A 71,401-nucleotide genomic window follows, 5' to 3' on the forward strand; every position below is an offset into this window, starting at 1 on the left:
AAGAGTCTGCAGCCACGTTAGCATGCTAATGTTTGCTAGTTAGCAGTAAACTCAAAGTACAGCTGAGGCTGATGGGAATGTCATTTTTATGTCTTTGACATATTAGGTGCGTTTGACTTTGCAGCGCTGTCTTAGCGTGTCTGACTTTCGCTGTAAAACATGACATTAAAACCTCACAGGAGCAAAGCGGCTGCAGGCCGGCAGCCACAGTTGCTTTTCATTGGCTGCGCAAAGTTGGAACCTCCTTTTGCCTGATCAGTCATTGATCTCAGCTCACAGTAGGCTCACGCAGGTAGAATGTGTCTGACTTGACGGCGCTGTTTATTCCCCGCCCCTGCAGTCACTTGCAGCTCACGTTAGACTATGAAGTCGGCGAAAGTCAGCCGCAGTCATCTCGAACGCACCTATGTTGACCAGATGGTGGCGCTAGGTGAAAAGGCAGAGGATCAAAGTTGTTACAGTTCATCCTGAGGGGAACATGAAGGTCTGAAATAGTGATGGACCGATTAATCAGGTCGATATCTGGCATTTTGAGGTAATTGGCCTTGCACTCAGGGGGCGGATATATTATTCTGAAGGACAGCAGGTCTAATCTAACAGCATAACTGGCTGGCGTTAAATATGTAGTTGTTCTGTAGAGAATAAAGCAGCTGAATGACCTAAGACAAACTGAACCACGCTCTCCTTTAAACACCAGCCACGCTCTGCAATCTACAGCAGAAAACAACGTATGTTTCCTTCATTCATTAATAAAGCTTCATCTGAAACAACACAATTCATCTTAGCGCACTGGATGAACCGATGTGTTTTGCTGGCATGACTGAAGAGGCAGAATTTACCCGTGAGAAGCAAAATACCCAAAATGTTTAGTGACATTCTAGTTTAACAGGCTCACCTAGAGGTTTTTAATCAATCACGTTCATCCAGACGACCTGTATAGGAGCCCTGCTTCAGAGAGGCTGTGTTTCTTAGATCCACAGCATGTAGACGATGTGATGAATGTTTTAGAGAATGTTTCTTGGTTATTTGGGGAGTTTTTCCACACTCCAGCAGTCTAATAAATCTGGCACCGTTCTTCATTTTGTTTGGAATAATTATTCTCACCTAACGCGAGACCCAACTTTACCAATTTTGCAATGAAACTGAAAGCTGAACGTATATATATATATTTTTTAATATGCACATTAGACATTTCCTAATTAAATAGACACTGATTTGCATATCACATAATTCCATTTTCATCAAGTCTGATGGATTTTTTTGGTTTTATTGTGATTATATTATATCAAATGGCCAGACATTTACTTTACGGTTTATCAAAAAATGGTTCCTTAATTGATTTATTGAAAACTATATCACTCATATGGACCCTTTAATCCACATATTTACATATAAAATGCCACGTAAAATAAGAATGATAAAAGATATTTTCTTAAAAACCTCTGTAAATGTCTCTCTGTAAGACTTAAGAAACAGTTAACGGTTAACGGACTTTGTATAAAAGAGACAAATAATAGTGTTTATATATATTATCAAAGATTGATTTGTACATTTTACTAAAGTGTGGTAATAATAGTTAGGGAAAAAATTCTGAAAATTGACAGATTGAAGCCAAATCATCATTTTGGACTGTGGTGTCCTGCAAAGACTCAACATTTCACTTATTTGATGCATTTTGTAAAGGAGCCCTGGTGAGACAATCTGACAGCTTAGTAAAAGGTCCAGCTTGTGAACAACTTGTACATTTGAGGAGGACAATCTGCAATTTCATTTCATTTCCCCAAATAATCCTGGAAAAACTCCTTGAGTCATTTGTCTTTTTTAGGTTTTTGAATGTGAGACAAAACCTCAACTGTCGAAGCTTGTAAAACTAAATACATATACGCACGGTTTGTTGATTTAACTGAATCAATATCCTGTAAATACCAATAACCTGTGTTGTTTTGATGTTCACCTCAAAATATCCACGTATTTAAAAGTGATTTAATGTTGGGTTGAGTTTTAATTTGACTTATTTTTAAATAAATACAAATATTTGAGCTTTGTTGTTTTACATATAACTTAAAACTCTGACAAGTAATCAAAAAGGAAAAATCTGAAGAAATAATGACAATCCAGACTTTAAGACTTGACCGATCATTAAACACTACAATATGTAACAATACTGAGAAAAAAATCTTAAAGTCTATATTTCTAACAGACGAAGGTTTTGTAAGTTATTTGTACAGCTGTGGAGTCTCTCTGACATCATGTGTTTTGTTGTTGAGCTCTTGTTGTGTTTGCGACATGTCGACTAAAAAATAAAAGTGACCTTCTGGTCGTCATCACAACAAACGTGCATTAATTTTTTTGATCGCTTTAATAAATAATCTATTCAATTCAATTTTATTTATCTAGCGCCAAATCACAACAACAGTTATTTCACAGTGCTTTTCATAAAAGAGCAGGTCTAGACCGTACTCTATGATGCTATTTACAGAAGCCCAACAGTTCCCACCAAGAGCAGCACTAGGCGACAGAGGCAAGGAAAAACTTCCTTTAAGAGGCAGAAACCTCGAGCAGAACCATGGCTCAGGGTGGGCGGCCATCTGCCTCGACCGGTTGGGGGTGAAGGGGGTAGAGAGAGAGAGAGAGAGAGAGCGAGAGGGAGAGGGAGAGGGAGAGGGATGGAAGGAGAAAGAGGGGGAGGGAGGCAGCCTACACAATATACACACAGAGGTACAGACAGTAAAGGTGATGTTGCTATAGACTAAATGAATAATAGTACAGATATTTACAATAGTTTTAATGATTATAATAACAACAATAATAACAATAGTCGTTGCAGCAGAGGGTTTCGAGCAGGAACACAGGGGCAGCAGGTGACTCGCAACCACAGTTCCAGACTCCACAGCTCCAGAGCCAGAAACACCTGCAGGAAGTGATAGGAGGAGAAAGGAGAGGGACGAGAAAGCACAAGACTACCGGAAAGGGGAGAAGTCGAGTTAGTAACATGCATTAATGGGATGACGTTGCATAGAGAGGGAGAGAAAGTGCATCATGGGAAGTCCCCCGGCAGTCTAGGCCTATAGCAGCATAACTAAGGGATGGTTCAGGACTCACCTGAGCCAGCCCTAACTATAAGCTTTATCAAAGAGGAAAGTCTTAAGCCTACTCTTAAATGTGGAGATGGTGTCTGCCTCCTGAACCCAAACTGGAACCTGGTTCCACAGGAGAGGAGCTTGATAGCTGAACGCTCTGGCTCCTAGTCTACTTTTGGAGACTCTAGGAACCACAAGTAACCCTGCATTCTGGGAGCGCAGTGCTCTGGTGGGGTAGTAAGGTACTATGAGCTCTTTAAGATAAGATGGTGCCTGACCATTAAGAGCTTTGTAGGTAAGAAGAAGGATTTTAAATTCTATTCTGGATTTTACTGGAAGCCAATGCAGAGAAGCTATAACAGGAGAAATATGATCTCTTTTCCTTTTTCCTGTCAGGACACGAGCTGCAGCATTCTGGATCAGCTGAAGAGTCTTAATGGACTTGAGCAGCCTGATAATAAGGAATTGCAGTAATTCCTCCTAGAAGTAACAAATGCATGGACTAGTTTTTCTGCATCATTTTTAGACAGGATGTTCCTGATTTTCACAATATTACGTAGGTGAAAAAAGGCGGTCCTTGAAATTTGCTTAATGTGAGACTTAAACGACATGTCCTGATCAAGATAACTCCAAGATTCCTCACAGTGGTGCTGGATGCCAGTGCGATGCCATCAAGGGAAACTATATCTTTAGATAATGCGTCACGGAGGTGCTTGGGCCACAGAACAATAACTTGTTTTATCTGAGTTTAACATTAAAAAATTACAGGTCATCCAGGTTTTAACATCCTGAAGGCACATTTGAAGTTTAGCTAACTGATGAGTTTCATCTGGTTTGATCGATAGATATAACTGAGTATCATCTGCATAACAATGAAAGTTTATGGAATGTTTCCTGATAATATTGCCTAAAGGAAGCATATATAAAGTGAACAGGATTGGTCCAAGGACAGATCCTTGTGTAACTCCATGACTAACTTTGGCGTGCATGGAGGACTCATCGTTAATATGTACAAATTGAAATCGATCTGATAAATAGGACATAAACCAGCTTAGAGTGGTTCCTTTAATGCCAATGAAATGTTCCAGTATCTGCAATAGGATCTGATGGTCAGTGGTATCAAATGCAGCACTATGATCTAATAAAACTAGTACAGAGACAAGTCCTTTGTCTGATGCAATTAGGAGGTCGTTAGTAATTTTCACCAGTGCTGTCTCTGTGCTATGATGAGCTCTAAATCCTGACTGAAAATCCTTAAATAAACTACTAGTCACAAAGCTGTTTAGCAACTGCTTTCTCCAGGATCTTAGAGAGAAATGGAAGGTTAGATATAGGTCTATAGTTTGCTAAAACATATGGATCAAGTTTGGGCTTTTTCAGAAGAGGTTTAATTACAGCTACTTTAAAGTACTGTGGTACTTAGCGCTGCTTTTGACACCATTGATCACAACATTATGTTAGACAGACTGAGGCACTGGGTGGGGATCTCTGGTACTGCCCTAGAATGGTTTTCATCCTACCTGTCAAATAGGAAGTTTTGCGTGTCTGTAAACAACTATGTCTCTTCGTTCTGTCCAGTTAAATATGGTGTGCCTCAGGGGTCGGTCTTTGCACCCATTTTGTTTTCATTGTATCTCCTTCCCCTTGCACGTATTATCCATAAACATGGCATTTCTTTTCCTATTTATGCTGATGACACACAAATATACTTGCCCGTCAGATCCACAGACCCTGGAATGCTGAGTTCACTTAACAACTGCCTTTGTGAAGTTAAAAAATGGATGTCAAATAATTTCCTCCAGCTGAACTCAGACAAAACAGAAATCCTGGTCATTGGGTCCCAGCAGATGGCACAAATACAAACAAACAAACAAATACTGCCATCTGCTGGCTCCCTAGTAAATCACATTAAGCCTGTGGCAAAGAACCTTGGTGTTTGGTTTGATAGTAATTTAAATTTCGAGCAGCACACCACAAAGCTTGTTCAATCATGTTTTTATCAACTTAGAAACTTAGACTGCGACTCTGCGTAGGGTTTTGGGTGGGTAACTGCTGAAATAGAAGGGCAGAGAAGTGTGTTAGACTGCGACTTTGCCTCCTGGTCTCAACTCTGGGTTGTCATGGATTTAGTCCACTCATAAACTTGGCCAGATTTCTAGAAATGAGAGCTGCTCCTTCCCAAGTGGGATGGATGCCGTCTGTCCGAATCAGATCAGGTCTTCCCCAGAAAGTCTGCCAATGATCTACAAAGCCCACATCATTTGTTGGACACCACCTCGACAACCAGCGGCAGAATGACATCATGCGGCTATACATGTCATCACTGGTCAGATTTGGCAGGGGTCCAGAGAAAACTACGGTGTCCAACATTGTTTTTGCATATGTACACACCGACTCAACATTAATCTTAGTGACCTCCGATTGGCGTAACCGGGAGTCATTACCGCCGACGTGAATAACAACCTTACTGTATTTACGTTTATCCTTAGCCATCAGTTTCAAATAAGACTCAGTGTCGCCCGCTCTGGCCCCAGGGATGCACTTAACTATGGCCGCTGGCTTCGCTAACTTCACGTTTCTCAAAATGGAGCTGCCAATGATCACAGTTGGTTTTTCAGCGTGTGTCGCTGAGTGGGGAAAATTTGTCCCGTGGGCATTGAATGCTTACGACTATTCCTCCTTCGGACAGTCACCCAGCCACCCCTTCCTGGCTGCACAGATCTACCAAGGTGCGGAGCCGGACTTCTAAATCACTGAGCCTCGCCTCCATTTCTACAAATAAACTACACTTATTACACGTACCATTACCGCTAAAGGAGGCAGAGGAGTAACTGAACATCTGACACACCGAGCAGGAGAAAGTAGGAGAGCGAGAGGGAGAAGGAGAAGCCATCGCTAGCTAAAGTCGCTAACGGCTAAGCTAAGTTACTGTAGCGTTAGCTACCAAAACTTTTGAAAACAACTATGAGATTGATCAGCAGTCACTAAAAGATGGAAAGACGTGTGAGTGATTAGGCAAAATTACTGTAAGTATAAGTGTTTAGCGGACAGATGGCCGCTGTAATGACAAATTAACAAATTTAACTGGTATTTAGCGAGAGCAGCACAACACGCTACCAACACACAAGCACCGGAAGCGGAAATGAGTCAAAACACTTACCGCAGTACGTCAGCAATCAGCCTGAGGAAGGTTCAGGATTTGTCTGTGGGAAGCTTGCAAGTAATTTCACATGAGAAGGCTCATGGGGAGCACCAAGTGCCCTTTGGTTGACCCAAGTACCATAAGTACCTAAGTATCTATGAAATCCACGATTAAACTCTTCTTCTGGTTTTGTTTTATCCTTTTGGATACAAATTAAAACAAACCAGATCAGCCCGTTCTCATGACCATAGCATCATATCTACGCTTTTCCACGTCCTTCGGTGTCTGGTACCAACACATGGCAGGCATTAGCGCCATAGATCAACACACTGGGGGGAAGCTCTTTAGCACCACTGTTCAAAGCTAAAAGTACTGCTATTGCTATACTAAAAATAACCGAGAAGTCCAAGTAAAGGGGTGGTTGGGGTGGATGGGTGGGCCAAAGACCGGACAACCGGTCAACATTGATTCCTGTTAGTGATGTAACGTAAATTACATAACTTACGTTACTTAACTTAGGTAATTGAAGTCAAGAAAGTAACATGAAATTTTAACACAAATCATGATCCTTTCATAAACCTAACCAAGTAAATTTGTTGCCTAAACCTAACCAAACTGCAATGTTTTATATTTTACAACATTGTACAACGTTAACCACTAGTTTTATTTTGAAAGTCTAACTGGCCGTTGCATAGTTACTAACTTGACCGCAGTGCCCTACACGTACAAAAATGACGCTTAAGGGTACCTAGGGGATTAAAAACGATGCCATGGGGTCTTGACCAAGCATCTATATGTGACGCCCTGGGATGAGAATGGGTTGTTTGGTACCAAGGCACAATGTAGACTTTAGCGTCATGGTTTAACGCTACAAGTAGGCCTGGTATAAATAACAGTCCAAGTAAGGAGGAGACTGCGGTGGATGGGTGGGTCAGAAACTGGAGTTTGAACGCAAAGAACAGGGTTTGTTTCCCGCATGAAACAAAGACTCAATAGTGATTCTTTTGATTCTTTTGAACCCAAACCATGATCTTTTCCTAAACAAGTACTTTTGTTGCCTAAACCTAACCAAACTGCTAAGTTTCACAATGTTAACCAATAGTTTTATTTTAAAACGTCTAACCAGACGTTGCATATTTATTCATACTAACTTGACCGCGTAGCTCTACATGTATTGAGTATGTTTGCATGCTGTTGTTTGCATTTAACATAGCCTCACAGAGCCACTAGCTGTTTACCCAGCTTCCATTCTTTATGCTACACTAAGCTAACCCAGTGCTGTAAACTTCAGATGCCCTGTGGAGTTTTATTGTAAACAAAGATTTTTTTTACATTCAGTGTTTCTCACCAGGCCTCACAAACATGTTGAGTGACAGTTTTAAATAATGTTCACCAGTGTGCAGTCTTCTTCACTGCCTTTCTTGCCGCATTATCATCACACTAGATGGACAAAAGTATTGTGACGCCACTGTCCTAATACTTTTGGTAGGGCTTTTTATTCATGGTGTTGTCTTTGTTAAAGGAAATCTTAAAGCTCTAGCGTAGAAATTTAGACAATAGTTCTTTCAACAGTTTCTGTTTGGCCTTTTCCCCGTGCACAAAGCCAGCTCCATGAAGACAAGGTTTTCCCAGTTTGGTGTGAAAGAACTGGACCGGCCCGCTCAGAGCCCTAACCTCAACCCTATCCAACACCTTCAGGATGAACTTGAACGGAGATCACAAACGCTCTTCATAATGAACGGGCAAAAACATAGACAAACTCCAACATCTTGTAGAACGCATTTCCCAGAAGAGTGGAAGCTGTTAGAGCTGCAAAGAGGGACCAACTCCATATTAATGCCTCTTGATTTACAATGGGCGTCTACTCTCTGAGTGTCTTCAACCAACCTGCCTTGGATAACTATGACCTGGATGACTGAGAATGTCACAGAGATGCATTTCCCAAATAAAAGCTCTAATAACAACAAAAAAAGTTTTTCTGGATCAGTTTGAAACTTGCAGGAGATTGTAACCAAAAACCAAACAGAGTCAGTGATGTCCAGAAATATTTATTCCAATGTGCAAATAAATATACTCAACAGGTACACACATTGACATGGTGCAACTATATATATATTCTTAGAGATCAGAAAGCAAAAGAAAGAAAACGTCAACGTGTGCTGCCTTTTACAAACTGCAGGGCGTGAAAATCTGAAGCAGACCATTTTTTTTCTTCTCTTTTTCCAAAAAAAGCAAATTAGTTTTAAGGCTGCCGAGCGGGACGTCCAGCTGCTGGAAGGCATGCAAGGCTCGGAGGAAGGCATGCACCCACATTCTCACACATACACACATTCTGCTACACATCCACACAAAGAAACAAAGCCAGACTCTCTTACGGAGGCTGGAAGACGAATTTATAATAACCTGATAATGATGGAGGCAACAAAAAAGGTCATAATGGTTTAAAATGTTTAAGCAACAGAATCCATACTTGTGCAACGTAAAAACTACTGAGTACTATTTTAAATTTTAATTTCACTGAAAGGAAAAAATTTACTTCCATCTATCTGACTCTTCATGTTTCAGTTCACAAAAAAATTATTCCGGGTTTCCAGCTTCTGATTTTAAAGGATTATTTACTTAAACTTTTAGTTTTTGTTTCATTCACATTTCATGTCTTATTTATTTTTTACGCACACTTTATGTTTTGCACCCAGAAACACAAACTCTCACACGTCTCGTTGGCACAAACCTTATTTCTCACAAAAAACAAAACAAGTTTAAATAGCATTAATGAACCCCCACCTCAAACAAACAAAGGCTCCAATATTGTGTTAAAGCACACGGCAGGGCCAAGCAGGAGTACTGATATTTTCAATATCCTATTTTTAGATTTAGAACAAGACACATCAGCCAAATCTGCATTTATAATGTATGGCCAGAAAAAACAAAAGCTTAAACATCTGAAAAGCCAGGACTTATTGTAACATCATGTCTGCAAACTATCATAGAATCAATCAAGTAAAAGATAAAAAACACTTCCTGGGTATCACAAACACAAACAAATGTAGTTAACTTAAAACTCTTTGGTCCACTTCACATTTTACTGCTGAACAAAAGAAACAGTCGAAATGTGACTAAATGTGTGGAAACGCCTCATCCAGCGTCATCTTTTAACGCACGCCAAAGCAGCGACCGCCACCGCGAAAATATCCCAATATGCAGTTCTCCTAACAGCCACTAGGTGCCCACTACGACAATATTAGTAATAGTATGGAGTCCTCCCCCTTCCCTCTCAAGGGACCTTATTTCAGAAAAAATATGTACGGTAGTTAGCGAGACAACTAATGCTTAGATCCCTTTTGAATTGTGTCCTGAATTACACACGATGTTTTTCAGTTTAAAGATTATTTAAGTCAAGAAAGTCGCAGTTTGTCGTAAAGCAATAAAGCAACATTTACATTTGTGTAAAACCGTTTAATGATCTCCATCTCTTGTCTCACAATATACGTGACTAATGTGTTAGCGCTGTAATGCTAAGCTAACGTTCATTGCTTACTTGCTACTAGCTAGGTAGCTTAGCTATGTTCCACGCACAGATTTATTTCACCTGATGCGTTTAATCCAACAACTCCTGGTCCTTTCATCACATCATCTACACATGACTCTTTGACATTAGTTTCAGCGACGTTAGCTTCAGAAACGTGAAATTCACTTAGCTTCAGTAACAGAAGCTTCAGGCACCTTAGCTTCAGTGATGTTAGCTTCAGTAAACTTAGCTTAGATTTTTTGGTTTGTGATCTTTGTAATTACAAATTTACAGTTTTAAAACAAACTGCGACTTTATTGACTTCAATCATCTTTTAAACACAGACAAACGTGTGTAATTCAGAACAATATTCAAACGGGATATAAACATTAGTTGTCTCTTTTTTTGCAAAATAAGGTCCCATGGTGGTCCACCAGAAGGGGAGGGACTTAGGCTTTCTATTAAGGCTGACAAAAGGGTGATTTTTGTTTGTTTGATTGACGAATGTCTTAGCCCATCACATTCAGCTGTGGTTGCAGCTCTTCTCAGGCGTCAGAAACCTACAGGTGATGTCACGAATGCAGCATGCAGTCTAATGACGTCAACGTAAGATGGACGGGCTCCGCGTCCTTTGCTTGTTTGACGTTGCAGGCTCTCTTTGTTATCACCTGTCATTTTCTCTCATACGCCGTGGTAAATTTAAAGTCTGGTGATATTCTATATTTTATTCTGTCAAACCCACATTGGCTCAGTCCCACATACACCGTCCTGCTGCCTCAAATACTCACTATAGAGCGCCACATGTGGATTCATCCGCCACTGAAACTTTTTTTTTTTTTAAACATTAAACTATATATTTGAGAGGTGGATTTATATCTTCAGTAGGAACCAATGGACTTGGAGCCGAGAATCACAGACAGAAATGAGGTACAAAGATATATAGAATAACACCAGACTGACCATTTAAGGAGAATATTTTTTCCCCTCTGCCGTTGCACCTCCGCTTTGCTCACATTTGAAATATAAACACTGAGAAAACTTACAAATCCTAGCTTTTCCATTTGAATAAATCTAATAAATCTGTCTTGAACAAACTTGTGTCTTGAGAAGACGACATGGCCGAAGCAGCAACTAGACAGACAGGCAGCAACATTAATCCAGAAACTCGAAAAGCATCACTAGTTATCGCAAGAGCAAAAATCTGCTACTGAATCAAGTTTATGGTTATTTTACTATTGAATCAAGTCGTAGTCCATTATTTTATAGCTGCAACTGTTGATCTACACACACACACACACACACACACACACACACACACACACGTGCAAACACCACCAACGTGTTCAGCTTCTTCAGCTTAGAATGAAATCGGTTGCTTCATGTTGATATATCAGACGAATCACAGAGCTAATTAAAGGTGTGTGTTTGGTTTAATCTGCCAGACAAATGTTCAACTTATTTTTAATATCAAGTGTTAGAACCAGAGTCCCCAGATACAGAGACGTATATACTATCTTGTATTGCGCTGATAGAAAAAGTAAACCACTGAACACTTGTGTGACAATAACATAATTAACGGCGCTGAGATAAGATATTCAGACACAGTCCTGGTCTCTGGTCTGCTGGATTCTGTCCAGTCCAGGAGCCTGGATGAGTTAAATATTTTCAAACATAAATCTTCAAAATTGGCACTTATTTTTCTCACACCTCAGAAATCCAGTATCGGTGGGATGACAGCATTGGTTTGTAGGGGGAGTTGGTGGATCCAGAGTTTCCAAATTTTTTTTTTTATGTAAAAACTTGATTTTCTAGATGTTTTACATTTTACACACTGTGCAAAATAAAACGTTCGAATTCATAAAGTTAATCTGAATCACCTCGTCACTGCGGAGATATTTCACACGTTTAATGTCTGAAGACGCCTTCAAAAAATGTCCACAAGCTTCTGATCAGCTGTGTCAAAAACCCAGCAGCATGTGGGGCCAGCGGAAACTTCTCACATATGTCTGCACACACACACACACACACACACAAACCTTCTAGCAAGCGGACATTACATAGGCCTGAGATGGTTAACATGAGCAGATTGGTCCAGATCCTCAGGCTTTGAGCAACAAACTTCTCTAAAAACAACAGAAGAGGAAGAGAGAGGAGAGGAAGAAAGGAAAATATATAAAACAAACTGGCGGCAGCAGCAGCATCCTGACGTTTTAATCTGGACAAATCGAGTCATTTTTCTACATCTTCACAGGACAGCCGTGAAGGTCGGCCTCAGGTACACGAGTCCAACAGGATGTGATATCAGCAGAGGGCGGGGTCAGCCAGAAACAGACAAATGAACGAGGAAGTGATTTAAGACATGTTTTTCCCCTCGTTGCTTCCCGTCCCAATTATTCCCTTCAGATTGTCGAACATCTGCTGATTTCACAGCTCAACTTCTCAAAACAGACCAAAAGAAATAATATTTAAATGAAAAAGAAAAAAGGTCAGAGTTCATCACCGACACGTTTTACTGCAGAGAAAAAAGATGTCAGGTGAAGTTTTCAGAGACTTTTCTGACGTAGGCAAGAGGAGGCAGAAGAGTTAACATTCATGATCTATCTGACAGAGGAGGAGGGACAGAAGAGAGGGAGAAGTGGTTTAGGAATGTTGTTTGTAGGGTTCGCTGCTGATCCTGATGTCCATGAGAAAGGGCTTCTTCAGGGCGAGGATTAGACTATTGCAGTTCTCCGAGGCACCACCTACTGGCCGGGTGAAACATCACCGTCTGTTACCTTTTCTCCTTCAAAAGCAGGCGGAAATTGTGCAGTTGATGTATACTGGTGGACAACCTGAGACAGAGAGAGAGACAACTTTCTAACCTCACACCCTAAATATAAAACATTGAGAAAAACACTTCAAATTTCTATCAGACACACAGAAACTCCCCTATTTACTGGGAGAAATGCCAGAATGCCAAATCATTGCAGCGATATATACATCTCCCCATGCCACAAACTGAGGACAACAATTGGAAACTCAGACTAGACTGATGAATATATTAAATAATTGTACTTTTTTTTTAAGAAAACACACTTTTAATGTTTTATTTACTTTATTTTTATATATATTATAAAAAACACACACCTTTACTGTGTATTTACTTTGCTTTGAACTATATGAAATGAATTGTTCTTTATTTATCCGTATCCTAATTTATTTGTAGCTTTGGCAATATTGTTGTTTGACATTCATGCCAATAAAGCTGAATTGAATTGAGATAGAGAATGTCAGCAAGCGGAACAAATTATTATTAAATGAGTCATTCTATAATTAGGGGTCCATTTCATTTCAACAAAAAGTTAAGAAATCCGTTTGTCTTTACCTAATTACTCTAGTTGTTTCCATAATATACCATTTTATTGTTCAAAATTACATAGTTGCAAAGTTTAAGCTTGAAATACTTTTTAAATCTTTGAATGAAAAAAACCAGCCTTACAGACAAATGTGTCATTGAAGACTACAAGTACTACACATTTGACAAAACATTAGCTTAAAAGGTTCTTGAGTCAATTCACCAGGGGTTTTGAGTTTGTGTAAGTGATTAAACACATGAATTTTGAGCTGGATAACATTCTGTGGGACTGGGGCGGCTGTAGAGCGGGTTGGCCGTTAATCTGAAGGTCGGCGGTTCAATCCCGGCTCCCCCAGGCTGAATGTCGAAGTGTCCTTGGGCAAGATACTGAACCCCGAATTGCCCCTATGTGTGAACGTTAGTTTCAGTTTGAGCACTTTTCAGTGAATGAATGCAGATGTAGTGTAAAAGCGCTTTGAGTGGTCGAAAAGACTAGAAAGGCGTAAAAGTACGGAACATTTACGCTATCGTCAAGGCTGAATATTTTTTCAACATAAATCCCTAATACACCGAATTTAGTTATTCAACGTCATTATGTAGAAATGTCCACCATCACCATCAATATCTTCAAGATATTACTTCAAATGGATTAAGCTAAGAACAGTATGAACGTACCTGCCGAAGCCATTCAGTAAGGCCACGATCTCCTGTCGGGTCAGCTGGAAACCTTTAGAGGGACTGTGTTCAGGCAGGTTCTGGATCTCCTTCTCAGAGAAGAGGATCTTCAGAGCTGTCCCCAGACCCTGAGTCTGGACACGACACACAGAAGGGGTGCAAACTGTAAGCTTTTAAAAATGTACTTACATGATTCCCCAGCAAAGAGAAATCACTACACTGAAACTTCACTTCAATTAGGGGTTTGATGAGATCGCGCGTCACAAGATCTTGTGAGATTGAATCGAGATATTTCTCGTCAGGTAAAAAGCTATCTTGTGAGACTCACGCAAATTACATTTTTCACAAACTGTCAAGCCACACATTAATTTTTTCACGCAGTGAAATACAAATGTTTAACTGATAACTGCATCGGTCAAACGGTCTGAGGGGGATAACGTTACTAACAGCAGATCAATAACGTAATGCACAGCAGAGTAAAGGGCAGCTCGACTTCTTATCATATGATGACAGTCTGGTAATATTCTGCCTTTTCTATGAACATGTCAGAGAACACTTATGTGAGAGAGATTCTGAATGTGCAGAAAGTTTTGAACATGAGCAGAAAACCTGCTGAAACACAGGAGTTATTAAAGTCCAGGAGTTTATGACTAAATTAAAATTCAATAATTTATGATTATGGTGAAAAGGTGCCACAGTCACATTTAAAGAGGTTACTTCCCCAAACAAAGACACTAAAGCCCCTTTTCCACTGCACGGTACCAGCTGGACTCTACTTTTTTTTGGTTTTCCATTGTGAAAAGTTGTACCTGTACCTGCTTCCAGGTACTTTTTTTGTATCACCTCCATCATGGTTCCAAGTGAGCTGAGGCAAAACTGAAATGTGACATGAAAACACAGCAGACTGCTGATTGGTCAAAGAGAATAGTCACTATTGACTGCGTCATCTTTGCGTGCACCAGAAAGAGGCCGGCAACAGAAAGTTTTAAATTTTACAATTTTCATACATAATTTCATCTCTAAATCCACTTCTGAGAAGTTTTGAGGTGAGAAATCAACTGTGGAGTTTTCGAATATTGACAGTTTTACGAAAAGTGATGGCGGAACAAAAATGTGCTTGAAAGTTTTCGGAGTTGAGGAGCTCCTCAAGTTGCGGTGGGGGAAGCCTGCGCGAACTCGCGGGAGGAGGCCGGCCAGCCGCCCGCTCACAGAGCCCTCTGCTCCCGTCGTCACAAAGACCGCTGCAGCAACAACGGCGGAGGAAAACACAGCTGGAAGACCGCTCATCTGTCTTTACATTCTGAGGAATGTTGAAACGCTTTAACTTGAATCAAGAGACAGCTGTTGTGGGTCGCTGGTGTGTGTGTCACATTGAAGATTACGTCGCGACAGTTGTGTGTGACGTTACTATGACGACCAGCTACATGACAGGTACCATCTCTGGGTAATATCTGCAATGGAAAACGGAGCACGGCCAAACCAAGGCGAGGCGAGTTGAGCTGGTACTGGTAATGGAAAAACGGCAAAAGAGGAGGGAAGACTAAATCATGACTCAGCTGGGGGGATGTTAAATAAGTTGATCTACAAGAGAAACTGATCTGAGAGCAGCACAGAATGACTGAGAGCTGCACTGACTTAGATTCTGTTATAGTTATAAATTGAATCATCACCTGCCACCAGAATTTTGTTCCACTTTACATAAATAAAATTAAAAAAATCACCATAAACTGGTGCAGAAAAATTCATCAGAATGCAGGAAATTAAGTGTTTAATACTGAATTTTTTAAATATAATTCAGCACTAAAGATTTCTTAAAAACAGTGTTAAAATCTCTTTATCGTGGGTTAAGTGTCTTGTCACACCCCTATTCACAATAGGGAATAAATTTTGGGAAATATGCTACAGCCAGAAGCTGATTAGCTTAGCTTAGCACAAACACTGGAAACAGGGGGAAACAGCTTGCCTGGCCCTGTTCAAAGGTAAAAAACCACCTGCTAGCACCTTTAAATCTCATTAATTAACATGTTATTTACAATAGAGCGCTCAATTCCCTTCCCGCTCCTTGTTTTAGAAAAATATGTACGGTAACAGTATGTAACAGTAAGCGACAACTAAGATCATTTTTGTCAAGAAAGTCGCAGTTGTTTGTAAAACATGTAAATGTAAATGCTCCTTACTTGTACAGCGCCACTTTCATTCACTGTTTCAAACAGAAACTAACATTCACACACATTCATACACTGATGGAACAGCCACCAGAGGCAATTCAGGGTTCTGTATCTTGCCCAAGGGCAGCCTGGAGGATCCGAGGATTGGACCGTCGACCTTCTGATTAACGGGCAACCCGCTCTACCTCCTGAGTCACAGCCGCGCAGTAAAGTAGCATTTAGTCTTGTGTGAAACCACTCTATGAACTACATCTCTTGTCTCGCACAACGTATGTCACCAACATGTTAGTGCTGTAATGCTAAGCTAACGGCTTTCTTGCTACAAGCGAGGTAGCTTAGCAATGTTCCACGCACAGATGTAATCCTACCAACCCTTGACCCTCTCAGCTAATCATCATCATCATCATCATCATCTACACATGTTAGCTTCGACTCTCAGCTTTGTGGTCTTTGTAGTTACATATTTTCAGTCTTGCAATTAAACAGCAACACAAACTGTGACTTTCTTGACTTAAATGATATTTTAAACAGATAAACATGGTGTGTGTAATTCAGGACGCAATTCAAACAGGATCTAAACATTAGTTGTTTCTCGCAGTTGGCTACCGTACATATAATATACCTGTTTCCCATTCAGCAAAAATATGTTTAAAAAGGAGTCTTAATGCTGTTCTTTTAGCACGCCCATTGACAGCCTCATTAGCTCAAGTTTACAGATTCATGTTGCTAAATGTGTTTAAATTCTGGAAATGTTATATGTAAATGAAATTTGTATTTTATTGGTGTTAATAAGAATAAATAAATAACAATTGAACATATTTCAGTGAAAACCTGTGACAGCAAACACCCAGCAGAGAGAAGTGGCTCACCTGTAGTTTTCCCCACAGTCGACATTTGCTGCAGCCGACACAGTCCATGATCCTAGAGATGTTTTTAAAATGGAGGCGGAATTCCTCCTGAAGAGTAAAAGAGAGCAGACGAATATGTGAAAACACAAAAGCACTTTGGATCAAACGTGTACCAAGCAGCACTCATTGATAAAGTGTCAGAAACTGTGATGATAAGTGGTGCTAATTGGCAGAGTTTCAGGAGCGGGACCACACATCAAGCGCGTCATCGCCAGCATTTCCATAAATACCCACACATCCTAAGTCCTCCCCTTCTCCCTCGTATCCTGCATCCCTCTCTCCCACCCCTTTCTCTGTCCTGCCTCCTGATCTCCTTCCTCCTCTCCATAGGTTTATAGGGGGCCCGTCGTGCCCGGGTGCTACGGCGGATTTCCCTACTGTAGCTTCCCCACAACGCTTTCTAATGTCTATTCAGCTACTGCAAGCTTAATACATCTTCTGTTCGTTACTCAATAAATCATTTAATCATACCCGTTGATTATGGTCCTTGCTAGTGAAGATGGAATATAGTGTTGCTGATCTGCTGAATCATCTAAAATTAACAATTAAATGAAGTTTTGTTCATTATTTCACTGTAGGATCAACCAATGCTGCTCTCTCTTCCTTCATCAATATTATATATAATAAATATAATTAGGGATGCAGCTAGCGATGATTTTAGTACTCGAAGCTTTTATAGATTATTTCAATGATTCATTGATGCGTCGTTTAAGAAGTACTTTTGCTTGGCGGCGGATCAGCTGTGTACACTGATAGACGATAGATATTTATTCCTCCTTTCGGAAATTCATTGTGTGTCAAGTATCAGACCAACAACATCAACAGACGAACAACCAGACTGCTTTACCAACACAAACATCACACGAGTGCTACAAGTTATACTGAGGTGCAGCTCCCGACACCCAGTTAACTCATGACTATGACGTTACACAAGAGGGTCCAACTGCAGACCTCCACTGCCAGGCCGGTCAGGACAGGAAATACACGCAAAAACTACAAAATATAAGCGTGCGATTTGACAGGAAACGCATTCAAAAATTATAAAGTTTAATCAGATAGACATAGGGGGAGGGTTTTTGTGATTGATTTATATTTAATTATTTAGTCAACATTGTAATGGGAAACTAGCAGTCTATTTGAGCCTATTCTACTTAGCTCTTAACGTGCCAACAAACCCCACTGTATATCGCTTCAATCATTCAACTAGTAACAGCATCTTTTTACAGGCACTATTTATTTATTCTGTCAAAATATGACGTTAATTCCGTCCACACAGCCACATCCATTCACAGAAAAACATTGTCGTTGATTAAGAGTGTAACTCTCTTCCAGTCATCTTAAAAGAAACACACACACACACACACACACTTCTCATTCATAATTTACCTTTGAAGAGTAATATACTATGGCATTGTACTGCTATCAGCTGAATTTAATAGGAAAAAAAAACTGTGGAAACTGGCCTACAATTTGAGCTTCGAGGGGTGTGTAGTATAACGGACATTACCGGCGCCCAACTTCGAGGGCGTTATCTCTTAACTTCTGAGCATGAGAAATACAAGGTGTGGCGTGTGAGCATGTGAACTGGCTGAAATGCGTGTCTCACAGTGAATGCGTGAGACTTGAGAGCCCTGTGCTGTAACTGGTACCTTGTCTGTGGTCCGCTGGCAGAACACCGGCTGCTTTCTGATCAGGTGCCGTCGTGTTGTTGCTCAGGCGACATAAGTTTCGTTTTATTTACAGTGGATGGACTGTGACAGTTGTTTTCTTGTAGCTTGAAATACTCCCAGACTTTGGACACTTTCTTCTTTGTCCCTCGCTATTTTCTGTCTCTTCCTCCACTTTACAAACAGCGCCAGCACAATCACGTCGTGTTCACAGCGTAAGCACGATGTGCGACAGTAATTAATGTCCGTGCTAAACAATGTGATGTATAGTTATATGCAATAAACAATGCCTCGATGCAAAGAATTTGCGTTGATGCATTTTAGATATCGATTTAATCGATGAATTGTTTCAGCCCTATTTTTAAGATAGTCCAAATAAAGTTTCTGAGGGTGTATTAACAGGCTGTTCCAAGGTGTTTACTGTAGAAATGTCTTTCATTTCCTTCCACTGCTGAAGAATAACTTGAAGTTGTAAACTCGTTATTGATCCCTGCTTGATCCCCTTGCTTACCTAAACTTTGTCTTTACCTTCTCTGGTTATTCTGCAGCAGTGGAAGGAAATGAATACACTGCTGTTTTGTAAAAACTGGGTTGCACAAACATACAGATAAATCAAACTCATTAAAAAGAGGGCAGAATAAAAAGGCACTGCTCAAACATCACACACAGAAAGAAAGAGACTCGCCTCTCTCCATGTTGGATGAGTCACTGTGAGACTTTACCTTTAATGTTTTGGCTTCTATTTTGTGTCCGGCGAACATGGACTTCTCATCAAAGTGCATTGGGAAAGCTCTGGAAGACAAAAGCAGATGTTAGTCTTACAGTGACTATTGGACTTACAAAAGCCCTGCACAAAATATCTGACTGCAGGACACTGTCTAAATTCAGCCTGTGATTGAGCTTCAGTCTCGTGTCTTTGGCAGCACTTTATTTAACACAGAACATCTCTGAATATATTCTGCAACAGACATAATGTCAGAATGAACCAATCTTTAATATTTGAATCTAAAGAAGGCACACGACAGTTCAGTCCAGACGCAGGACTGCACACTCAGTGTTTATACTAAACGGTTTCAGAGTGGTGGTTCTGGGGACTTGGGATCTTACAGAATCCCACGTGATCAAACATGACTTCGGACAACGAGAACAGGTTCCAACTCGGAACAATCTGCAAAATTTGGTTTCCAATCCGATCATCAGCTCCAAATTTAACGCCCGCAGGTTTTGGCTTCCGTAGCCGCCGCCGTACTTCCAGCTGCTCGTTCTGTTGCAGCTGTGGAGTTCAGCAAGCGGCGCTCAAAAGTATAGCTTTATTTTAAGTTGGCAAAAGCCCGGGACAGACTCTGCACAGTGCAATACCCGTGAGACACGTTTCTTGCACGGAAGGATGCAAACACGAGAGCATGTAAACACCTTCGCCTGCATTGACCTACAAATCAACAAGGAGTGTACCGTGTTCAATAAAGGTTTCTGTTGCAGCAACAGAAAGTCACGCTGAAATCAAGTCCTTTCATGGACCAATCAGGTGAATACAGTAATACAGACACTATATTTATACAAAGACGGGAATTTACAAGTGGGGACCAACAATAACGTTTTTGTTGTAGACAGCGTTTAACAAAGTTTACATAGTTTCCCCTAACTGAACACCTCACAAAACTTTTTGTAAGGGAGTCTGTGGCGGCTGTCGCCTCACGCATAGATAGAACTCTTTAGAACTCTTTATCGTTTATGATTGTAATGTAAGGGCACACTTTGAAAGTGAACAGGATCGTTGTATGTAATGATTATTTGCTACTCTCAACGCCATTAACAATTCATTGACCAAGGAAAATGTATAAAAAAACGTTATGGTTCATAACTTTAAATTAGCAGGCTGGATAACTAGTTTACTAAGACGACTCTTCATCATCCAGAGAGGCGACATTATGTGCCTCCTCTTCAGATGCTGTAGCATACTGCACGAGCTCCCAGGCCAAGAGGTGGCTTTGCAAATGCTGCGTTGACGACCTTTTTGGCCGAGTGAAGAGTCAAACGCTCCCACACTTTACAGGTTTTAGGCTGTTAAGGTTTTAATACCACTGCTGAAGTTGTGTTGTTTTATTAACTTTACTGTTCACATCACTTCACTCCATTTAGCTGACGGTGTCAGTGAACGCCCCTGCGATTGTCAGGACAAATCGAACCCAAAGTTGGGCCAGTCATCCTCCTTCCACTTATTATGTCTAAAAAGAAAGAACGTTTCATCACATTTTAAATTAAAAGTCCACAAATGAGCCCTTCTTACCTGATCTCATTGAAGACTTGCAGCAGCAGGTCCTTGGTGGCCCCGTCCTCCTGAGCGTTTCCAGTGTACAGGTTAACAAAGGCCCGTTCGAAGTATGGAGCCACCTTGTAGAGTGCTCGCAGCTCAATCAGGTACAGGAAGTACAGGTTCTTCAGCCGCCGCGTGCCCTCGCCCTTCGTCTCCGCCGTGTCGAAACGATGCCGGAACTCCTGAACGTTTGGACCCCAGACTGAACGGCCCCAACCCTCTGAGTAAACAAACAACCAACAACAAGTTTACCACACGACACACACTTCGTTCCACAGAGTTAATAACTTCTATGTCAACATTGGAACTCAAATTATATAGTTTTGCCACATTTGTTATTAAAATCTTTCATTATTAATCGATTTTAGCTTCTTCTCATTTCTTTCCTCCTCCTGAGAGTAAACTGAATATCTTTGGGTTGTGGACAAAACACGACATTTTAAGTCATCTTAGACATTTTTCACCATTTTCTGACATTTTATACACCAAACTAATCGATTAATCATAAAAATGACTGACAACATTATACATTAGAGAAGTTTGGCTTCCTTTGTTCAATGAAAACAGTTATTTTTTTACAGAAAAATGTAATTATATTTCTCAGAGTACGATATCAATTTGGTATTTGGACCGAAACTCAGGTATCATATCAGCACGATTATCAAACACTTTTCATTTTAATAACAGAACCTAACCGTGAGTTTTATTTTTTCCCTGGTATCATATTAAAAACCATCTAAATCCACATGCAGTCTGGTGCGGTGTGTAGGACTGCATTTATCAGGATCAGACTGTCGTACCATCCAGCAGGTACTCGGCACACAGGTGGATGTTGATGCTGCTGTGGAGGCCCGAGATGAGTCGGTAGAAAACTCGCTTCTCTAAACACAAACCTGCAGAGAGAGAAAGCAGTGAAGAGTTTTATTAATCCAAGCAAACGGACTCAAGGATCTAAAAGAATGTACTTGCACCTGTTCATATTCCCCTCTTCTCATCTTATCTTTACATTCATTACTCTGCTAGTCCGCTCTGTTTCTATTTCCTTCTTTTATCTGGAGTAAACCTAGAAGCTGCCTTTACAAATATTAAACAATAGTATCAGTATCAGAATAACAGCAACAGTTCTACAGATAGTTCTTTTTTATTTTGCTGCGACTTCGAGTGATAATAGTGTTTTTAAATACAGTGATGGGTTGTGCAGAATGTCTTCACCTGGACTTCTGCTTCTTTTTAGATCGACCACAATGAAAACAACAATGTCTTTTTGTATGTGTGTGACTTAATGTCTCCTCTCTCATTCTCTACTAAACTAAACCAAAACTTGCTCCTCTCAGTGAGGTCTGATTTATCCGAGGATGAATTTCTGCTTCAGACAGACATCAGATGATTGGCAGGTCTGTGTGAAGGCTCTTTGTCTCCAAAAGACTGATTATTTTGAAACATCCATTAATCGAACAAGTAATTTATTTTTAGATTATTCTAAAGATTATTTATTACAAATTATCACTATTAATTTATCCAAAAAATAAATAAATTCATTGTTTTATTTAATCATCCTGACAAACAGAAATATACATGTTACAATAACAACGATAACAATAATAATAATAATAATAATAATAATAATAGACCTAATGTGTCAGATTAGCCTGATCAGGAAAACACTGGACCTCAAATTCTAAAGGATGCTGTAACACACTGACTAATTTAAACTCAGTATGTCAACCCTCACCTTCCGTCTTTTTTGAAGTACTTGACTTAAAACTTAAAATGGTTCTGACATGGGTTTATTGTGCATCAGTGTGGGGCAAAGAAAATAACTAAGAAAGACCAATTACAGACAGTAAAATACAGTAACAAGTCTGTAGAGATTGAGCTGTTTTCATACATGGTTAAAGTAAACAGGAAATATAAAACCAAACGTTAGATACATGGTGTAATGTTAAGTTTGCATGACAGCAGCAGTGTAGAAATTACTTTTAACAAATGAGCGATGTAGATTTGAACTTAAACAGAAACACGCTCCCCGTGCTGAGCATCCTGATGCATCAGGCTTGTGTGGAGACTAGAAGGGGGAGGCTGTCGTGTCCAGGAAGATTTCGCTTCACGTGTTGCTGCTGTGATGAGCCTTTTCTAATTCTCACTTCTCTGCCTGAAATACTCCCAAACTAGATGGCCGAAGGTGTTTTAGCTGCAGCTTGTTCTCCGGGGGAATCCCTACGCAGCACCATCGGCGTCGCCAAGTCATTTTCCCGTGGCGTTAGCCCCGGATGTTTTGACTACCCCGGACACAACTCAACAACAGCAACAAAAATGTTTTCCATGTTAATATGCAATAATCTTCATGACACAGCCTGTCTCACAGGTCTTCAAAGACGCGCTCGTCTCATCAAGTAGGCTACAGTCCCAGACGGGCTCCGTGTCTGTCAGACGGTCTAAAGGGGGTAGGACTGGTAATCTGTCATACCTGGGCAAATGCCCAGTGGGCCAATGAATCTTTGGGGCTGGTGTAGCGTAAATTACATATTTATATAACTGTTTTTTAAAAAGTGGTCCAATGACCGACCCATAAAGCATGGACAGCGGCCCATTGGGTAATTTTCTATACAGACCCTGGGCTGGCCCAATCACATCTCTTACTACCCCCACTCCCTCCCCTGTGCTCGCCAAATGCGCTAAAATAAGCAATAGGCCTATGTTTGCTACCGGGGCTGCAGTAGCTTCCACATCAGCTGCAGTACCCTGTGAAGTGCAGGCACAGGGACCTGAATGGGTAAAGGAGAGCTGTGGCCACTGCCAGGCAGAGGAGGAGGCGTGAGACAGCAGAGCAGAGTGACAAAGTGACAGGGCCCAGGGAGAGAGAGAGCAGGAGGAGAGTGGAGGGGGGGGGGGGGAATCAATTACACTGGGGACCACATCACTTTTTGTTAAAAATGTGAAAACTAATTTGCACCTAGAAATGTTAACAAATAAAAATGCTATGAGAAAAGTTTATTTGCGCCTGCAATGCAATTTAAATATAGAAGAAATGTATGTTTAAAAAAAATAAAATTATCAACTGCCACCTAAAATCTGTGCTTCCCTTTTTTTATTTCCACCATAAATTGGTGCAGAAAATGTGTTTAAAACTCAAAATCTTCAACCCAGACCCCCCTATCGAATATTTCAGCAATAAATATTTTTGAACTGAATTCAAATTAATTAAGCTAATTGATGATTGAGGTGAAAAGGTGCCATATGCACATTTAAAAAGACTTTAGGCTACTTCAGGCATGCCTGCATGTATGTAGAATCAGCTGGGATTAAATTAAATGAGAAAAGTTGATCTACAGGAGAAACATATCTGACATCAATACAGAATGCCTGACAGCCTTACTGCATTATATTACACTACTGACTATTGTTTGTTGACTAAAAGGTAACAGATACGTCTCAGAATATGTCCTGGAGAAATGTGTGAGAAGACGAAAACATGAGGAAGTTCTTACCTTCGAGCCACTTGTAGAAACCCTCTCCTGCAACGTGAGCGACATCAGAAAAAAAAATCTTATCAGTTTAGTTTTTTTTTAAATGAGCACAGCTAAAAAATAAATTCACGTGAAGACGGTTTAGTTTCACTCACCATCGTCGTCTCCTGAACACAGAAAGACAGAGAGAGAGAGAGAACAAAGCTCTGTTAGATCTATTATAAACACAAACAGATGAACACACTCGTGAGAAGATGCAGAAAACAAGAACTAGAGCTTCATCTTGAGAAGCTTCAGAAAATGTCTAAATATATTTTGGCAGTATGGAAGTTTAAAAACGACAAATCTTAACATTTTTAATTTGAGTAGATTCTAATCCTGGAAACACAACATCACCTAACATTTCACATTTGATATTAGATTTTTTTCTTTTCTTTCATGCTGATTTTTCTCATTAATGTATTGTTGTTTCTTTCCAGATCCTAAACATAAAATTACTTACTTACTTATGGCACGCATAAACACGTTTACTGTTGAAATTGAAATACAAAGGTTTGTCATTAGGGCAAACGACATTTAAGTACTAGATGTGATGTTATGAATTTTTATCTGAAGGTCTACATGATAACCAAGAGAACAAGTCGTTTCATTGATCTCATTTACTTCAATACAGCTGAAGTTTTTATTGACACCTTTTGCGTTATTACTTTGCCTTTTTCTTGAATCGATATGTAACCATGTATAGCGCTGGCAGCTTTCACGCTCTTGTGGCTTAAAGCTGCAATAGGGAATTCTTTCAGAAATAACTTTTCCTTATGTTTGCTGAAACCGTTCCTCTGTCCTGACAGAATTATATATGAGACAGACTCCTGATGCCATTTACAAGAATCCACCACCCCCTGAACAGAACAGTATAAACTCAACATCTTCAGCTCGGCTTCAGGAGTTTTACAAACATAATGTCTGAGGTCCCGGCTCCACACGGAGCTTTGGGCTCATTATGTTCGATGCCCATCATCTGTGCAACGTCCTATCTTTTATTGTTTCTTTGTTTACGCTGCTAATCGTATTTATTATTTATATTATTTATACAGTTTAAGGTTAAAGGGACAGTGCACATTAATAAACATTTCTGTTAATGTGCCAGTTTAGTAAGCCTGGCTAATGTTCGACTGTAGTCCCTGGGCAACAACTACATAAAACAACAATACTTAGAACAATACAAGAACATGTAAAATACTTTAAAATAAGGACAACTATATAGAACACTTTTTATTTATTTTAATTACTTCTATTGCTCCCTTTAGTTTTTATTCATTTTAATTCTTTCCTTCGAAGTATTTTATCATGTAATCTCTCTATTTTTATGTAAAACACATTGAAAATGCGCTCTATAAATTAACTTGCCTTGCCTTGCCCACAATGCTCGTTTCAACCAGTGGCAAACAGTGGGGAATAACTTCTGAGTGGGGGCAGCGGTGTACTAGCCTCTCGAAGCCTGGGGCCCTCTGCCCTGGGGGAAGAGGACGAGTAGAACAGAGAGGGGCCGGCGTCCTGGTGAGGCTCTGACTGGGCAGAGCGAGCCCTGCGTGGGCTAAGGTTTTACACGGTGACCAGTTTCTGCTTGTGGTTTTTGTAGGCGGGATTTGGCGGAGTGATACGAGCAGCGGAGAGAGACGTGGTAAGTTTTGCATTGTGTGTTCAGTTTTTACCGACTGCAGCTTTAACGGGAAGCAAAATGGTGGAAAGACTTCCTCCAGGAGCCGTCATAGCTAATCACACGTACCCCTCTTACACAGGGCTGCAATGTTCTGGTGTCCACACACTATTGGCCAAACAGAAAAATATTTACTATTTTTACTATTTAAGACAGTTTAAAAAAGTTCAGAGTCTCTATCTCATATATTGAGCCAGTTTTTTCTGCACTTAATCACTGTGTGTTATATAAAAAACAGATTTCATCATTTCATGCTGGTTAAAAATCTCTAAGCTATATCGGTGAATGATGTCTAATGTTATGTTGTATGTAATGTAATGTTGTGAGTTACATTTCCTGTCTGAGGCCTTATGGGTAAAGATGTGGATTTGAGATATTTATAATTAACAGCTTCTGATTCATGCCAAGGTCATAAAGCAAGCCACAAGCCTGCTTTTAAAACCTTTCAACACTAATATTGATGTGATACCAATGAAATTATAACTTATTATCTCATAATTATGACAGAACAAATCATAATCATGAGGGTTCTGGAGATCAGTACTGATGTTAAAAACCAACCACAATATTTTTATCAATGTCTTACTTTGACGACTTCCAACACGTTTCATTTAACGAAAGAAGCCAACATTCACAGAGGTAAAATGCTCTCTTAACACACGCAGCAGTACAAGAAAGATTTACAATTTATTAAATAAGCAACCATTTGATTTTAAGATATGAAATCCAAGCAGATATTTGACACCACCATTCAATACTCCAGACTACAGACAAATTTCTGTACCTGAAAAGTTCTGAAGGGGGGAGTTTCAGATTTAGAACTATAAACTGAGCAGTTATTGATTTGTCAGACTCACCTCTGCTCGGAGCCAGAGGGTTCAGAGGTCGGTACACTGATCTGGGCCTGTTGGCAAAAAAATAAAAAATAAAAAATAGACTTTTAGACATATACAATACTCATCAGGTTTAGAGTCAGACTGGCAGGAGGCTGATTTTATACAGGGTGCAACATGCTAGAGGGGATTCCCCATTTCTGGTCTACATATCCCTGCCTCTGGAGAATTATTTAGTTTCACTGTAGGCACAAAATTTATAGCCCCATCAAAGTGATCAATGCTACTTCACTAGTGGTGCAACAGATCAAAAAACTCAAGGTTCAGATCGTGCTGTGGTTTTAAATTTATTTTAATATGTGCTAATTTGGCTGTGATGTAGCTGCCTCTCTCCATCTGTAATCACCACTCTGTTCATCTGATAGATTACACGTCAGGAATAAGAGCACATCAACACTTGTGAGACACTTGATCTGGTGAGTAGCTGAGCTGTAAGTCAAAGGGAATTTAGCGGATGTTACTCAAGTGGGAGTAAACATGACAATCTGATGATCTGTAGTAAACGTGCAGTGTAGGTCACTGTGTGTCCATTAATAAAAGTCTGTAGTTTCCCCAACGGCTGGAAAAGTGAAGGCTGTAAGGGATAGCTAACATCTCTCCTGTAAAAGGGCTTGCTCTCTGTCCCTCACACCAGACCCACCAGACTCCGGGCTTTTGGGGACAGACCCTTTCAGCGTCACAGCCCCCACCCTCGGGAACTCATCCCCACAGAGATATGAAATGCTCCCTGTCTGGACACTTTCAAAGATCTACTGTTGTTCTGTCACTGTAAGTATGTGTAAAGCATCCTTGGGTCCCGTGAAAGGCGCTAAAAATATTTATTTATTTATGTAACATTAGCTAAATTAGTAATTAAGTAATATTAATTATCAGCTGTATGTCAGTACTAACTAACCTACTAGTCAAGGGTTGAAAACATCTGGTACAAGCTTAGACTAAAGTGGTGCACAGCTCTGTCCTGTACACATACTGTGCATCCTGATAATTATTTTTCAGTTTTCAGAGTCTGACAACTGGCTGTTAAAGAAATGTGGGACCATGGAGCTGAGGTTACTGAAGTAAATTAAGGACGCAAACTAGTCCTTTTAAGCTAATTAGGAGAGGGTTCTTTTGGATTTTAATGCGCAAATGAAATGGTTAGTAATTATCCAGAGATCCTTTATGGAAAAAATTATGCATCAAGATGCAATAATCGTTTTGTAATTGAATCGAATCGTGAGGTGCCCAGAGATTCCCACCCCTAATAAGAAGCAGCCCAGAGTCCCAGTTACAACAGCTGAAGCCACAGCTACGGGGTTTCACTCAGTGGAGGTGAAAGTGACAGAATGCATCAGTCTTTTCTATATTTTCACTGCAGCTCTGCATTGTGATGTAACGTGATGTATTTACTTAAAAAAGTATCAGTGCCAGTAAAACTGTTTCTCAAACTGGGATGGTTAAACTTCGCACCTGCGTGCCGCACCGTGTCGAGGGGATCCGTACGGATCACAGACTCTGTGATGAAAGGAGGATTTAATTCTTGCATGTTCTGTTCACATCCAGTGGAGTAAAAGTACTACACTAGGCTACTTGATGAGTTAAATTTAAAAAAAGTAGACTTGACATGAATATTGTGATGATGTTGAAAATGTTGTTTTAAACTTGAGGCTACGATACAGAAAGAGGATGGACTCTTGCTGTTACTGAACCATTGTAATTTTTCCCTCCAAACATAATGAGGCTCCCTCAGCTCAGATCAAACTCTTATGCTCAGTCTTAAAAATTTCACCCCTTTGCACGTTCACATCTAGGGGTAGGGTGTCCCGATTCTTGTTGCGATAGAGGGGTAGGGCGAAGGGAACGGCAACACAGCCCGCGAAACGAAGATTTTTCAGAGGCAGGGCTCTACGCTAACCCAATGAGCACATGTGTTCCTAGATGAAAACGTTAGGAGTACACAAAGACATTTAGGAGCACAGAAAAATGTTCAAGTAACACAGATTTTAACAAACTATTTATTATATACATATTTATACTACGTGTGTGCTCCTTCTCTTTGTGTTCAACTATGGTGTGAAACCATTAGAGGACTATGGAAGTGAAGCCCCTGGTATCTGGACACTCGGCAATGGCCTTAAAAGTTATTTTTAAAATATTGAAACAGATGTTTTGAAAATTTGACATTGAAAAGAGCTTTTAAACACTGATCAGTCATCACAAAACACTTTACTGTGATTGGTGTTTGTGTAGTTTTTGAACCAGGGACGGATTCACGATATACCAGCAACACCCACACAACCCACACACAACCTAATGTGAACAAGACAGCTGAACAGTATTAATGCGTAGGCTACGCCGCCAATTCATCACAGAAATATAAATCACACTTAACAATCACTTTAGTAAAACAGCTGTTTCACCTTTGTGAGTTGTTTTTATTCATTAAATCCTGAAAAATGGCCTACATTGGTCTCTAATTTGTTAATGCTCCTATCTCATCAATAATCAGAACCTTTCAAACAGAATGAGCATGTATCAATTTTTTGGAGCATATGTGAGCAAAACGGTCGCACTGTAGATCCCTGAGAGGGAAGTGGAGGGCTACGAGAAAGTTCCCAGAATACAAGTATTTTCTTCGAATAATTTAAGATAAACCATGGTTATTCTTAGTTTAATGATTTTTCAACGTAATATGGTGATTTTCTTCAAATCAATCATCAAAAAAAAAAACGCTAGTTCAGCTGTTGGCATGTTGTCTCGTTAGCTGGCTTCGCTAATAACGTTACCTGATGATAAAGCTGTGTTTTTAATTTTTAATTGGCGACCACAGCGGAAGACGGCATATTGGAGTTGTTTTCAAATGTTGTCATGGAGAAATCCTGTAAAACCTCGTCGCTTCTGTTAACGTCAAAGCCAACGTCAACTACTGATGACATACAGTATCAGGTCCCTGAAGGGTTGTTCCATTTTGTAGGGGAATATTTCAACCGTACATGGGGTACACTCAAAAACAAGTGGTAGGGTTTGCCCCTGAAATGGGATTGAGCCTTACTAGCCAACTAGCTATAGTGTGTGTGTGTCTCACTTGAAGCAGTTTTCCTCGTAGATGCTGTTCCAGACTCTCCAGGCTGAAGGACCCTTGTATCCGGTGAATCGCTCCGGATTCAGCAGCAGATCCACGTACTCAGAATCTGGAGAGGTTTCATCTAAAACACACACAGTAATGGACAGGAGTGATGGTGGCATGTGAGCGAGCTTGTTGTGATGTGTAAACATGGAGCTGATCCTCACCATCCAGCTCACAGAAGTGGTCCTGAGCATCGTCGTGTCTCGCCCAGTCAGCAAACGCCTCTTTGCTTTGGTTACTGCAACGGGAAGAGAAATAAACAAAAACATTAGAATATAAATCAGAATACGAACAAATAAACACCTTGAAAAACTCATTAAGAACCAAAAAACACAACCTTTATAAGCTGCATATGACATTTCTACTGGTTATAAAGAAATCTTTTGAATTGTTTGCATTTTTCAGTCCCTGAAATAAATCTTAGATTTCAATAGAAGAAACAAAACAGCCATCAAGAAATTAATATTTGTGTGGTAGGAGTAAAGGATAAATCGTTTGTATCTACTAGCATTATAATACTTGCAGTTACTTTCATAGAACACTGCACAGATGTTCACATTTTATTACAGAACCTGAATTTGATTTAAGCTTAAATTTAGGGATGCACCAAAATTAAGATTCTTGGCCGAAGCCGAATATAATGAAAAACTTTCCCAAACAAGTACATTCACATTTTTTTCCATTTATTGTCTTTTTTTTTTTAACACTGCATAGATTAAATAATCAAATGTGCTATAAATAATGTTGTATGTGGTTCTCGTACGGCGTAACATGAAGACTTCACAGCCTCTCTTCAGTAGGACTCTCATACTGCAGCACTTGTCTTTGTAAAGAGACAAATCGACAGGATAAAGTCTCTAACCTGCCTGTCAGCTCGCTCTGGGCCGCTTCAGTTACCATAAAGGCTTGAATACGTGTGCACTCCAAATGTAGGTGCTGCTAGCTTAATCTCCTTCTCACAGAGGAGTGACAGAAACACTCAAAGCCACAGATGGAGTGGATGTGCTGGGAGACAGTTCAGCAGAACAGCGTCTGCAAACAGCCATTTTTGCATCTTTCTCGGACACTTTAAAATGCTTCCACACTGCCGACATGTCAATGTAATTGTTCAGTAAAATTTATTCGGTCTTATTAGGCCGAACACAAATTAGTGGCTATCTGCATTCAAAGTGCTTCTTTTTTTTTTGCCATTTTTGGCCGATTCATTTCTGTGGGCGAACATTCAGTGCATTCCTAATTAAATTCTTTATATTTTTTATTTTGTTGTCATGTTTGTTATGTGGGAATGCACAGTCACTTTCATTGTACTGTGCGATGACAATAAAGGGAATCCGAATCTCAACATCACAATTAAAATTCGCAAGAGAGTCATGATTTTAATTATACACTTATTATAAATAATTAACAAACTGTGGGACGTTAAAGGTTTAGTTTGCGAGTTTAGTTTATGTTTCTTGTTTGAAACTATCGACAAGAATTTATAGAAAATAATTTAAATTGCAATATTGGTCAGAATCATAACGAGATCTTTCACACTGATTGTTCATTCTGATGTTGGATTGAGACGTCAACATGGAGGTCAACAGGACTCAAGCTCTCCACACTAAACTCACTCATGTCTTTATGGACCTTGCTTTGTGCACTGGTGTGCAGTCATGTTGGAACAGGAAGGGGCCCTCCCCAAACTGTTTCCACAAAGTTGGGAGCATGAAATTGTCCTAAATGTCTTGGTATGCTGAAGCATTAACAGTTCCTGTCACTGGAACTAAAGGGCCAACCCCTGAAAGACAACCCCACACCATAACCCCCCCCAAATTTTACACTTGGCGCAATGCAGTCAGGCAAGTACTGTTCTCCTGGCAGCCGCCAAACCAGACCCGTCCATCGGATTGCCAGACAGAGAAGCGTGATTCGTCACTCCACAGAACACGTCTCCACTGCTCTAGTGTCCAGTGGCGCCGCGCTTTACGCCGCTGCATCCGATGCTTTGCATTGCACTTGGTGATGCAGCTGCTCGGCCATGGAAACCCATTCCATGAAGCTCTCTACGCGCTGTTCTAGAGCTAATCCGAACGCCACATGACGTTTGGAGGTCTGTAGCTATTGACTCTGCAGAAAGTTGGCGACTTGGCCAAAGTGGGGGCCACATAAAAAAATCACAGAGCGTGGCTGAGTTCCTGTTGTTCCCAATGGCTTCCACTTTGTTATAATACCACTAACAGTTGACCGTCATTTCAGAATGGACTAACTGCACAGGTGGGAGCCTATGACGGTACCACGCCTGGATTCACTGAGCTCCTGAGAGCGAACCATTCTTTCACTAATGTTTGTAGAAGCAGTCTGCAGCCTAGGTGCTTGATATTATACACCTGTGGCCATGGAAGTGCTTGAAACAACTGAATTCAATGATTTGGAGGGATGTCCCAATACTTTTGTTGATATATTGTATGTCCAAAAATATCCTCATGCTCATGTTGAGAAACATGTCAAGAAATAAAAGAACGATGCAGACCTCAAATACAGTGCAGGTCTCATGTCGAAGCCCTGATGTGACAGCAGGTTTTTAATATATGTGGAGCGTAGTGCTATATTTTTACAGTGGTTTGAATAATCAGGTGTCAGATTCTCTACTTCGTGCTGTCTCAACTTATGGCAACAACCCTCTGCGTTTTCCCCGACAGGAGCAGTGAAGGTCAGTCTGCTGGGAAACCACCAGCAGCTGCCGGTCAGACGTTAGTAACCTGGTCAAACATTTACCATCAGCTGCTGAAGCTGTTTTGCATTTTGAAAATTAGCTGCGGAAGCATTCGGAGTGAAAGTGTCTGCAGCCGGCAGATAAAACAGACGTGTCACCTCAGGGTGCTGTTGATGGCGCCCAGTTCGTTGGCCTGTTCACACTCTGTGGCGTCCGACATCGTGTTCGCTGCCTGGGAGTACTGAAGGGAGAGAGAGGCACTGTTAGTAAGAGGAATATTAAAGCAGCCAGAAATCATGCTAATAATTATAACCATACAATGATCCCTACACAGATTTCTTTGACTTTAACCCCTACAGAGCAGTGAAGAGTGAGGAGAAATGTTTTTTCATCACTGTAAATTTCTATGTAATTTCGATTTATGTTTTTTTGTTGACATTTTGGGAAATATGATTGGCTTTCTTACTGGGACTTAGATAAGAGGTACAAAACACAGGTGGGCTGACGTTGACCTTTTATACTGAAGGGAAACGAATGATGTCTCCAAATGATTCAATATATATTTTTCTTAGAGACGAGTCCCCAGAGACGCCCTTCTAGTACAGAGACTCCTTTCACTTTAGCCATGAAGGGGAAGATGAGCGAGGAGGAAGAGGATAAAGATCATTGAGCGCTGACAAGATCTGTGGTGAAGTAACCAGAACCAAGAGTCCATAAGAACCAGATTCCAAGGCTCTGTTCAAAACAGAAGGCAGCTGCCTCGCTGCCGTAACAGACAGGTGCCTCAGAAGGCATCACTTTCGCGCGAAGGCGTCTCTATGAGCGTTGGTTTGAAACAACCTTTTGGGGCAGCATTTACTGCAATGTGTAACGTCAGTACGGCGTCTCTTTAGGCCCGTCCACACTGCTGCGTTTTGGTTTTAAAACGGAGACCTCCCAGACTAAAATGGACTAAAATGGCGAAAACGAAGAAGTTTGAAAATGCTGCTGACACCGTTATTTGTTTTAAAAATCTAGGTAGCGTTTTAGTGCGGACAGGCAAAAACGGAACTTTAGAAAACGATGACGCAGACGCTCGGCTCTTGTTTGGGTCTTAATCATACAAAACAGAAACACGATTCTACTCTACATGATTGATTTGGTATTTTTATTAAAATATTTTGTACAGTGCAAAAAACACTTCCAGCCTACACTTGTACTGTGCATGTTGCCGTATTTCCTTTGCAGCCACCGCCGCTTTTAACTCCTGTGTTACATTCAGTAACAGTCCCAGCTCGTCATTGGTCCATGCAAAATAAAATCTTGTGTGGTTCTTCGTCTGTAGTACTTTATTGTTTCGCCAAATCTTCTGAAACTACGGAACAGACCATCTGCTTTATATTTACACCGCATGCCCAGTGTACGTAAATGCCTTCAAAACTGACCGTTACAGGGGCAGTTAGAACACATCTAAGAAGACAGGAAAAGATCGTTTGATCTGTTTCAAACAGCACTCGATGCCTCGCTGCCCTGTATTTAATGGGTTTTTTACCCATTTCGAACAAGGTCATTGTCAGATAAGGCTTAACTTATGCTGTAGTACTTCCTTCCTGCTCTAACTGTATAAAACACTACATTTTTATAGCTCTGTACTCTCTGCTGAATCTAATCTACCTAAAGTTTGCTAACATTAGCCACCGTGACATTAACCAAGTAGAACTGTAGAATCAAAACTACACATTAAGTTTGTTTGACTGCTGCAGAACAAGCCTTTATAGACAGTTTTCCAGCCTACGCAGGTTCAAAATAGAGATTTCAGGTATTGCGGGCAACCTGCCGAGTTCCAGATGGGTTGGAACTCGACAGGTTCGTGCTGACGCAGCACACATTCTTGCTTCTGTTAATCGTTAACATGAGTTTCCCAGCTGACGGTCACCGAAACATATCCGACCTTCACTGAGACGAGTGCAGATGTCCCAACAATTCAGGGCCATTACAAGACAAACATCAGGCTGCGAGCCAAGAGCTGGCAAACACTCAGCCTCTACGTGGAAACCACCAGAGGAGAGAAGCTGAGTGTGTGTTTTCTGAATCAGCTGGAACGAGTACAGCTAAAGCTCAACGGGTTAAAGGACTTTGTTGTGCAGAGATGAACAGGTGAAGTATGAAGTCTGCATGGGTCGACTCTGAGGCTTCCAGAACTGGAACTCATGCATCATATTGACGACATGCAACCCTAATGACACACGCTCCCATAATGTCAATCAAACTGCGATTGCATAAAATACAAGCCTCTGTTGTCTAACATCAAAATGACATCAGACACAAGGGATTATGGGTAGTAGGTATATTGTGTCCAGACTCGTGGATGTTGTGACCAGTGGTACATTTTTGCATTATCACATCAAAAACAAATGTTTAAGTTAACATTTGTTTTCTCTGGTTCTCACCTTGTTATAGTTCCCAGACTTGATGCCCACTGGGATCTTACTCTGTGAAACACAGCAGAGATCAACAAACAAACAATAACAGACAGCTTCTTCTAAACAGCAAAATACATTGTTCCTACACATTGTCTGACACTGTCAGACTGTGCTGCAGATTTTTCAGAACATATTTGACATCTGAGTACAGCTACATGTTTAATATATAAATAACTTGTTTTAAAATCCAGCTGTTAACTCGGATGTTACATTCTGACCTGGTGTTAAGTTGCGACATAATTGGCAAATGATTGATGCAGAAAATAAGTCTGTTTACTTTTCTGATGTCTGCATCACAGATGGTGTGGAAATCACATATTTACATTAAAACTAAATTAGTCACGGATGTCCAGATTTAGTCAACTTATAATGCTGCGTTCAAGCCAAATATATCTATATATCCATCGATCTAATTTATATATATATATATATATATATATATATATATATATATATATATATATATATATATATATATATATATATATATATATATATATATATATATATATATATATCTCAACTAAAGGGCAACTTAAATTTGCCTGTATTCAATTAAAGTAATACAGCAAACAATCTCTGAAATTCATCCTCTCTGCACAAGCCGATAGACAGGAAAACATCTAAAAATGTCAAAACTTTAGGAAATATACATTTTCTACCGATGTAGCTAGATAGGAACAAAGAACGTATATTTATGTTAGTTGATTTCAATAAAATGGCTTAATTTTTAATTAACACCAAGGGCACTGGTGAGAGTTCACCTGTGTGTACAGAAGAAACATCTGATTGTTTCATCAGTCTTTTGTTTGTTTATGTTTGGAGTCCTGCAGCTGAAACTCATATATATATAAAAAATACACCCCTCACATTTTAGTAAATATTTATTATATCTTTTCATGTGACAACACTGAAGAAATGACACTTTGCTACAATGTAAAGTAGTGAGTGCACAGCTTGTTTAACAGTGTAAATTTGCTGTCCCCTCAAAAGGTAATAAATATTGACACTTTTTGGACATTTTTACTAAGGGGTGTACTCACTTTTGTTGCTAGCGGTTTAGACATCAATGGCTGTGTGATATGTTATTTTGAGGGGACAGCAAATTTACACTTAAAAGATATAATCAAATATTTACTAAAATGTGAGGGGTGTGAGATACTATATAAAAAGCGCAGGCTATCAGAGTACAACAAGTTATTGAGTATGTAGAAATGTAGCTGTATAGATAAGTTGTATTAGTATTATTGTGTATGTGATTGACCTCTGACCTCTGGGCAGGGCTCCACATGGCAATCTTTGATGGAGCAATGTCCGTCGTCAGGCCAGAAGGGACATGGTCGCTTCAAGTTCACCTGGAGGAAAGACAAAATGTCGGTATGGAGTCACCTTTCTTTACCTTAGAGAAGCCATCAAACACAGCTCAACATTGTATTACTTACTACTAAAAGTAATATTATAGCCTTTCTCTAAACAAGTAGGATTCCAGATCTCATTTACTGGCTGCCAAAATAAAATGTGCAACATGTCACAGCCGCCTGTCACCGTCAGTCCATCACATTCTGAGGGTTAAATCCTAAAATAAAGCAGCCATCAGATATGAGCTGCAGGTGTGAGGATGGAGATGATCACAGGATGGATAAGGTGTGACTTGTCATGTACATTATTAAATACAGCCGAGCTGGACAAGTCTGTCCGTCTGTGATGCTAACATTAACGTTAGCTCTTTCAGAATCATTGAGGCATGCTAGTTTTCTGGCTGGTGTCAGCGAGCCTCTCTGATGCGTCGTTGAGTAGTTCACACATAATGATTGGCCCGACGGTCGGCAAGCTCTGCGACAAACCGGGCTTGAAATCGTGTTGTGTGAACTCGGCTTAAGTCGTTGTCCAATGTGACGTACCAGCACTGCGACATGTTCAACATATCTGAGCAGCTGTTATGAATAAATACAACTTTACTTTTAAACATCATGATACTATTTGAATAATTATAGAATATTGTCAAGTATACCACTAATGTAATATCTTATTAAATCTGAATTTCTTATAAAAATGTGTGGACAAATATCTTCATCACTTTAACAGATTCTACTGCGTCCCTGGAGTTTTAAGTTTGGCTAGAAACATAACAACTTAAGCAAATCAGAGTAAATACATTATTTAAATGTTGCTGCTGACTTCCCTCAGCTGCATTTCATCAGAGCATGAGGCGATATCATCTGGACCACAAATGTAGAAGCAGCTTCTGAACAGTTAATCTTTAAACCAGTTTAACACATTAATTAAAGTATTGACTGAATACATCATGGACTTCAGCTGTATTTCGCAATGTTTCATGAACACAGAAGTCGTCCTTCCTGTTGTGTAACAGCCTCCTAACGTGTAAATGTGACCACATACTAAAACGACGTCTGCTTTCTCCGACCACAGCAGTTACACATGAAGCGCACACAGGTATTTTGAACCTGAATATCAGGAAGTGTCCTATCCACAGAGCTGTTTACAGCAGCAGCCACCTCCAGTACTCTGCACCAGGCCAACTGAAGGACATGCATGCTGTCGTCCAGCAGGTCAAATGTGGGACAGCAGAAAACTTGACAAAGATGTCTTTCTGTATAAATTAAAAATATTTATGTACATAATCTTATTTTCAACGTGACTGTGCCTCTCCACACTTCTAAATGTTATTGGGGTTTTTTTCTTGCTACAAAAAGAAACTGCTCACTGGCCCAGTCAACACTTCCCCTGATAGACAGTGGGAAGAAAATGCAAACGAGCAGCTCATTTGGCACCACAGTCCCTTAAAGTGAAAAAACTAACAAACAATAAGTACACCGGCTGAATCCCTGTCTGCACACTATTCCCGATGAGTCCATGAGGGTTTAGGGCTGTCCCTCAGTCAAATCGTCAGGTGCATGATGTCTCTCTCGCAGACTTTTTAAGCCCTTTGTGCAGACTTTCTGTAAGTCTACATCTCTGCAGATTTTGCATGAGAGCATTACCCAGCGTTCATAGCATTGCGACATTAAACACGGGGTTACCAGGGGAAGCTGGCGTTAAAAAAAAACAAAACATAGAAGGAGCAACGACAAGAAAAAAGAAGTTTACGTGTAAGTGTGTTATATTTGTTTTGATAAAAACAATTATTTGAAAACGACCTCTTCTCCACAGGTTATTTTCAAACAATCCATTTACTCTGCAGGAGCCTGGAACACGGTCAGATCAGATAGTCGGTCCCTTCAGTCACTCAACTGTGAAGAAAGTAAAAAGTCCCAAAACCCACAATTGTTTTGGCGTAGTCAAGAAAACATGATATAAAGTTAAAGTTCTTTGAAATCCGTTTTAATTTTTGCCAAGTTTTTGCCATTTTTCTGAATTCTGTTATTTACAATATAAGCACGTTTAATAATCAGAAAATATAAAAAAAAAATATTTCAATTTAAATGCATTTGATGTATTAAACCAAATGTGCACATATATATATATATATATATATATATATATATATATATATATATATATATATATACACACACACACACACATATATATGTTAAAATGTAACCCTGTGTGCAATTATTACTGGGCACAATTCAAAATGAATGTATTGTTCAAAGCTTGTACTGTGAATTGTCCCCTATTAATATCGGACTCCGTCCAAACAACCACGAAGCCTTCAACGAGCTTGTGGCTTGCACATAAGACTGTATAAAAGTTCATGCATCTTCTGATGTGTTTGCACTTTTGAGAGGTTGTTGAAGTGATCAGCTGTTCGCTCTGAAAATGGTGTTTAAAACATCTCATCACCCCCCAGAACTTTATTATTTTTGATTTATAAATCTGGGTTTCACTCCTTGTTATGATAAAAGGGCTGGAAGGTGTTCACAGTGAGGCAGCAGCTCTTACTCTGTAGTATCTGAAGTAGTCTTTCTCAGTCAGCTTCTTGATGCGAGGGTAAATCTTGAAGTTGTTGAACACGTCGATGCTCTCTACGTCACAGAAGCAGTCGTCCAGGACTCCTGTCAGCTGAAGCAGAGCGGAGAGAAACAACATCACGATGAGACAACAGCAAACTAAGGGGTCACATCTTTACAGAACATGTCATCTATCCCTTTGCTGCAGTTGTTTCCTCGTCTCACTCAGTTGATGTATTCAAAAAAGCTGAAACTGCTGCCACTGACAGGAAGAAGATGCAAGTGCAGATAAAAACAAGTCATACACGACACTGAAGCAGGACCATGATCTGCTTTTATCTAGGTTTTTAGTGATGTGTTCATTTAACAACTCCAGCCGCTTCACCACTGAGGCTCCACCTCTCCTCAGCAGGAGGCCCGACAGACGGACTTCCATACATAATACATCGATGCCGGCTGTTACCTGAACCCCTACAGGTCATTCAAAACTCGGCCTCCATCTTATCTGCAGGAAGCTTCAGCTCGGCCTGCTGCTGACGTGTTAAACTGAGACAGATGTGTTAGACCTGAGGAGCAGCTGAACAACCGGAGTGAGAATCTGAGAGCTGTAATGAGTTCAGTAAACACAGAGGGAGGCCGTTAACACCGCCAGGATTATTAATGACACAGGTAACCAACCATCACCTGTGGTCTCAAGCCACTGGACACACCTGGTTTAACTGGCAACAACAACAGAGTTTAGGGCTCGTCAGAGTGCTCAAGAAATTGGGGTGGCACCCGGTGATTATTTCATTACCAGTTAAATTGCTGATTAATTTCTCAAATACCCAGATGTATTATTTGGTCTATAAAATGTCAGAAAATAGTGAAAAAACAAAACAAAATGGCCGTTACAGTTTCCTACAGGTCTAATGTAGTCCAGAAAACGTTGAAAACTGAGAAACTACAATTGAAGGATTTCGGCTTTTGTTTGAACTGATCAACTGACTTATTGTTTCATTTCTAAAGTAAATATATTAAAACTTTCCTAGAAAGAACAGCATGTAACACAACACACCAAAGTCTATCCAAAGTGGTGTTATCCTTCATGTCTCTGTGGGTTTTATTTGTTTAGAGACGCTGCGCACCTTCAAGCTGAAATATAAAATGATCATATCGGTGTTTCATCATGCGTTTGCCTGGTCACACATTTTTTTACACTTTTATGGAAACCAGTCGCTGCCTGAAGGTAGATCTTTGTAAAAGAACTATGGCTGGTTATTGTTTTATTATTTTTACGCCAATTCTTTACACGTAATTCTTGCTTTTCTGCTAATGCTTTATTTTACAGGTGTGTATATTTTACCAGGAGAAATAAAAAAAGTAATTACAGGAAAAACAGACATAATATTCAGCATCCAATCAGTTGTTAACAGCAGCAACTGAACATGCAAACATGTGAAACTGGTCATGCAAATTCAACATTTATAAATTAGGGTTTCAATAATAATAATAATAATAATAAATGAAAATTGAGGTTGTTTTAAATTGAACTTTTCTTCAAAGGAATTTCCTATTTTACCAATTATTTGTGCCACATTACTGGTAATTCTAAAAATTTTAAACATTTAAAATGAATCCTTTTTTACACCTTAAATAAAGTTTTTTTTATACAAATAAACCCAAAGTTGAATCATTAGACTAAATTAAATGTCAGATTAAGATATGACCAAGCATATGGAGCCAGCTGTAAGACGTAAACCACATGACCTTCTCCTGTCCTACTTTTTAAAACTTATTTATGCTGGTATTGCAATAAGTTGAAGAGGAAGAAGAATTTCGTCACCTGCTCCCCCCAGAAACACCTGGAAAGTCTCAGTATGATACAAAACACATGAAACCAAAACACAGCTGACCTCTGAGTGCAGCCGTCCACCGAGAGCCAGGAAAGGCAGCAAGAGACAAATCCCTCTTAGCATGCTGCTTCTTCTGTGTTTTGATTCAAGTTAAAACTTCCTCTGTGTGAACTTTATGGCCTTATGTGACAGCAGCAGCTATGTCTGTCGCTGCAGACCTCCAGCCCCATGCCGAACAGAGGCCCCGCCCCCAAACAAGCAGCTGTCAAACAAAAAACCCGCCCCTCTGCCGGCGCATCTCAATTTGTAGTCCTCTTCCTGGGTCTGAGCAGTTAGGAGCACTTGTTAGCTGAGTCACAAAATACTACAACTCCCATGTGAGAGGAAATAGGCGTGAGCTCTGCCACTGCCAATCAGATTACACCACGCTTTTCTTATGGAAATAACAGCAGTTTGGCTAAAAAAAATCTCTAGTGTCAGAGTTCAAGAAGTTTAATTTTCAGAACAGCTTATTCTTATACCTCCAAATAGTGTAAATATTTATAAGAGGAGTTATTCAACTGGAATAAACAGCAACGTAGTTTTAAATACACACATAATTAACGTTAATGTGACAGTCATGTAGTTAGTTAGTTCACTTTAATGTGAAAAATCACAACTTCCGCTAATAAACGTGAGCTTGAATATACAGTTATTTAGCTAGAATATACAGTTATTTAGCTATTTGAAGACAATGTCTGTCGTTTCCTGGTTATCATAAAAGATTGACTTTTATGTTAGAAGTGTCAGAAGATACAAAAGAAGATTAATAACGTGACTTCACACACACAGAGGTGACGTTGATGTTACATTAGCTAGTGGTGCGTTCCATTGACCTCGAAAATCGGAGAAAGGTGCTGGAAATGACAACAGATTTATGTCGGAAAACCAAGAGTAATGTCTCTGTCCACTGTAATACCCGGCGATAACAACGCATTTCACGGCATTTTACACATACAAACACCGCAGCAAAATATATACGCTGGACAGGACTGTGTGTACGACTGATTTAACGACAAACAAATAAAGACGGGATTATTTAAGGGGGCGTTCCAGTTGGATTTTCTGACTTCGAACAAATTCCCGACTTCCCATGTGATGTGGAACGCACCATAAGATGACAGTAGAAAATGCTAGAAGATTTCCTGAACATTAAATAACTGTTAAAGCTTTACATTCAATTACAAACCCCGTCAATAAAATACAATAAAAACATGGTGTCGACTTTAAAAAGTTACAAAACACAGTGTGGAGGTGACTTACATGGCAGAAGCAGCTCTGGTCCTGGCTGTCCGCTGCTGCTGCGCTCGGATGCTCACTGTGCTGCGTTTGAGGCTTCGCGTTGTTTTGTTGAAACCAACCCAGAACAAAGTTCCCAAAGAACCAGGCTAACAGCAAAACACCGAACGCTTGCGCGGTTACTTTCCACATCACTCACTGTGCTGGCGGTGCGGCGGCGGTAGAGGAAATAAAAATAAAAATAAAAACAACGACAATACAGTTGGAGCTCTGCAGTCTCGGCTTGTCCTGTTGGTAGCTTCGAGCTTGAAGTTAGCATCCGCAGGCTAACAGTGGCTATTAAAACCAGAGCGGGTTGGTGAGCTGAGCAGCCCGATGTCTGGAGACCCTTACACAGACATTTAGACCTCTAACTCCCCTAAAAGAACTGGGATCATCGTTTTAAGATGGTACATGACTCGAGAAGTTATTGTCCACCAGCCTTCCCTTTTAGTTTGTTTCAAGTTAGCGAAACAACGAGTTTTACTTCCGGTTGAAATATTTCAGAATAAAACACCTGAGCTCTGTTAATGATAAAATCAGTTAAACTCATCAGTTCCAATATAATTAAAGTATCCCAAAACACAAAACACTCCATGTTCAGGACAACTTTATAATAATAACGATAGTATTCATTGTCGTGGATATTGATCTATTTCATTGGGGAGATTTGAGCAAATAAATTCATTACAAATCATTGTCTTTTGATAGATTTATTGCAGGAGATAAAACAGAGAAGAAAACAAAACTTCAGCTCTGTCAGACATCTGGCCCAGAGCAGAGGACAGATTTCACATTTAAAGCAGGGAAACTACTCCCTCACACAATTCAATTTTCAATTCAATTTTCACAGTGGCCTTAAAAACTCCACAACCCATTGGAATGGAGAGGCAAAAAAACAGATGTTCATACACAAACCTTGAACATGACAATGAGTTCACTGTACTCCAATGGCCTCCAAGGTACCCAGATCTCATTCCATTAAGGCACCTTTGGGATGTGGCGGAACGGGAGATTTGCATCGTGCATGTGCAGCCAACAAATCTGCAGCAACTGTGTGATGCTACCCTTTCAATATGGACCAAAGTCTCTGAGGAATGTTTCCAACACCTTGTTTGAAATTATGCTATGAAGAATTAAGGCAGTGGCCAGTGACTGTATCTTGGAGCTTTTTCTCTGATCCACATTCGGGAGACTTAAATTACCCTTATTTAAGATAATTTAGAGATCAGAGTAAGACATAAATGAGATCATATGTGTTTGTTTTTCCTGAATTGAATTTGATAAGTAGGAGAAAAGGCCTTTAGTCTTAACTTAGAAGTAAAAGTAGCTCATTGTCTAGGAGAAATGAAAGAAACAAGAGATCTCTATTTTGATTTTGCATTCCTATGGGAGGAGCTGCAGAAAGAGGAGGCGGAGTGACACTGGCAAGGGGAGAGCTTCAACGTCACACTCCAGAAATGAAACTTTGAGTTCAGACCGACAGCAGAGCAGAGTGTTTCTGTCTAAAAGAATATAGAAGTGAGTTCTTCAGGTCTTTCTCAACAAGTGACTCAAATACTGGTGAGTGCAGCTGATCATATTTACTGCGTTTCAACAACCAGCATTAACTCAAACTTACAGCTCTAGTCAAACAGACAAAAAGTGTTATAATACTTTGACTTTTGTTTTCAGAGTGTAGATATGTCTGCAGCCAGAAATCTGCAATCTGAGTATCAGTTCCTTTGCTCCATTTGTCTGGATGTGTTCACCGATCCTGTCAGCACACCATGTGGACACAACTTCTGCAAAAACTGCATCAGACAAAACTGGACTGTTACTGTCCAATGCCAGTGTCCTATGTGTAAAGAAACGTTTAACCCAAGGCCTTATTTGAGGGTCAATACTTTCATCTCTGAAATGGTTGCTGAGTTCAGACGGTCAGCTCAACATCAGCAAGTTGCCAAACCAGGTGAAGTTCCCTGTGACATCTGCACTGGAACCAAACTGAAGGCCCTGAAGTCCTGCCTGGTGTGTCTGGTCTCCTACTGTGAGACTCACCTGGAGCCTCATCTGACAGCTTCAGGCCTGAAAAGACATCAGCTGATCGACCCTGTGGAGAACCTGGAAGGCAGGATGTGTACGAAGCACGATAAACCTCTGGAGCTGTTCTGTAAGACCGACCAGACATGTGTCTGCATGCACTGTCCTGCTTTGAACCACAAGATGCACGATGTTGTTTCTTTGAAGGAAGAAAGTGAAGGAAAGAAGGCCGAGCTGGGGAAGACAGAGGCTGAAATTCAGCAGATGATCCAGACAAAACGACAGAAGCTCCAGGAGATCAAACACTCTGTCAAGCTCAGCAAGGAAGATGCAGACAGAGAGAAAGCAGAAGGTGTTCTTGTCTTCAATTTTCTGATGGTGTCAGTTCAGAGAGGCCTGAAGGAGCTCATCGACACCATCGAAGAGAAGCAGAGAACAACAGAGAAACAGGCTAAAGGCTTCGTCAAAGAGCTGGAACAGGAAATCTCTGAGCTGATGAAGAGAAGGACTGAGGTGGAGCAGCTCTCACGCTCTGAAGACCACCTCCATCTTCTCCAAAGCTTCCCCTCTCTGAAGGATGCCCCACCCACCAAGGACTGGACAGGGGTCAGCGTCCGTGCACCATCATATGAGGGGACTGTGGTGAGAGCTGTGGCTCAGCTGGAAGAGACGCTCAGTAAAGAGATGAAGAAGCTGTTTGAGTCTGAGCTGAAGAGGGTCCAGCAGTATGCAGTGGATGTGACTCTTGATCCTGATACAGCACATCCTGAACTCATCTTGTCTGAAGATGAGAAACAAGTGAATCATGGCCATGTTCGGAAGACTGCTCCGAAAAAAACTGGGAGATTTTCTCATTATAATTTTGTTTTAGGAAAGCAGAGTTTCTCTTCAGGAAGATTTTACTTTGAGGTTCAGGTTAAAGACAAGACTAAATGGAATCTAGGAGTGGCCAGAGAGTCGATCAACAGGAAGGGAGAAATCACAATGAGCCCTAATGAGGGTTACTGGACTATATGGCTGAGGAATAGAAACGAGTACAGAGCTCTTGTTGGCCCGTCAGTCCGTCTCTCTCTGAAGTCTCGGCCTCAGAAGGTGGGGGTGTTTGTGGATTATGAGGAGGGTCTGGTCTCCTTTTATGACGTAGATACTGCAGCTCTTATCTACTCCTTTACTGGCTGCTGCTTCACTGAAAAACTCCTCCCCTTTTTCAGCCCCTGTAGAAATGACGGTGGTACAAACTCTACCCCTCTGATCATCTCTCCTGTCAGTCTAACTGCCTGATCTTGCCAACAAATACTTTATAAAATGACATTAAGATTTTACGTCCTATTTTTTCCCATACTGTGTAAATATATGCCAGACTAAGTACTGACACAGCAGTTAAAACTAAGGGTGTTCAATGTTTGGTTTGTAAGAAACATTGAGAGACTGATTATTGTTTAAATAAGATTAATTATCATTTAAGGTCACAAATATACATATTCAGTGGTTAAGTTCAGTGTAAATTTGTTTTCTTCCGAATGTGTCTGGTTGTTCTTTCATCAGTTATTATACATTTGCTTAATTTTACATTTGCTGTCTTTTTACTGTTTCAACCCCCCCCCCAACAAAACTATTGATTAATTAATTTTTCATGCATGCCACACCCAGTGATGGCTCCATCTTGAGAAACCCATGAGGGGAGAAATTGTTTAAGACCACAGAACTTAGAATCCCAATGGCTTATTCCTCCAATAGCCATTGGTCGTTTGGTTAACTTCTTCATCACCCAATTAGGAAGGGTGTACCTTTATTTTTCTACATTACTTTTGGTCAAACAAAAGAGTGCTGATCCCAGACGTGAAACCCCCTTTGATCTATAGGAACAAACAGTCTTTTCTCTAAACTAGTCATACAGAACAACAGGGGTTGTCTCCAAATCGGTCGACACCCAATCTTTGATGTCTATTAAACAGTTAAACAAATGAATTCTTCTGGCACTAAACAAAGAGGTGTCAGTTTTATTCACATTACAAAGAGGAGATAAACAATGGTTTAATTGACATTCTGATGCAATTGTCTGGCCTATAATCCAGCAGGTTACATTTTTGGAACACAAAGAACACTGAAAATACCTTTGGTAAGAAATATCAGCATTGTTGTAATTTTTCAAACTCTACAATACCAAGTATGCCCAACTGAATTTGTTGGAAATGTGTTGGAGATGTTCAATATATCTACTTTCTTTATTGTTCATTAAACGTTGTTTGTAGTAGTATGTCCTCGTATCCCTGTGCCTAACTGTTCCTGAAGAACCGGTAACACCATGTGAGGGTGAAACGCCAGGAGGAAGTTAAGGCTCCTCCTGTGGTCCCATCCACATGATCTCCGTCCACACCAGCGTTTTAGCTGCATCTCAGATTTGATCTCCGTCTATATTAAAACAACTGATAACACACAACTAGTGGCCGTTCACGTAGACCAGGCAGGCGCGTAAACACGAAGCAGCAGATGGACTATTCCGTAGTTACAGAAGATTGGCGAAAGAAGATGAAGAACCACACCAGATTTTATTTTGCATGGACCAATAACGAGCTGGGACTGTTACTGAATGTAACACGAGAGTTAAAAGACTTTGTGGCAGACGGGAGGTGCAAACGTAGCAAAAGGTCTCTGTTTTAAAACCAAAACGCAGTAGTGTGGATGGGGCCTGTGTAAAATATGTAGTTAGCAGAACACTGTATGAAAACTGTGTGAGCTTGCCAAACCCTCGAGGCTGCTAAGAGAGAAGTGCGTGTGTGTAAAGTGCAATTTATACTGTACTTCTGTGTCAAATTGACGGCGTAGGTGACGGCGTAGGTGACGGCGTAGGCTACGGAGCTACGCAGAGGCTGCGCAGAGGCTGCGCAGAGGCTACGCAGAGGCTGACGTGCACCTCTTTCAAAATGTAACTACACGTGGAGTCGACGCAGACCGTAAGCTCTGTGATTGGTCAGCTGGGTAGCCTCGCAATGCCTCCGAGCCAACCGGAAGTACCCTGCGCTTTAAACTAACATCTACTAGCAGCCAAAACGGCAGCTATAACACAGTGAATCAATATATTTGACCGTCGCAACCTTAGCAAAATGACATCAGAATGTGATCCATTCAGTCGGTAACATTTGAAAACGCTACACCAGCAGCACATATACAAATTTACCCCCCTTTACATTAGCGGAGCGCTAAACCGGAAGTTAGCCTGCTTGGCTAGCAAAAGTCAACACAGTGGACACTGTAGCGCTACTGCCGACTAGCGTTTGGGGGTGTAATTGCAGAATGACGGACAGACCTACACACAAGTATAAATGCATGGCTACATGTGTAGCCTACGGCGTAGGTACGCAGGTAGACCCTACACAGGAGTTTAAATGGGGCTTAAGATGGGGAGGATGAGTGTGAATCACCCCCTCCCAACAGGTTGTGAAACTGTGTGACAAGTAGCATGTGACAGAATAAATTAAAATTAATTTTGAGGTGAATTAATTAATTTGAAAAGCTAATTTAACTTCAATGTTAATATAGTACTAGAATATTACATTTTCAGGACATCATTTGATTTATTATAGTTAATGTTTATAATCGAACGTATATTAAGTGGTTACTGTTTCAAACTATACAGTAAGTAGCCTAATAAGAAGAAGTTGAATGCAGATAGATAATACTGATCCTTGTCTGTGCGGGTTGATTGGTCACTGATGTGTTGGTAATTCCTCGGGGCTCCAGTAGGGGGATCTTCCTCGTGTGTGTGCTTCTTCATCCTTCTCCCGTTACTTTCCCCCTTTGTTTAAGGTAATTACCACTCACAAAGTACTGTAAAGTTATGAACACATGTTGATAGTACATTTCATTATGTTACTGTGGTTTTATATGAGAGAAAGTGACGTGTATGTTGTGTAAGGAGTTTATTTCTAACTGAGATATGGTGTTTAAGCTAGCTACTGTTATATCCATTTATAGCTGATAAGGTAAAAGTGCATATTTATCACTATAAGAGTCTAGTTTATCTCCAGGCCCATCCCCCCACTTAATTGCGGCGTGGGTCGCTTTAGCACTTTAGGCACTAATGATGTCCGCAGTATACCTGTTATACCAGAAAAATGACTCCCTGTAACACAGCTGACTTGTCAAACCTGATAACTGTTCCTTGCACTTCAAAACTGGCTTTGGGGCTAATATTTGTTCAAAGGGTCAAAAAGGGTTAGCACAAAATCTGGATAGTATCCCTTTGAAAATGGCCTTGGTGAATGTACAATCACTTTCAAACAAAACTTTCATTCTAAATGATTTCTTTTTATCGCGTGATGGGGATTTTCTATGTGTAACTGAAACCTGGCTTAATATTGGTGATCTAAGGTAAGTTGTTAAACGAATAGTAGAGGATGTGGACAACCTGAAGAAGCAGGTAGCTTCATTGCAGAAGGAGAATGCAGCATTGCATGAATCGTGTCTGGAGCATGCAAGATATAAACGGAGATGGTCGCTACGACTCAACCGCGTCCCCGAGAGAGACGGAGAAAACATCAGAGAAGAAGTTATCAAGATCTTGACCAAAGTCGTCCCCTTTCCAGCAGAAAATCTACAGAACACGCTGGACACTGTGCACAGGTTGGGTCAAAAAGTGAGACCCGACAGACCCCGACAGATCATACTACAGTTTGCCATGAGAACTGTCCGCGATTAAGTTTGGAAGATGTCCAAAAATGCCAAGATTTGCAACGACTTGAAAATCCGCTTTAGAGAAGACTTCTGCAAGGAAGTCCGGGAAGCCCATGCTCGTCTCTGGCCAAAAGTGGAGCAAGCCAGGAAAAAGGGACTTAAAGCCTACCTTTGGGACGGTTACACCATCATTGAAGGCCGCCGGGTGGTCGACTGAAGAACAGCATCGTCCTAGTTATATTGCCAGCTGTTGGAAGTAGGCCTTTACTCTGTAACTGTTATAGCTGCAATTTTGTATGTAGCTTCTAGCTTGGCCTACTTGGACATAAATGTCCCTGTACACTTAACATATGGTACACAAGTGTTTTCTGGTCTTGACAGTTGAGTTGTTTTAAACTTTGTTCTTCTCAGCCAGTCAATGGGGTAAAATAGTGACTGGTTATTAACCTGTTTTGAGAAGGTTATCTCCTACTGTTGTCCTGTGTTAAGTTTGTGAACACACTCAACCAATACTGTATGGTGTTCTCTTTGTTATCGTTAAATGTTAGAGGTTTAAGAAATAGCACAAAGCGTAAGGCAATTTTTCTTTTTTGTAAGGAACCAAAAGTAAAAAAATTTTCCTACTTGATAATGATTCTAATTTCTGGAAATCCCAATGGGGCTGTGGCAACATATTCCTTTCTCACAGTAATTCAAATTCAGCAGGTGTGGCAATTTTATTAAATCAATTTGATGGTAGCTCGAGGCTGATGGGGGATTCTCGTCAATTTCCCTGGTGGAAGTCACTGAGGTAGTCAAACAACTCCACAGTGGCAAAGCCCCAGGGATTGATCTGCCCAGAAATGCTAAAAGCTTTGGGTGTGGAGGGGCTGTCTTGGATGAAACATCTCTTTAACATTGCATGGAAGTCGGGTACAGTGCCCAAGGAGTGGCAGACTGGGGTGGTGGTTCCCCTGTTCAAAAAGGGGGACCAGAGAGTGTGTGCCAATTATTCAATTCAATTCAATTCAATTTTATTTATATAGCGCCAAATCACAACAACAGTTATCTCACAGCGCTTTTCATAAAAGAGCAGGTCTAGAGAGTTACAATTACAGGGGTATCACACTTCTCAGCCTCCCCGGTAAAGTCTACTCCAAGATGCTGGAACGGAGGGTTCGGCTGATCGAAGAGGAACAATGTGGTTTCCGTCCCGGTCGTGGAACTGACCAGCTCTTTACTCTCACAAGGATCCTGGAGTGGGCTTGGGAGTATGCCCATCCAGTCTACATGTGCTTTGTAGATCTGGAGAAGGCATATGACCGGGTCCCCCGGGAGATACTGTGGGAGGTTCTGTGGGAGTATGGGGTGAGGGGGGCCCTTCTCAGGGCTATCCAATCCCTGTACATCCAAAGTGAGAGCTGTGTCCGAGTACTCGGCAGTAAGTCGGACTCTTTCCAGGTGAGGGTTGGCCTTCGCCAGGGCTGCGCTTTGTCACCTATCCTGTTTGTGATATTCATGGACAGGATATCGAGGCATAGTCGTGGCGAGGATGGGGTTGCGGTTCGGTCCGTGACCTTCAGCTCTCACTGGATCGGTTCACAGCCGAGTGCGAAGCGGTTGGGATGAGGATTAGCACCTCTAAATCTGTGGCCATGGTTCTCAGCAGGAAACTGGTGGAGTGCCAACTCCAGGTAGGGAATGAGTCCTTACCCCAAGTGAAGGAGTTCAAGTACCTCGGGGTCTTGTTCACGAGTGAGGGGAGATTGGAGCAGGAGATTGGCCGGAGAATCGGAGCAGCGGGGGTGGTATTGCACTCGCTTTACCGCACCGTTGTGGCGAAAAGAGAGCTGAGCCGTAAGGCAAAGCTCGCGATCTACCGGTCGATATTCACTCCTACCCTCACCTATGGTCATGAAGGTTGGGTCATGACCGACAGAATGAGATCGCGGGTACAAGCGGCCGAAATGGGTTTCCTCAGGCGAGTGGCTGGTGTCTCCCTTAGAGATAGGGTGAGAAGCTCGGCCATCCGCGAGGAGCTCAGAGTAGAGCCGCTGCTCCTTTGACTTGAAAGGAGCCAGTTGAGGTGGTTTGGGCATCTGGTAAGGATGCCTCCCGGACGCCTCCCTAGGGAGGTGTTCAAGGCACGTCCAGCTGGGAGGAGGCCTTGGGGAAGACCCAGGACTAGGTGGAGAGATTATGTCTCCACACTGGCCTGGGAACGCCTCGGGATCCCCCAGTCAGAGCTGGTTAATGTGGCTCGGGAAAGAGAAGTTTGGGGTTCCCTGCTGGAGCTGCTCCCCCCGCGACCTGATCCCGGATAAGAGGATGAGGATGGATGGATTGATGGTAGTATTATTGACCACAAAAGTGATACTGAGGAACATTGGCTCATGGTCACTATTGAACTTAATTTTTTCAACTATATTCTGGTCAATATATATGGTTTTAATAATCGAGCCAGAAATAAGAGACTGATTGATACTTTAGGTACCAGGATTGACGAATGGAAGAATATGTACTCTACAGAAAAGGTTATTGTTGCTGGTGACTTTAATGTGGTCCCAGACGAATGGCAAGACAAATTTCCTACCCGTTTGGTCTCTCACACATTCAACCCTCAAATAGCTGACTTTTCTAAATTACTCGATCTTGTTGGTATTTGGCGTATATTGAATCCAGAGAAAAAACAATACACATGGAGTAACAACACAAGTCGAACCGAGTGCTCTAGACTGGACTTCTGGTCTGATTTGTCATCTGATTGCGATATCTGTCCTTCTCCCCTCACGGACCACTGTGTAATTATTCCAGTAACAACTTACCACACCGTAAACTGTTCCACTGTGAGGTTAAGTTACTACATCATCTATCTCCCATTAACAAATGGGAGTGGTTCAAATATAACGTCAGGATTATTGGCATTCAAGAAGGTAAGAATTTGGCCAGTCTGAGAAGAAAGCAACAACTGGACATCATATCTAAAATAAGTAGAAAAGCCAAGAAGGCAATACATAAGCTGTATGTTGATGATTGTCTGAGTGAAGATCAAGATATGATCGACAATCACATTTATACTTTCTATAGGACTCTTTATAGCTCCAAATACTCTAATCAATATACAACCTATTTCCTCAATTTGTTAAAGGACTCGACCCCAAAGATAGATGAAGATTTTCTAGTTCTTACAGAAAATGAAATCTCTCTAACAGAATTGGACACAGCTATTTTTCCGATGCCTAATGGAAAGTCTCCAAGCGCAGATTGCCTCACTACAGGATTTTATAAGCATTTTTGGACTGGGATAAGAGATATGATTTACAATGCCTTCAAAGAATGCATAGGCAATTCTACCCTGTCGCCAACTATGAAACGTGGGATAATCACGCTCATACCAAAACCTAATAAAGATAAATTATCCTTGGACAACTGGAGGCCTATTACACTCCTTTGTGGGATTATAAACTCTTAGCTTATGTTTATGCAAATAGACTCAAGAAAGGGCTTAGCAAAATAATTGATGAAATACAGTCCACATTTATCAAAGGGAGAAATATCCACAACCATATTCGTTTAGTCTTAGATATTCTTGACTATAACTCACTGATCCCACATGATAGTTTCATTTTATTCTTAGATTTTTTTAAAGCCTTCAATACCTTAGAACACCCCTTTCTGCTCAAAGCCTTGGAAATGTTGTGAAGTTATTAAAATGCTCTATAACAATATAAACAGTAGTATATCCCTCAGTCATGGCTTCTCAATGAATTTTCCATTTAATCGGGGTAACAGAAAATCCATCTTCAAAGCTGACTGGCTTTAGGGTTTAACCTTTGTCTATGATTTACTGAACTCAGGTGGTCAGTTGCTATCTTTTGAGGAATTCACCATCAAATATGGTTTTATTACTGCAAGGAAGGGGTATGAGAAGATCTGTAAAGCAATTCCCACTCTTCTTCTTCGAATGATACAAAGCAGTATGCAATTTTCCTTGCTCATGCCCCTATTACCTTCCTTAAAAGTTGGTGATGTCCCACTGATGGACAAAAAATGCAATAACAAAACAATCAGTCTGGTTTTTAAATCCAAAAACTTTGGGGACTTTCATTCAAGCTCTGTACGTGATAATATTGAGGTTCCCTTAAGGAGACAGTCATTTTCCTTTTACCTTTCATGTCCTATTTCTCCTAAAGTGAAGGAAATGCACTTTAAAATAATAACAGCAATATACCCTGTTAGTGACCTTTTAAACTAAAGATTTAAATTCGAGGTGGAGCTTTGCATCTTTTGTTCTTTAGAGGCTGAAACCATTAACCATTTGTTTTTCAACTGCCCTTACACCCTCTCTTTTTGGTCTGATGTCCATGATTGGCTGTCCTTAAAAATTGAAAAACTACCTTCTTTTGTATACAATGATATTATTTATTTTATGGACAATTTGGATGCATGTATTTCGGATACCGTAAATCTTGTTATTATTTTGGGTTAATATCACATACATACTTATAAATGGAAAGGCAGTACTCCCTCTTGTACTGTATTTATATGTTATTTTATCAACTACTTCAAGTCGCTGAAAGCCATGGTTAAAATGAACAGAAAGGCAAAAAACCTGCTCTCATCTATATCTCAATCCTTGCTTTTTTAATGTCTCATCTTGCTCTTTTTTTTTCTCTTTTTTTTTACTTTAAGCATCTATTTACATATATTTTCCTGTTTGTAACTTACATTGTCTGCCGCTATGTTCGAGTGTGCTATGGTTTTATTTCCACCATTGTAGATTTTTTCATTGTCTTGTGGCTGTTTACCCATTCCCTAACTTGTATGTATATTTTGTACTTTTTCAATAAAAAAAATAAAATAAAAAAGTAAACTTCTCCGTTTTAGGTCTTCGTTTTCGCCGCTGTCATCTGGACGGGAGGTACAAATGTAGCAAAAGGTCTCCGTTTTAATTCGAAAACGCAGTAGTGTGGATGGGGCGTAATGTCTTTAAGGATCGCTTTACATGCAAACTTCTGTCGGTTGACAACTACACTAGCTTTGAGGTGCAAGTACTTAAAGTTGAATTGGACTGCCCAATAATTTGTGCACTTGTGTACAGACCACCAAAGTACAATAAGGACTTTCTTCATGAATTTTCTAGCTTTTTATCATTGTTTGTGCCCAACTTTGACAACATTTTAATCCTTGGTGATTTTAACATTCACGTCTGTTGCCCTTCAAAGCCATTGGTTAGCCAGTTTCTGCAACTTGTGGACTCATTTAATCTCTCTCAGTGGGTTACTGGTCCTACACATGAACATGGACATGTTAATCTGGTTTTATCATTAGGTTTTCCTGTTTTAAATGTTGAGCTGGATGATACTATTTCATCTAATCATAAACCTGTCATCTTTACTGCCTCACTCTCATGTCCATTACCAAAACCTAAAATGCCAGATCGCTATGTTCGGGCACTTAATTACTCCACTGATAGGCTATTCTCTGATGCCTTTATAACTTCGCCTTTTGCTAAGAGACAGTGTCCGCCTCCATGGGCACAGAGGCACTAGTCACTCTGTTTAATACCACTGTCACAGACATCCTTAACACCATTGCCCCGCTCAAGCTTAAGAGATCCAAAGTCAAAGCTCAGCCTTGGCTTAATAGTGAGACCCGTGCCCTTAGACAGGAATACAGGAAGGCAGAGAGGAACTGGAAAAAGAATAAACTGCAAGTGTCCTACGAAATTTTGAGAAACTGCCGAACATCTTACCAACGTTTGGTCAAAGTCTCAAAAGCAAAGTATTTCTCTGATATCATTGCTAGAAATGCACACAGCCCTAAGACCTTGTTCAGTGTAATTAACACTAAACCATGCTACTGCACTCCCTGATGTTACCTCTGAAATTACAGAGATGTTCTTGAGGTTTTTTATTAATAAGGTTGATGTCATTAGATCTGGTATCTCACCCTCCTGTCTTGACCCATCTGAGCTAGTCTCATGCCCTGTCTCTTTAAATTACTTTGAGCCTGTGGTCTTGTCTGGATTGATCGATATCACCTCACTCATGAAACCTACTTTTGCTCCTACGGACACTGTCACCTAAAAGAGGTTTTAGATGTTGTTGCTCCTAGCATTTTGTCTATAATAAATAGCTCTCTTACAAATGGAATTTTTCCATCCACTTTTAAACATGCTGTGGTTCAGCCTCTTATTAAAAAACCCAATCTTGACCCTAAAATTTTGGAGAAGGTCATTCTTTCTCGACTCTCCTCGTTTTTAGCTGAAAACAATGTGCTGGATAACTTTCAGTCAGGTTTCAGGATACATCACAGTACAGAAACAGCACTGCTTAAGGTACTAAATGATTTAATGCTGTTTGTTGATTCTGGAAATTGTGCTATTTTACTCTTGCTTGACCTCAGCGCGGCTTTTGACACGTTTGATCATGACATCCTCCTGGATCGCCTCCAGCAAGTCGTTGGTATCCAGGGTGTCGCGCTACAATGGTTTCACTCTTATTTGAAAGATTGAACTTTTTCTGTTAATATTGGTAACATTACCTCTTCTTCAGAAGTAATTAAGTACGGAGTACCTCAAGGTTCAATCCTGGGGCCAATCTTTTTTTTATTTTATTATTCTCTTTTTATTTGGAATAGCAAATTCCCATCACATACATTCATTACAACTTTAGTCGTTCAAGTACATAGGTAAGGGTGGATTGAGAAAGTTTAGATGAGTTGGTCCATATTGCCCTTCTGAAATTTTCTTTTACGGACCACTACTTATTCAGTTGGGAACAATAACAAAGCAGAACAGAACCGGGTTGCGCACCACTTCAGGTAGTTAAAACATCACATTAAAAGAGGGTAGGTCTACACAAAGCACAAGTACAGTCAAATGAAATCAGATCTAATTGGTTTTACATACTCAGTCCATTTGGTCCAAATCTTATGAAATTTATTTTTTTCAACTTTAAGGGAAAAGGATATCTTTTCCATAACATAAATCTCGTAGACAATTTCAATCCATTCATCAATGGTAGGTGGGTCTACTTTTAACCATTTCCTTTTAACAGATTTCTTACTGGCTGCCAGTAGTATCGCCAGCAGATTTTTATCGTTGATGCTTCAAACCCTAGATTGCCCAAATACACAGTATCACATTTAAGTGGAATGTTTACACTAAATACATTGTTTATATGTTTGTGGATTTCTTCCCAGTAAGGTCTTATTGTCTGCTTCTTTCCATTCTGCAGTGTATGTTGGTGAACACAGGCAGACTAAAGGTCTCAGTTGGGCTGCATGGTAGTAATCCTGTAGGCAATGAAGGCCCATTCCACCCTTCTCTTTCCTTAGTTGCAGTGTCTTAAATTTAATTCTGGCCCTTTTACCTTGCCACAAATACCTTGCTATTAATCTGTCCCATTCTAAGAACTGCTTATTTTGACCCTGAAAAAGGTATAGCATCCGTGGAAGAATATTCATTCTGATTGAATCTATCCGGGAACTAAAACTTAAAAAGGGAATAACATTCCATCTATGTATATCAGATTTTATCCTTGAATTTAATGGGCCGTAATTGATGTCGTACAATCTTGAGTCCCTAGGTAATAAAACACCCAGATATTTAATGGATTCAGCCTCCCATTTCCAACTGTACCTGGTCTTAATTGAGGCTGGTGGGTCATAGTTAAATTTTAATATTTGAGTTTTATTGATTGAATTTTATAACCCGAAATGAAACGAAATTCCTCTAATAATTTCATCAGTTTTGGGAGTGTCTGAGTAGGTAGTGTTATACTTAAATAAATCGTCAGCAAATAGGGCCAATTTTTGCTCCCCAAATATCTATACCATTTTTCATTTAGTCTATAGCAACATCACCTTTACTGTCTATACCTCTGTGTGTATATTGTGTAGGCTGCCTCCCTCCTCTCTCTCTCTCCTTCCATCCCTCTCTCTCTCTCTCTCTCTCTCTCCCTCTCTCTCCTTCACCCCAACCGGTCGAGGCAGATGGCCGCCCACCCTGAGCCATGGTTCTGCTCTAGGTTTCTGCCTCTTAAAAGGAAGTTTTTCCTTGCCTCTGTCGCCTAGTGCTTGCTCTTGGTGGGAACTGTTGGGCTTCTGTAAATGTAAATGCTCCGTATTTGTATAGCGCCTTTCTAGTCTAGAGACCACTCAAAGCGCTTTTACACTACATCTGCATTCACCAGTCATACACATTCATACACTGAGCTTAAGTGCTCAAACGGAAACTAACATTCACACTCATTCATACACTGGCGGAACAGCCGCCAGGGGCAAATCGGGGTTCACTATCTTGCCCAAGGACACTTTGACACACAACCAGGGGGAGCAAGGGATTGAACCGCCGACCTTCCGATTAACGGGCAATGGCTAATGTTGAATAATTCCTAATTCCTAGATTGTTTGTTAGGTTCTTTTTCTACATTTATACACTTTGTTGGTTTACAATATGTTATAACTACTTAGAAGTGTTTGTAGTGTAGCCACTGGAAGAATGACTGTGGTCTCACAGGGTAAAGGTGTTGACCGCTGCTGTTATTCTTTTAGTGTAAAGTTTAACTACTGAGTGTTTAATGAGTGTGTACCAACTCATATTTTATTCCTATACTCTGTGTATTTATGAACGTGTGCCAACATGAGCAGAACAGCTGCTCAGGCCGCGCAGGAAAAATCTAGCCAACCGTTACCTACACAATGGAAGCAAGGCACCTGCTGTAAGTCACGTACGCCAGGCCTGAGATCATGGCAAACTGAGGCCAAGAATGAGATCATGACACATTGTGATTTGTGGCGCCTGGTACTGCGAGGTACGGCCAGGTACTGCATGAAACCAAGCTTTGCACTGCCGAAACTAAACTTGTATGAGACACAACACCCTCATGGTTGGCATTGTTGAATCATGTACTTGTTCACTGAATCATGTTATGCAAATTTCCCTTTGAAATTTTGACCTTTGAACTCGGAAATTCCGACTTCCCATGTCAACTGGAACACATCATAAAACGCACCATCAGACTCTGGTCTGAAGGCTGAGCAGGACTGGACAGGGCGGAGTCACGTGACTACACACACAAGTGGGGAAAGTACATTACCGACATGGGGAAATTATGTCGTTTACAGGCTCTGAATTTTACTTTCGATAACTTTTCAATTAATTGTCCACGGCCTGGAGGCGGCTGTGGCTCAGGAGGTAGAGCGGGTTGGCCGTTAATCGGAAGGTCGGCGGTTCAATCCCTGGCTCCCCCTAGTTGCGTGTCGAAGTGTCCTTGGGCAAGATACTGAACCCCGAATATGAATGAGTGTGAATGCTAGTTTCCGTTTGAGCACTTAGGCTCAATGTATGAATGTATGAATGTGTGTGACTGGTGAATGCAGATGTAGTGTAAAAGCGCTTTGAGTGGTCGAAAAGACTAGAAAGGCGCTATACAAGTACGGAGCATTTACTCTTTCATACTGAGTCATAGAGTTCATGATGACAACCAACTTCAAGGCTGCGTCTGTACAAATACTGTGTAACGCTTCCTGTCACTTGTTAGGAGGGGAGTCAGGCTGGAGAGGATTAAAGATCGATAGGAAATAATAAATAAATAATTGTGTTTGTGTTTGAGCTTTTACTGCTTACATTTCATGCCACGACAGACTGCACACACATCTCAACGTCCTCATCAGATTTAGCAACAACTTTAGGAGGGAAACATACAAGAATAACATGAGAAGGTTTGACCTTTACACAGCAAACAGTGAGCTACAGTGTGGACTGACAGAAAGACTGTTGCAGAGCTGTATTGGACTGTACAGTTACTGTGGTTTTCTGCTGACCCTAAGTTATATTCTTGCATGTGGGATTGACCTCTTTCTGGGATAATTGTGCAGTTGGCTGCAGAAAATTTCACAGCAGAAAGTCTTCTTAAAGATAAAACTTATCCTGTGCCTTGTAACTATAATCCTGTCTGAACCTGAAGGAGCTGCAGAAAGAGGCAGAGCGACACTGGAAAGAGGAGCGCTTCAGCGTCCCGTTCATCAAATGAGACTTAAAGTGCTGTAACACTATTGGTTACAGTTCCTGTCCTCTGTGATTGGCCTTCATTGAAGAAGAAGAAGAAAAAGCAGCACTAGCAGTATAGCTGCATGTTAGACCATCAAGAGGTACAGTGGGTACGGAAAGTATTCAGACCCCTTTACATTTTTCACTCTTTGTTTCATTGCAGCCATTTTCCAAAAATCAAAAAAGTTCATTTTATTTCTCAGTAATGTACACTCAGCACCCCATCTTGACAGAAAAAAACAGAAATGTAGAAATTTTTGCAAATTTATCAAAAAAGAAAAACTGAAATATCACATGGTCATAAGTATTCAGACCCTTTGCCGTGAGACTCATATTTAACTCAGGTGCTGTCTATTTCTTCTTATCATCCTTGAGATGGTTCTACACCTTCATTTGAGTCCAGCTGTGTTTGATTATACTGATTGGACTTGATTAGGAAAGCCACACACCTGTCTATATAAGACCTTACAGCTCACAATGCATGTCAGAGCAAATGAGAATCATGAGGTCAAAGGAACTGCCTGAAGAGCTCAGAGACAGAATTGTGGCAAGGCACAGATCTGGCCAAGGTTACAAAAAAATTCTGCTGCACTTAAGGTTCCTAAGAGCACAGTGGCCTCCATAATCCTCAAATGGAAGACGTTTGGGACGACCAGAACCCTTCCTAGAGCTGGCCGTCCGGCCAAACTGAGCTATCGGGGGAGAAGAGCCTTGGTGAGAGAGGTAAAGAAGAACCCAAAGGTCACTGTGGCTGAGCTCCAGAGATGCAGTCGGGAGATGGGAGAAAGTTGTAGTAAGTCAACCATCACTGCAGCAATCCACCAGTCGGGGCTTTATGGCAGAGTGGCCCGACGGAAGCCTCTCCTCAGTGCAAGACACATGAAAGCCCGCATGGAGTTTGCTAAAAAACACCTGAAGGACTCCAAGATGGTGATAAATAAGATCCTCTGGTCTGATGAGACCAAGATAGAACTTTTTGGCCTTAATTCTAAGCGGTATGTGTGGAGAAAACCAGGCACTGCTCATCACCTGTCCAATACAGTCTCAACAGTGAAGCATGGTGGTGGCAGCATCATGCTGTGGGGGTGTTTTTCAGCTGCAGGGACAGGACGACTGGTTGCAATCGAGAGGAAAGATGAATGCGGCCAAGTACAGGGATATCCTGGACGAAAACCTTTTCCAGAGTGCTCTGGACCTCAGACTGGGCCGAAGGTTTACCTTCCAACAAGACAATGACCCTAAGCACACCGCTAAAATAACGAAGGAGTGGCTTCACAACAACTCCGTGGCTGTTCTTGAATGGCCCAGCCAGAGCCCTGACTTAAACCCAATTGAGCATCTCTGGAGAGACCTGAAAATGGCTGTCCACCAACGTTTACCATCCAACCTGACAGAACTGGAGAGGATCTGCAAGGAGGAATGGCAGAGGATACCCAAATCCAGATGTGAAAAACTTGTTGCATCTTTCCCAAAACGACTCATGGCTGTATTAGATCAAAAGGGTGCTTCTACTAAATACTGAGCAAAGGGTCTGAATACTTATGACCATGTGATATTTCAGTTTTTCTTTTTTAATAAATTTGCAAAAATTTCTACATTTCTGTTTTTTTCTGTCAAGATGGGGTGCTGAGTGTACATTACTGAGAAATAAAATGAACTTTTTTGATTTTTGGAAAATGGCTGCAATGAAACAAAGAGTGAAAAATTTAAAGGGGTCTGAATACTTTCCGTACCCACTGTAGTTGTATTTAAAATGTTTAATTTTATTCCTGTAATGAATTTAAAAACAACCAGGCAGCTTATATGCACACTTAATTTGTGTTTATCTGAAGTCCTGCCATTATCTCAATACTGAACAATGTTATCGCACATCAGTCTATCAATACAGTAACAGTAAATAAAACACTAACGATAGGGCAGTTTTTTTTTTTTACATTTTTAAACATTTTCATACTTAATAGGCTTCATTTTGGTCCTGCTCCTACAGCAATTAATACACAATATGGCTAGGTTTGGATCTGTTGTACGCAAAAAGGGTGTTCATGATCAGAGTGATGGATGGTCATTGTGAAAATTCTTTAATTAACTTCAAGGTCTTCTTGAATTTCTTACACATTTCTGTTAACTTCTCAGTTTCCCAGGCCTATTCAAATGTGGAAAAGACTTCAGGATGGACTTAGGAGACAGATGCAAACAGCAGATGAGCTTGAGAGAGAGATGGAGAAACACAAGAGGACTGTCATCACCTCAATGGGGAGATAGATTTAGGCTTCAAATTGTATTTGACCATCATTGTGGAGTGCACTATGGTAGCAACATCACATGTGCACAAATTCTCTGTTTTCAAGATTAGAATATTCAGGTGCTCAAAGTGGGAAATAAAAATAAAGTAAATCTCCACAATGTCAGTTTCTTATTGAAATATGTTGAATATTAAACCATAAAGAAAAGCCATTTTCTGACAAATTTGAGCTACTTGTGCTTTAGTATTTCCCTTTAATGCAATTATATCCATATTCTCCAATGCATCTTATAATAATCATGTATACACAACGAATCTTCAGATATGTTAATTTTGAATGTTTGTGGCTGAAGGATGAAGTGTTCCTGTAGGAGACTACAGCATTTTGGACACTGGGTGGCAGTGATTAGATGCACATGGTTGTGGAAGTGGTAGGCACAGGTAGGGGGAGCACCATAGACGGTATATTACTAGACGAAGCCACCCCGCTGATTTGAATGGAGAGGAGTGAAGCCAGTTTTGGACCAATAAAATACTACTACAGGGCTACTTACTGTTGGCACCAGCGTCTACTGCGCATGATCGCGCAGCATAACCGTGGTTTAATGACAACACCAGAAACACTGTAATTCTGGTAGCTGCGCCAACAAAATGTTTCATGGCTCAGTGTGTTTGTCTGACTCGGATCGTCACTGATTAATCACCCCACCTACGAGGCTCACCTGTCAATCACCAACGCAGCGTCACTGATGGACGAATAGTTTTTTTTTGATTGCAGAGAGCTTATAATCTAAGCAATACGGTTACATCTCTCATGTGCGACGGGGTGTCACGGGTTTTGATGTCATTTTTGGGCCTACATGGATCCCTCCATGCAGGCTTTGGTTGGCTTCACTGTCCAATCTCTGGCTTACCCCCTTGGGGAGCATAAACAGTTCTCACCAGACCACAGAACCACACCACATAGCCAGACCAGAATACACGCAAACAAGATAACAAATCAACCGGTATGTTTGTACTATTTACTTGTTTGTGTGCTTGTTGCTGTGTGTTTCTTATTGTATGGTCTTGGAGTTTTGTTGTGTTTGAGGTATTCATGTTCTGCAGAACAGGAACCTGCTGAAAATCAGTTCTATACTGAGTCAGGCCCGATTGCTCTTAATCTTTTCCTGTTTAAATAAATAAAATAAATAAATACTACAGCAATAAACCACAACCTCAACTGCAATAATCTCTGGAAAATCTTTTGTGTCTGCTTAAAAACTTTACTCCTACCGTGCAATCCTTCTCCTACTAGAAAAACAAGATGTTCCCCAAGCTCATGAAAAGTTGGCTTTGTAGAGATACATGGTTCTCAAAGGACAGTGATACTACAAACACGATCTTCTTGAATATGAAAGCGAGAATCATACCCCTAGACCAACGAGCCACAAAACACCTTTTCTCTTTTGATGAAAGACTCAGATTTCATCAACATTAAAATAAAGTAGAGCAAGCTTTATCGATTAAAAGCAATAAGAAGCACCTGTTGGTTCATAGCAAGGGCTTCCCCGGGATTTGAACCCGGAACCTATCGCACCCAATGCGAGAATCATAGCCCTAGACACACGAGCCACAAAACGTCTTTCTGTTTTGAAGAAAGACTCAGATTTCATCAACATTAAAGGGGCATTGTGGAGTTTCCAGGGGCAACTAGTGGTGCAGTTTTAAGATTGCAACCAGGCGTGTGCTCGTACACGTGCTGGCTTTAACTCATGAGCGAGCATAATCTGAAACACAACCGCTTTCATACAGAAATCCTGCAATAAACGCAGAAACGCCTGCATGCGGGCTGTGGCTTTTCTACAGACATGTTCGGGCTCTGTTACTTAAATGTTCCCGTCTCAGAGGCAGATCATCACCGGCGCCGTACCTTCCATTCAGCGCAGCGAGACACTGGCATATTGGCACAGTACTCCCGAAAAAAGTGAGAGCGGCTATAGAGAGACAGGGAGACAGCTTCACACAACATGGTGGAAACTCAGGTAAACTCCCACCGCAACGGTACAGTAATGTTTTTATCAGCTTGATGTTGAACTAATCCATGCTCGTTACATGATAATGGTACAGTGACTGCATTCAGCCGACGTGCTACATCGTTAGCTCGCCTGCTGCTTTCAGTAACTGTGTATCTTTCACCGGAGGCTCAGCAATGTCAGCACAGCTAAAAGTATTGGATGATAATGAAACGGTTAGTGAGCCGGACTGAATATTCTAACGAGATTGTGTCACACTTTATAACAGTTAGTTAACTAGTGTTAGTGGATGCTCTTCCTCTGTGTTGTATATTATGTGGGTCACGTTAGTTACAGCGACTGAGAGGTGGAGAAGCTGTGTACCTGAGTATCGGTAAAGGGCAATAAAATCTAAATTGAACGTTACGAAGCAAACAGCGGCAGGTCCGATCTAGTGTAGCGTTAGCTGGCTGCTCGTGGCTGCATCACTAGGGGACAGTAAACAAACCGATCCACATTTGCTTTTTACCGTTACATCATTTCTTGCAGGCTTTGACACTTTGACATAATACCAGTGGTACACAGGAAAGTAACATGGGTGGCGTTAGTTGGTGAAGTAACGTGGAAAGCGATACAACTTTGCACCGGATAACATTAGCAACTGCTCGGTGTTAGCCGGCGAGCTAACGTGACTTTCTCTGTGTTTCTCCAGCTTTACTAATGCTCACTTTGTTCTTGCTCGACATCATCTGAACCTGTTTGGTCTGATGGGCTTCAGCACATAAACCTTTATTGTTGTTTTGTGGCCTTACGTGGAGCCCGTGTTTTACTGTGAGCCGGTTATGTTTATGCTGTTAGTGGACTGCATGTCGTTAGCTGCCGTGTTGTCGCTGTAGCGTGAGAGGCTCGGGAGCGCGCACAGGGCTGAATCCGACCCGGTGTCCTCACATTAAAAGCAGAATAGTGGCTGATGCGAGCAACGGAGAAAACAGGCGTGTGCTTCATTTCTAAGTGACTTTTCAGCCCATTGACAATAAGGCAATGAAAATTTGATTTACTAAAATCAAAAACTTACATATGGCCCCTTTAAATTACAGTGAAAATAGCTTCAGATTTGAAGCAACGACGGTTTCTTGGTAAGGGCTTGTCCGGGATTTGAACCCGGGACCTCTCGCACCCTAAGCGAGAATCATACCCCTAGACCAACGAGCCACAAAACACCTTTTCTGTTTTGATGAAAGACTCAGATTTCCTCAACGTTAAAGTAAAACAAGCTTTATCTATTAAATGCACCTACGGGTTCATAGCAAGTGCTCCCCCGGGTTTTGAACCCGGGACCTCCCATTCCAAGGGCTCGTCCGGGATTTGAACCCGGGACCTCTCGCACCCAAAGCGAGAATCATACCCCTAGACCAACGAGCCACAAATCTCCTTTTCTGCGTTGATGAAATAATCAGATTTCATCCAAATGAAATCACTGGAAAACAAGCTTTATATATTAAAAGCAATAAAGAAGCTTCTATGGGTTCAGCGGGTGGGCTCGTCCGGGATTTGAACCCGGGACCTCTCGCACCCTAAGCTAGAATCATACCCCTAGACCAACGAGCCACAAAACACCTTTTCTGTTTTGATGAAAGACTCAGATTTCCTCAACGTTAAAGTAAAACAAGCTTTATATATTAAAAGCAATAAAGAAGCTTCTATGGGTTCAGAGGGTGGGCTCGTCCGGGATTTGAACCCGGGACCTCTCGCACCCGAAGCGAGAATCATACCCCTAGACCAACGAGCCACAAAACACCTTTTCTGTTTTGATGAAATACTCAGATTTCATCAACATTAAAATAAAGTACAGCAAGCTTTATCGATTAAAAGCAATAAGAAGCACCTGTTGGTTCATAGCAAGGGCTTCCCCGGGATTTGAACCCGGAACCTATCGCACCCAATGCGAGAATCATAGCCCTAGACACACGAGCCACAAAATGCCTTTTCCGTTTTGATGAAAGACTCAGATTTCATCAACATTAAAGGGGCATTGTGGAGTTTCCAGCGGCCACTAGCGGTGCGGTTTTAAGATTGCAACCAGGCGTGTGCTCGTACACGTGCTGGCTTTAACTCATGAGCGAGCATAATCCGAAACACAACCGCTTTCATACAGAAATACAGAAACGCCTGCATGCGGGCTGTGGCTTTTCTCCAGACATGTTCGGGCTCTGTTACTTAAATGTTCCCGTCTCAGAGGCAGATCATCACCGGCGCCGTACCTTCCATTCAGCGCAGAGAGACACTGGCATATTGGCACAGTACTCCCGAAAAAAGTGAGAGCGGCTATAGAGAGACAGGGAGACAGCTTCACACAACATGGTGGAAACTCAGGTAAACTCCCACCGCAACGGTACAGTAATGTTTTTATCAGCTTGATGTTGAACTAATCCATGCTCGTTACATGATAATGGTACAGTGACTGCATTCAGCCGACGTGCTACATCGTTAGCTCGCCTGCTGCTTTCAGTAACTGTGTATCTTTCACCGGAGGCTCAGCAATGTCAGCACAGCTAAAAGTATTGGATGATAATGAAACGGTTAGTGAGCCGGACTGAATATTCTAACGAGATTGTGTCACACTTTATAACAGTTAGTTAACTAGTGTTAGTGGATGCTCTTCCTCTGTGTTGTATATTATGTGGGTCACGTTAGTTACAGCGACTGAGAGGTGGAGAAGCTCTGTACCTGAGTATCGGTAAAGGGCAATAAAATCTAAATTGAACGTTACGAAGCAAACAGCGGCAGGTCCGATCTAGTGTAGCGTTAGCTGGCTGCTCGTGGCTGCATCACTAGGGGACAGTAAACAAACCGATCCACATTTGCTTTTTACCGTTACATCATTTCTTGCAGGCTTTGACACTTTGACATAATACCAGTGGTACACAGGAAAGTAACATGGGTGGCGTTAGTTGGTGAAGTAACGTGGAAAGCGATACAACTTTGCACCGGATAACATTAGCAACTGCTCGGTGTTAGCCGGCGAGCTAACGTGACTTTCTCTGTGTTTCTCCAGCTTTACTAATGCTCACTTTGTTCTTGCTCGACATCATCTGAACCTGTTTGATCTGATGGGCTTCAGCACATAAACCTTTATTGTTGTTTTGTGGCCTTACGTGGAGCCCGTGTTTTACTGTGAGCCGGTTATGTTTATGCTGTTAGTGGACTGCATGTCGTTAGCTGCCGTGTTGTCGCTGTAGCGTGAGAGGCTCGGGAGCGCGCACAGGGCTGAATCCGACCCGGTGTCCTCACATTAAAAGCAGAATAGTGGCTGATGCGAGCAACGGAGAAAACAGGCGTGTGCTTCATTTCTAAGTGACTTTTCAGCCCATTGACAATAAGGCAATGAAAATTTGATTTACTAAAATCAAAAACTTACATATGGCCCCTTTAAATTACAGTGAAAATAGCTTCATATTTGAAGCAACGACGGTTTCTTGGTAAGGGCTTGTCCGGGATTTGAACCCGGGACCTCTCGCACCCTAAGCGAGAATCATACCCCTAGACCAACGAGCCACAAAACACCTTTTCTGTTTTGATGAAAGACTCAGATTTCCTCAACGTTAAAGTAAAACAAGCTTTATCTATTAAATGCACCTACGGGTTCATAGCAAGTGCTCCCCCGGGTTTTGAACCCGGGACCTCCCATTCCAAGGGCTCGTCCGGGATTTGAACCCGGGACCTCTCGCACCCAAAGCGAGAATCATACCCCTAGACCAACGAGCCACAAATCTCCTTTTCTGCGTTGATGAAATAATCAGATTTCATCCAAATGAAATCACTGTAAAACAAGCTTTATATATTAAAAGCAATAAAGAAGCTTCTATGGGTTCAGAGGGTGGGCTCGTCCGGGATTTGAACCCGGGACCTCTCGCACCCGAAGCTAGAATCATACCCCTAGACCAACGAGCCACAAAACACCTTCTCTGTTTTGATGAAATACTCAGATTTCATCAACATTAAAATAAAGTACAGCAAGCTTTATCGATTAAAAGCAATAAGAAGCACCTGTTGGTTCATAGCAAGGGCTTCCCCGGGATTTGAACCCGGAACCTATCGCACCCAATGCGAGAATCATAGCCCTAGACACACGAGCCACAAAATGCCTTTTCCGTTTTGATGAAAGACTCAGATTTCATCAACATTAAAGGGGCATTGTGGAGTTTCCAGCGGCCACTAGCGGTGCGGTTTTAAGATTGCAACCAGGCGTGTGCTCGTACACGTGCTGGCTTTAACTCATGAGCGAGCATAATCCGAAACACAACCGCTTTCATACACAAATACAGAAACGCCTGCATGCGGGCTGTGGCTTTTCTCCAGACATGTTCGGGCTCTGTTACTTAAATGTTCCCGTCTCAGAGGCAGATCATCACCGGCGCCGTACCTTCCATTCAGCGCAGCGAGACACTGGCATATTGGCACAGTACTCCCGAAAAAAGTGAGAGCGGCTATAGAGAGACAGGGAGACAGCTTCACACAACATGGTGGAAACTCAGGTAAACTCCCACCGCAACGGTACAGTAATGTTTTTATCAGCTTGATGTTGAACTAATCCATGCTCGTTACATGATAATGGTACAGTGACTGCATTCAGCCGACGTGCTACATCGTTAGCTCGCCTGCTGCTTTCAGTAACTGTGTATCTTTCACCGGAGGCTCAGCAATGTCAGCACAGCTAAAAGTATTGGATGATAATGAAACGGTTAGTGAGCCGGACTGAATATTCTAACGAGATTGTGTCACACTTTATAACAGTTAGTTAACTAGTGTTAGTGGATGCTCTTCCTCTGTGTTGTATATTATGTGGGTCACGTTAGTTACAGCGACTGAGAGGTGGAGAAGCTGTGTACCTGAGTATCGGTAAAGGGCAATAAAATCTAAATTGAACGTTACGAAGCAAACAGCGGCAGGTCCGATCTAGTGTAGCGTTAGCTGGCTGCTCGTGGCTGCATCACTAGGGGACAGTAAACAAACCGATCCACATTTGCTTTTTACCGTTACATCATTTGTTGCAGGCTTTGACACTTTGACATAATACCAGTGGTACACAGGAAAGTAACATGGGTGGCGTTAGTTGGTGAAGTAACGTGGAAAGCGATACAACTTTGCACCGGATAACATTAGCAACTGCTCGGTGTTAGCCGGCGAGCTAACGTGACTTTCTCTGTGTTTCTCCAGCTTTACTAATGCTCACTTTGTTCTTGCTCGACATCATCTGAACCTGTTTGGTCTGATGGGCTTCAGCACATAAACCTTTATTGTTGTTTTGTGGCCTTACGTGGAGCCCGTGTTTTACTGTGAGCCGGTTATGTTTATGCTGTTAGTGGACTGCATGTCGTTAGCTGCCGTGTTGTCGCTGTAGCGTGAGAGGCTCGGGAGCGCGCACAGGGCTGAATCCGACCCGGTGTCCTCACATTAAAAGCAGAATAGTGGCTGATGCGAGCAACGGAGAAAACAGGCGTGTGCTTCATTTCTAAGTGACTTTTCAGCCCATTGACAATAAGGCAATGAAAATTTGATTTACTAAAATCAAAAACTTACATATGGCCCCTTTAAATTACAGTGAAAATAGCTTCATATTTGAAGCAACGACGGTTTCTTGGTAAGGGCTCGTCCGGGATTTGAACCCAGGACCTCTCGCACCCTAAGCGAGAATCATACCCTAGACCAACGAGCCACAAAACACCTTTTCTGTTTTGATGAAAGACTCAGATTTCCTCAACGTTAAAGTAAAACAAGCTTTATCTATTAAAAGCACCTACGGGTTCATAGCAAGTGCTCCCCCGGGTTTTGAACCCGGACCTCCCATTCCAAGGGCTCATCCGGGATTTGAACCCGGGACCTCTCGCACCCAAAGCGAGAATCATACCCCTAGACCAACGAGCCACAAATCTCCTTTTCGTTGATGAAATAATCAGATTTCATCCAAATGAAATCACTGGAAAACAAGCTTTATATATTAAAAGCAATAAAGAAGCTTCTATGGGTTCAGAGGGTGGGCTCGTCCGGGATTTGAACCCGGGACCTCTCGCACCCTAAGCTAGAATCATACCCCTAGACCAACGAGCCACAAAACACCTTTTCTGTTTTGATGAAAGACTCAGATTCCTCAACGTTAAAGTAAAACAAGCTTTATATATTAAAAGCAATAAAGAAGCTTCTATGGGTTCAGAGGGTGGGCTCGTCCGGGATTTGAACCCGGGACCTCTCGCACCCGAAGCTAGAATCATACCCCTAGACCAACGAGCCACAAAACACCTTCTCTGTTTTGATGAAATACTCAGATTTCATCAACATTAAATAAAGTACAGCAAGCTTTATCGATTAAAAGCAATAAGAAGCACCTGTTGGTTCATAGCAAGGGCTTCCCCGGGATTTGAACCCGGAACCTATCGCACCCAATGCGAGAATCATAGCCCTAGACACACGAGCCACAAAATGCCTTTTCCGTTTTGATGAAAGACTCAGATTTCATCAACATTAAAGGGCATTGTGGAGTTTCCAGCGGCCACTAGCGGTGCGGTTTTAAGATTGCAACCAGGCGTGTGCTCGTACACGTGCTGGCTTTAACTCATGAGCGAGCATAATCCGAAACACAACCGCTTTCATACAGAAATACAGAAACGCCTGCATGCGGGCTGTGGCTTTTCTCCAGACATGTTCGGGCTCTGTTACTTAAATGTTCCCGTCTCAGAGGCAGATCATCACCGGCGCCGTACCTTCCATTCAGCGCAGAGAGACACTGGCATATTGGCACAGTACTCCCGAAAAAAGTGAGAGCGGCTATAGAGAGACAGGGAGACAGCTTCACACAACATGGTGGAAACTCAGGTAAACTCCCACCGCAACGGTACAGTAATGTTTTTATCAGCTTGATGTTGAACTAATCCATGCTCGTTACATGATAATGGTACAGTGACTGCATTCAGCCGACGTGCTACATCGTTAGCTCGCCTGCTGCTTTCAGTAACTGTGTATCTTTCACCGGAGGCTCAGCAATGTCAGCACAGCTAAAAGTATTGGATGATAATGAAACGGTTAGTGAGCCGGACTGAATATTCTAACGAGATTGTGTCACACTTTATAACAGTTAGTTAACTAGTGTTAGTGGATGCTCTTCCTCTGTGTTGTATATTATGTGGGTCACGTTAGTTACAGCGACTGAGAGGTGGAGAAGCTGTGTACCTGAGTATCGGTAAAGGGCAATAAATCTAAATTGAACGTTACGAAGCAAACAGCGGCAGGTCCGATCTAGTGTAGCGTTAGCTGGCTGCTCGTGGCTGCATCACTAGGGGACAGTAAACAAACCGATCCACATTTGCTTTTTACCGTTACATCATTTGTTGCAGGCTTTGACACTTTGACATAATACCAGTGGTACACAGGAAAGTAACATGGGTGGCGTTAGTTGGTGAAGTAACGTGGAAAGCGATACAACTTTGCACCGGATAACATTAGCAACTGCTCGGTGTTAGCCGGCGAGCTAACGTGACTTTCTCTGTGTTTCTCCAGCTTTACTAATGCTCACTTTGTTCTTGCTCGACATCATCTGAACCTGTTTGGTCTGATGGGCTTCAGCACATAAACCTTTATTGTTGTTTTGTGGCCTTACGTGGAGCCCGTGTTTTACTGTGAGCCGGTTATGTTTATGCTGTTAGTGGACTGCATGTCGTTAGCTGCCGTGTTGTCGCTGTAGCGTGAGAGGCTCGGGAGCGCGCACAGGGCTGAATCCGACCCGGTGTCCTCACATTAAAAGCAGAATAGTGGCTGATGCGAGCAACGGAGAAAACAGGCGTGTGCTTCATTTCTAAGTGACTTTTCAGCCCATTGACAATAAGGCAATGAAAATTTGATTTACTAAAATCAAAAACTTACATATGGCCCCTTTAAATTACAGTGAAAATAGCTTCATATTTGAAGCAACGACGGTTTCTTGGTAAGGGCTCGTCCGGGATTTGAACCCGGGACCTCTCGCACCCAAAGCGAGAATCATACCCCTAGACCAACGAGCCACAAATCTCCTTTTCTGCGTTGATGAAATAATCAGATTTCCTCAACATTAAAGTAAAACAAGCTTTATATATTAAAAGCATAAGAGCTTCTATGGGTTCAGAGGGTGGGCTCGTCCGGGATTTGAACCCGGGACCTCTCGCACCCGAAGCTAGAATCATACCCCTAGACCAACGAGCCAC

At 41.3% G+C, this 71,401-nt stretch overlaps 2 protein-coding genes and 13 non-coding genes across 17 annotated transcripts; 1 reads left to right on the forward strand and 14 right to left on the reverse strand.

Moving 5' to 3' along the window:
- Nucleotides 1-8,254: 8,254 nt before the first annotated feature.
- On the reverse strand, nt 8,255-42,682 carry ero1b (endoplasmic reticulum oxidoreductase 1 beta). Of its 3 annotated transcripts, none has more exons than XM_038734040.1 (16): nt 42,188-42,681; nt 39,043-39,162; nt 36,408-36,491; nt 35,104-35,145; nt 32,833-32,915; nt 30,144-30,217; nt 29,938-30,058; nt 26,838-26,884; nt 24,419-24,430; nt 24,285-24,311; nt 21,597-21,689; nt 20,770-21,016; nt 19,205-19,274; nt 16,777-16,863; nt 13,740-13,873; nt 8,255-12,561 (listed from the first exon to the last, which is right to left on the reverse strand). In XM_038734040.1, the coding sequence occupies exons 1-16, from the start codon at nt 42,353-42,355 to the stop codon at nt 12,501-12,503; spliced, it is 1,470 nt and encodes a 489-aa protein (XP_038589968.1). In that variant the 5' UTR covers nt 42,356-42,681; the 3' UTR covers nt 8,255-12,500. The 3 variants fall into 3 exon arrangements, with proteins under 3 accessions (XP_038589968.1, XP_038589960.1, XP_038589975.1); XM_038734032.1 differs by lacking the exon at nt 8,255-12,561 and adding an exon at nt 12,806-13,469 and having other exon boundaries at nt 42,188-42,682; XM_038734047.1 differs by lacking the exons at nt 8,255-12,561; nt 42,188-42,681 and adding exons at nt 12,806-13,469; nt 40,946-41,103.
- Nucleotides 42,683-43,613: 931 nt separating this feature from the next.
- On the forward strand, nt 43,614-46,483 carry LOC119914629 (E3 ubiquitin-protein ligase TRIM39-like). Its single transcript, XM_038734059.1, has 2 exons — nt 43,614-43,765; nt 43,877-46,483. The coding sequence occupies exon 2, from the start codon at nt 43,886-43,888 to the stop codon at nt 45,503-45,505; it is 1,620 nt and encodes a 539-aa protein (XP_038589987.1). The 5' UTR covers nt 43,614-43,765; nt 43,877-43,885; the 3' UTR covers nt 45,506-46,483.
- A 17,827-nt stretch (nt 46,484-64,310) lies between these two features.
- trnap-agg lies at nt 64,311-64,382 on the reverse strand. The gene has a single exon. It is a non-coding gene; the product is annotated as a tRNA-Pro (tRNA).
- Nucleotides 64,383-64,520: 138 nt separating this feature from the next.
- On the reverse strand, nt 64,521-64,592 carry trnap-ugg. The gene has a single exon. It is a non-coding gene; the product is annotated as a tRNA-Pro (tRNA).
- A 114-nt stretch (nt 64,593-64,706) lies between these two features.
- trnap-agg lies at nt 64,707-64,778 on the reverse strand. Its single transcript has one exon. It is a non-coding gene; the product is annotated as a tRNA-Pro (tRNA).
- A 109-nt stretch (nt 64,779-64,887) lies between these two features.
- Nucleotides 64,888-64,959, reverse strand: trnap-cgg. Its single transcript has one exon. It is a non-coding gene; the product is annotated as a tRNA-Pro (tRNA).
- Nucleotides 64,960-66,653: 1,694 nt separating this feature from the next.
- trnap-agg lies at nt 66,654-66,725 on the reverse strand. Its single transcript has one exon. It is a non-coding gene; the product is annotated as a tRNA-Pro (tRNA).
- Nucleotides 66,726-66,863: 138 nt separating this feature from the next.
- trnap-ugg lies at nt 66,864-66,935 on the reverse strand. The gene has a single exon. It is a non-coding gene; the product is annotated as a tRNA-Pro (tRNA).
- Nucleotides 66,936-67,049: 114 nt separating this feature from the next.
- Nucleotides 67,050-67,121, reverse strand: trnap-cgg. The gene has a single exon. It is a non-coding gene; the product is annotated as a tRNA-Pro (tRNA).
- A 1,694-nt stretch (nt 67,122-68,815) lies between these two features.
- On the reverse strand, nt 68,816-68,886 carry trnap-agg. The gene has a single exon. It is a non-coding gene; the product is annotated as a tRNA-Pro (tRNA).
- A 137-nt stretch (nt 68,887-69,023) lies between these two features.
- trnap-ugg lies at nt 69,024-69,095 on the reverse strand. Its single transcript has one exon. It is a non-coding gene; the product is annotated as a tRNA-Pro (tRNA).
- A 111-nt stretch (nt 69,096-69,206) lies between these two features.
- On the reverse strand, nt 69,207-69,278 carry trnap-agg. The gene has a single exon. It is a non-coding gene; the product is annotated as a tRNA-Pro (tRNA).
- A 108-nt stretch (nt 69,279-69,386) lies between these two features.
- On the reverse strand, nt 69,387-69,458 carry trnap-cgg. The gene has a single exon. It is a non-coding gene; the product is annotated as a tRNA-Pro (tRNA).
- A 1,691-nt stretch (nt 69,459-71,149) lies between these two features.
- On the reverse strand, nt 71,150-71,221 carry trnap-ugg. Its single transcript has one exon. It is a non-coding gene; the product is annotated as a tRNA-Pro (tRNA).
- Nucleotides 71,222-71,327: 106 nt separating this feature from the next.
- trnap-cgg lies at nt 71,328-71,399 on the reverse strand. The gene has a single exon. It is a non-coding gene; the product is annotated as a tRNA-Pro (tRNA).
- Nucleotides 71,400-71,401: the final 2 nt, after the last annotated feature.

The sequence above is a fragment of the Micropterus salmoides genome, unplaced genomic scaffold (genome assembly GCF_014851395.1).
Source record: "Micropterus salmoides isolate LMB-PRFRI ecotype aquatic unplaced genomic scaffold, ASM1485139v1 Ms_hic_scaffold_1, whole genome shotgun sequence".
NCBI classification, from domain to species: domain Eukaryota; kingdom Metazoa; phylum Chordata; class Actinopteri; order Centrarchiformes; family Centrarchidae; genus Micropterus; species Micropterus salmoides.

Excerpts from the sequence above, each read along its gene's own strand:
- ero1b (XM_038734032.1), bottom strand. The coding sequence starts at position 42,355 with ATGTGGAAAGTAACCGCGCAAGCGTTCGGTGTTTTGCTGTTAGCCTGG. Across the intron at positions 36,492-39,042 it reads ACTACTTCAGATACTACAGA|GTGAACTTGAAGCGACCATG; the intron begins GTAAGAGCTGCT and ends TCTTTCCTCCAG. Across the intron at positions 19,275-20,769 it reads CAAGTCTTCAATGAGATCAG|AGCTTTCCCAATGCACTTTG; the intron begins GTAAGAAGGGCT and ends TTTGTCTTCCAG.
- LOC119914629 (XM_038734059.1), top strand. The coding sequence starts at position 43,886 with ATGTCTGCAGCCAGAAATCTGCAATCTGAGTATCAGTTCCTTTGCTCC.